Genomic DNA, 72,089 nt, shown 5'->3' on the forward strand with positions numbered 1-72,089 from the left:
GTTATGATAGTATAGATAATGAAGTGATGGATAATGAAGTTTTTTCTTTGTAGATGAGGATAATGTGGAAGTTATGTATTCATGCTATGTAGTTATTTAAGTATTTGTTGCAGTTCGCTTTGACAGCAGGTGTTATATTGCATAGTTTAATGACTGAAGGTTTTGGAAAGGACAGCTATGGAACACATTTTTATACACATTTCACTACCTGTTAATTCGAAGTTCACTACTTTTCAGCATAAAATGCGTTTCTTCTTTCAGCTTAATAATCCATTTTTATATACTTTTGCAGGAGAAATTATTTATGAAATTAATGTGCTATAAGCAGTTGTTCATTAAATTATGTCATTTATGAATGTGATTACATATACTCTACTTGTTTCATGACCTTGCTACAGCTGACTCATGACGAATGACGTTACACATTTTCATTTACAGGAACAACCCAGAAGCATTTTTTTTTCTTCTTGCTTTCCCCTATAAATACCCAAAGCAATGCATTGCTAACAAAAAAATGTATTACCAGTCCCAAATAATGATACCAGTTTAAGAGAGTTCTGAGTAATACTGATTAGCTCTGAATAGTATGTCACTTGAATAATGAATGCATAAATACTATGCGCATAATTTCATTACTGCATTGAGATGACCAATGATTACTTAATAATGTTTTGTAACTGGGAAATGAATGCTACTAATTACTGTATTGGGATGTCACTAGTCAACATCATTTTTTCGATTAATTAATAATGCTTTGTAACTGGGAAATGAATGCTACTGATTACTGTATTGAGATGATCAATGATTAATTAATAATGCTTTGTAACTGGGAAATGAATGCTACTGATTACTGTATTGAGATGACCAATGATGACCAATGATTAATTAATAATGTTTTGTAACTGGGAAATGAATGCTACTGATTACTGTATTGAGATGACCAATGATTAACTATAACGCTTTGTAACTGGGAAATGAATGCTACTGATTGCTGTATTGGGATGACCAATGATTAATTATCAACATTATTCTGTAATACTATGTTATTGACTACCTCCTGTTTTAAGTAATGACTTCTGATGATTTGTAATTAGGCAATGAATTTCAATGTTCTCTGTAAAACGAATGACTTCTATGATTTGTAATTAGGGAATGAATGCCAATGTTCTCTGTAAAATGTTCTCTGTAAAACGAGTGACTTCTGATGATTTGTAATAAGACAATGAATTTCAATGTTCTTTGTAAAACGGGTGACTTCTGATGATTTGTAATTAGGCAACGAATTTCAATGTTCTCTGTAAAAGTAATGACTTTTGATGATTTGTACTTAGGCAACGAATTTCAATGTTCTCTGTAAAAATAATGACTTCTGATGATTTGCAATTAGGCAATGAATGCCAATGTTCTCTGTAAAACAATTTATGAACATTTTTCTGTAATACTATATATATGATACAGAAATATTCAATAACTGGACTATGACTGCCGCAAACTACTAATGTAATTCCCGATGAAGACTAGTATGTGATTTAATGTCCTTCACCTTCTGACCTAACTACCCTGAATTACTGCAACATCCATTTGTCCTGTATATCCTCTTGATCATGGAGCAGTATATTTGGTTTTTGCACTAATTCTACGTTGGTGTGCCTTGTAAGAGCGTGGTGTTGACGCGACATGCTGTCCACCACCGTGAGCGATGGAGACATTATTATGGTCTCACTGTTTGGTGTACCTGATGTACGGCCAAAATGATAACATGGAATATTACTACGACATTTCAGTGTCTTGGGTACGCTGATAAATACTTCTGGGAAAAGAACTTCAGATTGTCTCACTTCGTGTTGTACTTCTGTGGAAAGGTATGGACTTTCAGTGCAGCTGCGTGCAACCTAAAGTGCTACAACCATGATGCAATCCTTCCCTTTCCTATCCTAATTCTTGTAACATAGTGAAAATCATTTTTGTTAACATGATTTATATTCATGGCCTATACATTTTTTCGATTTGCTGATATATTCTGAACTACAGTGCGAGTGCACTTTTGTCATTTTATAACATGATTACTACTCATTGTATATGCATTTTGTGATTTGCTGATATGTTTTGAACTACAGTGCATGTGGACTTATGTCACTTATCAACATGATTTTTTTGCCATTATGTTTATTTGTTGTGAAAGTGCTCAAGAATTTTTCAGTGCGTGTGCACTTATGTAATTTGTTAATATGTTTTGTACTCATTGTATACACATATTGTTATTGTCTAGTATGTTTTGTACTCGGGGCTTGTGCACCACATTTACTTCATGTTCTACATCTGAATATTCTGTGATTGTAAAGTCAATTAGTTAAGAAAAAATTTGTTGCTCATGGCAAGTCCAAATGACTCACCATCACTGCCAAATTTTTGCCCCCCCAGTGGAGGGTTATGAAACGCGTATGTATTCAGTACCAGCGATGGCGAGGCATGACAGAATCTCTGACCAGAGAGTTGTTTATCGTTGCTAGTCTGCGCTTGACCGCGCGAAAGTTCAGTTGCGAGTTGTACTCAGTCGGAAGTTGTGTGTGAGGAGCGGCGGGCGTCGACATGGGTCTCTGGTCACGGTTCGGGACGAGGTATATTGTTAAATAAGGTAATGAAGCAGCATTGCGCACATCTGATAATGTTATGTATGTTAATTGTAATTAATTTGTTCAAGAAATGCCCAAATAATAGTTTTGTTTTCAAAGCAATCGTTTTTAAGAAAAGAATCATTCTAATTGAAACCATGTTTCCTATGTTTTTCCTCCCAGAATCAATTTATCGGATTAATTATTGCACAGGGCCTAAGGTCAGCGATGCTGCCCTATTATTGTGGGTTTAATGATTAATCTTCATTTCTTAATTTTTTGTGTCGAGTTTACGTTTGGGTCATTATTATTCTATAATTTTTGTGGGGACTTAACATTCTTGCACATTTTTATTATCATTGAGTTTTATTACTGTGGGAAGCTAACATTTGGCAGTATTTGTGGTGTCACCGCCAGACACCACACTTGCTAGGTGGTAGCTTTAAATCGGCCGCGGTCCATTAGTACATGTCGGACCCGCGTGTCGCCACTGTTAGGGATCGCAGACCGAGCGCCACCACAAGGCAGGTCTCGAGAGACTGACAAGCACTCGCCCCAGTTGTACGGACGACGTAGCTAGCGATGCACACTGACGAAGCCTCGCTCATTTGCAGAGCAGATAGTTAGAATAGCCTTCAGCTAACTCAGTGGGTACGACCTAGCAAGGCGCCATTAGCAGTATATTGTCTGAAACTATAGAGTCTCACTTGTATCGTCAATAGCGATGTACCAAAGATGGATTAAAGTTAAGTATTCCAGAAGCTACGTACTTTTCTTTATAGCATTCATTACGTATCCTGTTTCAGACCTATCTCTAGCCTGCGTGACTTAACGCGTGCCTTTCGGCTACATCCGTGGCGTGGCTGTCTTGCTACGCCACAACAATTGGCGACGAGAGTAAAAGTGGTCTTCTTCTTTATACTTGCTTACATTTCATTGTGTCATGGCTTCTCCAGATGTAAAGTCCGAATCTTATCGCTTGCAGAATCAGCAGACGCAGGCGTTATTGGATGCCCTTGGACAGCTCGTCCAGGGTCAACGTGCACTGCAAAACGATGCGGCCGCCGCCGCTTCATCGCTACCGCAGCCACAACATGCAGTTGCACCCGCATTCCGTAATTTTCAAGCGGACATGGAAACGGAGTGGTCACGCCAATTTGGATTTCATCTCGCCGCCTACAGAATTCAAGGTAACGAGTGGCAGCCTCACTTATTGTCATGTGTGGGGGTGCAAACGTATCGTGTGATAGTGAAATTATTTCCCCGACGCGACGTAGCAACTCTGTCCTACGAAGAAATTTTGTCTGCTTTAGATGCCTATTTCAAGGAAACAGTTAATGTAGTTGCAAAAAGGTATACTTTCTTTCATACGAAACGTACGGCCGGTCAGACTAATAGGGAGTGGGTTGCAACATTGCAAGGCCTTACAAGGGATTGTGCTTTTGAGTGTGAATGTGGACTCCCTTATTCAGATACTATGGTACGTGATGCAATTGCACAGAACGTTTCTGATGTTCGTATACGGGAGCAAATTTTGAAACTAGTCAATCCCTCCCTTCAACAAGTGATAGACATATTAGATAGACAGGACACACTTGACTTTGCACAGGAATCATTTGAAACTTCGCCAGCCGTGTGTCACATTAACCGGCCCGCCGGGCGCGCTGCACGGACCGATAAACAGCCCTCGCGCTCCCCCGCGCAGCTGCCGCCTAGCTCTCCACTTGTGCCGCGCAAGCATACAAATGCAGTGAAATCATGCCCGCGGTGTGCAACTAGACATTCGCGTGACAATTGCCCATCACGCCAAGCTATTTGTTTTTACTGTAATAAGAAAGGACATGTTCAAAGTGTTTGCCAGAAAAAGCTCAGATCAGACACTCTTAATCATTCCAGGCCCTTTGCTTCGCGCCGGAATCGGACCAAGGGCACTCAGGCTCGTGGACCTTCGCCCGTGGACATTCATGTAGTTAATTCCACTCCATCCAGTGCCACTATTTCTAACAGTGACTGTGTTCATCCCACAACAAGTGTGCGTCGACGTCGCCGGAAATCACATCAATTAGCAAGTGATGCTGTACCTGTATCAGTTCAAATTGCACGAGACTGTCGCTCTTGTCGTCGGCAGGACAATAAACTTTTTGTAGATTTGGGCTTTAATGGCAAGGTCATACCATTCCAGCTCGATACCGGAGCTGCAGCTTCATTGATCAATCACGACACGTACAAACATCTGGGCAAACCTCCGTTGCATGCCGCAACTGTTAAGTTACATAGTTATTCAGGACAGCAGATCCCTGTGTTAGGACAGTGCACTCTTCTTGCAACATACAAGGGACAAACAAAACTTGTGTCATTTTACGTTCTTCGTTCTTCTACTGCAGTGAACTTGTTTGGTTTAGATTTATTTCAGTTGTTTATCTTGTCAATAGTCAATCAGGTCCTCTCAGTGAACCAGACTGTGCCTTCTGCCAGTGTTTCTCGTCAATGTGAAGAATTTGCGGATATTTTTGCACCTGGCTATGGTTGCGCTAAGAACTATGCAGCACATTTGGAACTGAAAGTAACCGCACAACCGAAATTTTTCAGAGCGCGCAATGTTCCCCACGCATTGCGTGATGAGGTCGCAAGAACATTACACGATTTGGAATCACAAGGTGTGAGTGAATGTGCGCAATGCCTCTTCCCTTTCAGCTCCGCTTCATCGCTTACGCCGTACAGGTGTTCCGTTCGTCTGGACGACGGAATGCGAACGCGCTTTTCGCCAGTTGAAATCGGCGTTGCTTTCAAATACTTGCTTTACGCCATTCGATCCCCAGATACCCCTTTTGTTGATGGTAGATGCATCGGATTTCGGGATCGGTGCTGTGCTTGCGCACAAAGATGGATCGCATGATCGCCCTATTGCCTTTGCGTCCAAATTGCTCTCGTCTGCGCAAAGAAATTACTCGCAGATAGAGAAAGAAGCTTTGGCTCTCGTCTTTGGTGTTACAAAGTTTCATGATTTCTTGTATTGTCGTCACTTTACCATCATCACAGACCACAAGCCTTTGACATCGCTTTTTCATCCGACCAAGCCTGTACCTCCACGTACTGTGCAGAAATTCATTCGCTGGTCACTTTTCCTCTCGCAGTACCGCTACGATATCTTGTATCGGTCTACTGCTAACCACGGCAACGCCGATGCGTTGTCCCGTTTGCCTGTTGCTGAGGATAAAGCATTCGATTCTTTCGAACTTGCTTGCATGTTCATTGATTCGGAAACCGATGACGTGGTCGACTCGTTTCCGATTGATTTTCGTCGTGTAGCTGCAACCACAGCTGCTGACCCTGTCCTTCCTACCGTTTTGCGTTTTGTTGCTACGCAATGGCCCTTGTCAAAGTCACGGATCGAGGATCCGTTGGTTCGCAAATTTTTTGATCACAAGGAGAGACTTTTTGTTCGTCGTGGTGTTTTGTTGTTACGTTCTGATAATGATCAGTCCAGAGTCGTGGTACCACGTTCGTTACAGTCCTCTGTTTTACGGCTTCTCCACCAAGGACATTGGGGTATGGTGCGAACGAAACAACTTGCTCGTCAGCACTGTACTTGGTTCGGAATCGATGTTGCGATTACGAATATGTGCTCTTCTTGCATGGCGTGTGCCGAACAACAATCCGCACCACCGCGGACATTCTTTGCATGGCCAAAAGCCACTTCCCCTTGGCAACGCTTGCACATCGATTTTGCTGGTCCATTCTGGAATGCTAGATGGTTGGTTGTGGTAGATGCCTTCAGTAATTTTCCTTTTGTTGTCCGGATGTCTTCCACGACGTCATCTGCCACCGTCCAAGCGTTGTCTGCTATCTTTTGCATTGAAGGTCTTCCACAGAGTATTGTTTCCGACAATGGCCCACAATTCATGTCTGCAGAATTTCAGTCTTTCTGCAAGGCCAATGGTATTCAACATCTGACATCCGCGCCGTTTTCGCCTCAGTCAAATGGTGCCACTGAACGATTGGTCTGGACTTTCAAATCACAGATGTTGAAGTTGAAACAGTCGCATTCTCGGGAGGACGCATTGTTGCTCTTTTTGTCTTCATATCGCTCTCAGCCCCGAGATGGTCGCTCGCCGGCTGAGTTGCTCCACGGTCGTCCTCATCGAACCTTAATGTCTTTGCTGCATCCGCCGCATCAGGTTCCTGTGCAGCGGCAGACTCCTGGTTTTGCTCCAGGTGACGTTGTATTCTATCGCAACTATCGAGGTTCACGGCGTTGGCTCGCAGGGAGCATTCTTTGCCGACTCGGCCGCGCGATGTATTTGGTTTTGGGGGCCTCTGGTGAGGTGCGTCGGCATCTCAATCAGCTGCGCCTCTGTAGTCGCATGGGTTTCTGCCGCTCCCCGTCTGCTTTCAGCGACGTTGCCGTCCGGTCAGCGGCTTGCGGACCCATCTACTGGCTCGCCTCATCCCCAGGTGTTACCGACGCTGCCTTCCATTTTGCCCCATGGCGACGCGTCGCCGCCGCCGCCGCTTGGTCTCCCGCCGGCGCCGCCGGCAGTGGACGCTTCGCTGCAACCGCCAAGCGCCTCCCTGGGTCACGCGCCGCCGATCGCTTCCCGTGACCAGCTGTCCTCCGCCATGGAACTCTTGCCCGCTCCGGACCACATGGCGTCTTCGCGCGTCGGCTACCCCGACGCAATGGAGGTCGACCCTTCGGCCCTCCTGTCTCCTTACGGGCGCATACACCGCATGTTGACGTGCACCCTGGACTAGGTTTTCAGGCGTTACCTAGCTCCCCTCGGACCGAATGGCCGGGAGCGGGTGGCACAACCTCGCCTGTTGTTAGACTCCCCACCTCATCGCATACGTCAACATGGGGTCCTCCCCACGGCGGCGGAAGCCTTATCACAAGACCGTTCGCCGATTTGCGGGGGAGGAATGTGGTGTCACCGCCAGACACCACACTTGCTAGGTGGTAGCTTTAAATCGGCCGCGGTCCATTAGTACATGTCGGACCCGCGTGTCGCCACTGTTAGGGATCGCAGACCGAGCGCCACCACAAGGCAGGTCTCGAGAGACTGACTAGCACTCGCCCCAGTTGTACGGACGACGTAGCTAGCGACGCACACTGACGAAGCCTCGCTCATTTGCAGAGCAGATAGTTAGAATAGCCTTCAGCTAACTCAGTGGGTACGACCTAGCAAGGCGCCATTAGCAGTATATTGTCTGAAACTATAGAGTCTCACTTGTATCGTCAATAGCGATGTACCAAAGATGGATTAAAGTTAAGTATTCCAGAAGCTACGTACTTTTCTTTATAGCATTCATTACGTATCCTGTTTCAGACCTATCTCTAGCCTGCGTGACATAACGCGTGCCTTTCGGCTACTTCCGTGGCGTGGCTGTCTTGCTACGCCACAACAGTATTTGCAATTATATCCAATTCTTTTCATTTTCATGTTTTCACGGGGAGGTAACAAGGGTTCATGACTGGAGAACAAGCTGGTCACTCAGATCGAGAGATATCGTTGTCCTGAAGGAAGTCATTCACAAGATGTGCGCGATGGGGCGCGAATTGTCGTCCATGAAGACGAATGCCTCGTCAATACCCTGCCGATATGGTTGCACTATCGGTCGCGGGATGGCATTCATGTATCATACAGTCGTTACGGCGCCTTCCATGACCACCAGCGGCGTACGTCGGCCCCACATAATGCCACCCCGAAACATCAGGGAACCTCCACTTTGCTGCACTCGCTGGACAATCTGTCTAAGGTGTTCAGCCTGACCGGGTTGCCTCCAAACACGTCTCCGACGATTGTTTGCTTGAAGGCATTTGCGACAAGCATCGATGAAGAGAACGTGATACCAATCCTGAGCGGTCCATTTGGCATGTTGTTGGGCCCATCTGTACCACGGTGCATGGTGACGTTTTTGCAAAAATGGACCTCGCCATGGACGTCGGCAGTGTAATTGCCCATCATGCAGCCTTTGTCGTAACATGACGTCCTGTGGCTGCACGAAAAGCATTATTCAAGATGGTGGCGTTGTTATCAGGGTTCCTCCGAGCCATAATCCGTAGGTAGCGATCATCCACTGCAGTAGTAGCCCTTGGGCAACCTGAGTGAGTCATGTCATCGACGGTTCCTGTTGGTTGGTTGGTTGTTTTGGGGAAGGAGACCAGACATCGAGGTCATCGGTCTCATCGGATTAGGGAAGGACGGGGAAGGAAGTCGGCCGTGCCCTTGAAAGGAACCATCCCTGGAGCGATTTAGAGAAATCACGGAAAACCTAAATCAGAATGGCCGGACGCGGGATTGAACCGTCGTCCTCCCGAATGCGAGTCCTGTGTCTAACCACTGCGCCACCTCGCTCGGTGACGGTTCCTGTCTCTCTGTATCTCCATGAGAGAACAACATCGCCTGGACACCTCCCTTGTTGAGTGCCCTTCCTTACACAAAGTAGCAATGCAGACGCGATCAAACCGCGGTATTGACCGTCTTGGCATGGCTGAACTACAGACAACAGGAGCAGTGTACCTCTTTCCAGGTGGAATGACTGGAATTGATCGGCTGTCGGACCACCTTGGACTAATAGGCGCTGCTCACGCATGGTTGTTTACGTCTTTTGACGGGTTTAGTGACTTCTCTGAACAGTCAAAGCGACTGTGTCTGTGATACAATATCCACAGTAACGTCTATCTTCAGGAGTTCTGGGAACCGGGGTGATGCAAAACATTTTTTAAGTGTGTACAGTGAATAATTTACAAATCTGTAACGTACAAAATTTAAGAATACAATGACTTATACATTGTCGGAAAAAATTAGTACACCAATTAAGAGGTTTCCTATTCACTCAGTATATACTGTTACAACAGTGCATATGAAGTACATGAATTTATTACAATTATAGATCAATATCACAAGCGCTTCTGAGGTACTGGGTGTCGACCCATGCTGAAACACTCATATTAGTAAGGGACGTAGCCTCTACAGGCGGCACTGAAAACGCTTACTCTGGCATCTAGTCGATAGTACAGATCGCGTATACTGCCTTGGGCTAACGTTATGACACTTCTGGTCGACCTGTTCACGTAGTTCTGTAAGAGCAGTTGGTTGACGAGTCACTTCTCGTTCCCTCATATCCATGTGCTCGATTGGAGACAAGTCCTAAGATAGTCCTGGCCAATGAAGCTGCTTCACGCCTTGCAGAGCACGTTGAGTTGGCAGTTTGTCGTAGAGAATTACATTGTTGGAACAACACATCGTACTACTGTTGCAAGAATGGCAAAAGAAGTCCTCCAACAACATTCCGCACGTACCGAATGCTGATTATCGTCCTTCCAAAATGGCTCTGAGCACTACGCGACTTAACTTCTGAGGTCATCAGTCGCCTAGAACTTAGAACTAATTAAACCTAACTAACCTAAGGACATCACACACATCCATGCCCGAGGCAGGATTCGAACCTGCGACCGTAGCGGTCGCCCGGTTCCAGACTGTGGCGCCTATCGTGCTTCCAAAAACACCAAAGTAGAACGAGAGTTGTTGACTGTCGCACCCCTTTGGTGGTACCTGTGAGTCTTGGGCGAATTCACTCTGTGAGACAACGGTCACCAGGTATAAGTTCTGCGCACATATGACCATCATTTGTGTGCAGGCAGAATCTGCTTTCATCACTGAAGTTCACGGCGCGTTATTCCATTTCCCAAGTGACAGCACCTGTCGAGCCCTGCACGTCGATGCTGTGGCGTGAGTGGAGGATGGCCTAGAGTTGTGCGTTCCCATAGCCACACCGATAATAACCGCATCGCAACAGTTCGTGTTGAAACGCCTGGGCTCACAGGCCCTTTTAACTGTGCTGTGGTAGTTGTACGACCTGCCACTGCTTTCCTTGCATTACGACGATCCTAGCGGGCGTCTGAGCCTTGTCTACGGATGCGAGAATGTTCATGTGACCACTGAAAGCAGAATCGTTGCACAAATGACGGAGAACGTCCAACTTGTATGGCAGTTCTTCGAAAGAACCACCCTGCAACTCCAAAGGCCACAACCTGACCCCTTTCAAACTCACTCAGTTGGCTGTAGGAAGCGCGAGTATGTCTTCGTAGCATGGTTGCCTACTTCCTGCACAAGTCTGCACCAGACTGAGCTCTCTGGCTGTGTGCATTTCCTATTAAAGGGTAGACACAGATGGGGCTCTAGTAGCTATACCAATACGCTATCTGTTTGCGAATGACGGTGAAACCATTGTCAGTATTGCTCAACTGTGTGTGAAATCTTATGGGACTTAACTGCTAAGGTCATCAGTCCCTAAGCTTACACACTACTTAACCTAAATTATCCTAAGGACAAACACACACACCCATGCCCGAGGGAGGACTCGAACCTCCGACAGGATCAGCCGCACAGTCCATGACTGCAGCGCCTTAGACCGCTCGGCTAATCCCACGTACTCATTGTCAGTACATCTAATATCCCCCTATATGTAAATGCGGACCAAAGCGACGTCGTCTTTCCAGTCACACATTTTTTTTCCGAGATGTGTAACTCCCTAAGGATAAATTCGGTGTATTATGGATGTAATAAGTGACTAATAATTACGATAATCTTATGACACGACAAAAACTGTCCTGTTATAGACCATTCAATTGAGATGGTATATCTACATTAGGCGTTAATGTTCTGTTCATAATAAAGGTTATTATGTTAACATTTACTGTTTGATAATACAAATACATTTTAGGAAGCAACTAGACAATACTTTTCAGATTATCAAAAGCAAAAACACTGCTTAAACATTTTTCAGTTTCTTAATGCAGATTTTCGTTACTTACAGTTTATTTTGACAGTCAAAGATAACTGCATGACGCAGTGAATAACATACACATTTAAACAACCTTATCTCACAGTGCACTTATATTCATTATACTGTAAGATTATCTATTACGGCTGATATTCAATTCTAGTTATCATGAAAGATGTAAGATTACGGCAGAAGTGTAGTCGCACAATCTACATTAGAATACCCTTTCTCTACAATGACTCAACCGCTATCACCGATATTAATGTCGGCTTCCTTGTATGTACGATTGATTCCTGAGAACCTCCGTAATACTTTCATGCAGGCTGCATCGACATCTTACATCCTGACAAGTCTCAGTCCTTCCATGCGCGATCTCATGCTTATTTGGTAAGATTCCAAACGCAGTGAAGTATTTAAGTTTAGGTGCCACAACACACTGGTTCCTTTGCAAATACAGTTCATTTTCCCAGATTCCGGACACATGTAACACTTCCGTTCTCTAGAACTGCTACCACGTACTTGTGCAAAATAAGACATAAAAATGTCTTCTATACACTCCTCCGTTTACTTGTATAGCATAAACAGTTAAGGCTGAAATGTCTTAAACAACTGTTTCCTACTTATGTGATTCAGAAATATTGTGACTAATGGTCATGATTAGGAAATGAGACACTTAAAGTAGTAAAAGAGTTTTGCTATTTGGGGAGCAAAATAACTGATGATGGTCGAAGTAGAGAGGATATAAAATGTAGACTGGCAATGGCAAGGAAAGCGTTTCTGAAGAAGAGAAATTTGTTAACGTCGAGTATAGACTTAAGTGTCAGGAAGTCATTTCTGAAAGTATTTGTATGGAGTGTAGCTATGTATGGAAGTGAAACATGGACGATAAATAGTTTGGACAAGAAGAGAATAGAAGCTTTCGAAATGTGGTGCTACAGAAGAATGCTGAAGATTAGATGGGTAGATCACATAACTAATGAGGAAGTATTGAATAGGATTGGGGAGAAGAGAAGTTTGTGCCACAACTTGACCAGAAGAAGGGATCGGTTGGTAGGACATGTTCTGAGGCATCAAGGGATCACTAATTTTGTATTGGAGGGCAGCGTGAAGGGTAAAAATCGTAGAGGGAGACCAAGAGATGAATACACTAAGCACATTCAGAAGGATGTAGGTTGCAGTAGGTACTGGGAGATGAAGAAGCTTGCACAGCATAGAGTAGCATGGAGAGCTGCATCAAATCAGTCTCAGGACTGAAGATCACAACAACAACAATGGTCATTGCTGACACATTAAATCAAGCGATGGGTGGTGACGTCGTTCGACACAAGCGTTCTTCATCTGAGTCTTTTACTTATTAAAACCGCGAGTAACCTATTTTGGTTACTCGTTTTCAGTGGTAGTGGAGTATACGTAAAATACATCTCAGCCGTACACCATTGTACAGCGCTGTGTTCTCTCACCCTAGTAAACATCTTCGTCTAACCTTCCTCTCTGTACTAATACCAGTATTTCTCTCTCTTTGTCGACTATAGGATGTAACTATTCTCACCATGGACGTGCTGGAACGAAAAGAACATCTAGTTTAATCTCAAAACAACTTTGTATATTTCCATTAATGAGATTTGAAAAACTTTTTTGATAACATTTGGTTAGCACTGAAAGCTTGAATCAGATAACCCAATGGAACAAATTTTGAACAGATGTGAGATGACTAAGTAGTAAAAATAACTAAGAAAAAATTTATAAAATGAATTTTAATTCACGGAGACAAAATAAATACTACAGGTGGTGCTGATGACACAGTAACTCCGCCAGAGACTGCTAAGAACTTGGAAAATGAGTTGAAAGTGTCAGTAACAGATACTTTCTTGAATATCAGTAATATAATGATGATGAACAACAGTTAAAGAAGCGTAATGATGAGTAGTCGAATTAAATTCGATGAGGCGGTTGGGAAACGTGACGCTCAAAACAATAGACAAGTTATGCCACGTAGGCCGGGAAGTAACTGATGGCAGAAACGCAGTACAAATTGAAACAAACTTGAAACTTGAAAAGGCAAGCAAAGTTTTCCTTAAAAAGGTGAATATCATCCACTGCAAATTGAAGTGTCTGAAAAGTTTAGATAAAGTATTTATTTGTAATGTATCCTGACACAGAGATGATATGTGGACGATGAAGAGTATATACAAGAAGAGAATAGCAGCTTTTGAAACTAGGTACTACAGGAGAATACTTAAGATTGATATACTGAATGACTAACGAAGAAATACTGAATAAAATTTGAGAGAAAAGAAACCTAAGATACATGATGACTAAAAGGAAAAATCAGTTGATAGGACACATCAAAAATGGTTCAAATGGTTCTGAGCACTATGGGACTTAACATCAATGGTCATCAGTCCAATAGAACTTCGAACTACTTAAACCTAACTAACCTACGGACATCACACAACACCTAGTCATCACGAGGCAGAGCAAATCCCTGCCCCCGCCGGGAGTCGAACCCGGGAACCCGGGCGCGGGAAGCAAGAGCGCTACCGCACGACCACGAGCTGCGGACTAGGACACATCCTGAGCATCAAAAAATAGCCATTTTGGAAGTATTGGGCAGGGGAGGGGGGGGGGGGGAGCAGAATTATAGAGGTACGCCTCGAGTGCAGCACGAAAGTTGCAATAAATGTAGGGCGTAGCAGTAATGTAGAGATGGATAAATTTGTATAGAGTGGGCTAGCATTTAGAGCCGTATCCAAGCAATCGTGGTGTGATGGTCACAACAGCATCAGATAAGTGCAACAATCTCTCCATTATCTACTAAATGTTACTAGTAAAAGCACACTGCTAAGTTGAGGAAATAGTTGAGCTGCCCTAAGTAAAACTGAAGACAACAGAAACGGGTCAGCAGTACTATGCAAAAAGGGTGAGATATCCAAAATTAGGTGGGAAATTATGTAAAGATGAGTGATGAAACATTATAATAGGTTAATTTTGCTATATGTTTTAAAACATGAAAATATCCAGCAATGGTAAGCATATTTAATGAAACCTTGAACGAAAACACCTACCGGATGCTTCGCGCTCCGCTCTCAAGTCCCGTGAAGATATTTTCTACGGCTTCTCCCCCCCCCCCCCCCCCCCCATAAATCCTGTATGTATTTACAGACTCATAATCGATTAATCGATACTGTTTTTGGTCAGTTTGACCGCACGGGAGACTCTGTAGCCCCAAACTTTTGCCATAACGCCGAGTTTCGAGTGCTTCACGAACGACGATATGCAGTTAACGCAGCCCGTAGCGGTAATCCACTGATCGGAGCAGATAATCTCATCAGGTGCTGTTCATTAGGAGCGACTGCAGCACGTTCTGTTTGAGGGGCGGTAACTGGGCGCGGAATGGGACCTCTCGTTCTGGTCCATGTCGCCTCAAATGCAATGCAAATCCCACGCCCTCGGTTTGATCACATGCACAGAGCTGCCTCCGTACACATCTAACAACTGAATGCACATGTAAATGGCAGAGCAGGACTAGCGACACATGTCGGTCTACGTAGATACTGTTTTGGTTATCACATAGGACACTGTTATTGGAATGGTGGCCACGGCAACCGAAGGAACAAAATGATACTGGAAACCCCTCAGCCTTTACTACCAAAATAGTTCTAATAAATGGAATACAATTATTTTTGAAATTCTCCTCAAAATATACGTCTGCTAGTAAAATGAATTTGCACACACACACACACACACACACACACACACACACACACACACACACACACATACAAGAACACTACGCTGCGATCACTGTATGGAGCTCTGACCCCTTGTTCGGACGCACTGGCAAGTGGCACATTCATTTTAACGGAGAATAAAAAGAGCTGTTAGGAGCGATACTGGAAAGATACTCGAGAATATCACTACGTCACGTAGCAATTCATCCTGAGATAACAGTAACATCTGCTACCTGGTATTTGTCCAACCTCGAACCGAAACAATACAAGGGAACGATAGTTCCTCGACTGACCAGTTCAGGTATTGTTGCTTGAAGTCTTTATTGCATCTGGTCTGTCCATGATAGAGTGGTTGATTCCGCAATTCCCTCTCAGTTCATTTAAAGAATCTGGGGTCTCTGGCAGTGTTTAACTGTGCATTGAACCAGCAGAACAATTGACATAAGAGAACTGAAACTCTTAATTCAGAGGCCTGCACTTGAGGGGAATGCAGGAGGGTGGTGCACAATTTTACCAAATTGGTGGACCGATATTTATGCACCGAACTATAACAACTGACAGGTTGTGAACAATTTACTAAAACCACTTTTCTGAGATCTCTAACAACCGCTGAAACAAGAAACGTTGTTTATCGAATTTTCTCGATCTAAAATGCACACACACACACACACACACACACACACACACACACACACACGCACGCACACACGCACACACATACACTAACACGTACGCACACGCACATTGTACGGAATTTGGACTGTGTGTAGAGCATAGTTGGCCACAAATCTTACCTTTGTGAGCCTCAGATATATAGATATGATTTGAAGAGTATGTGATGGTTCAGTGTGTGACGTCTTAATTCCGTGGTCGTCATGGTAGTCTTGTCTTCTGAACCTATTGGTGTAGTAGCGGCAATTTACGATGATATGAGTTAAATACTAATCGTTACTTATTGTAATATTACTTACATGCATGTATGTTCAATATGTTGTAGAATACCCATACAAGAGCAAAGATCTGTATTCGCTCTTCGAGTAAATAAGAGCTTAATCACATCGGTGACGCATGGGAGTATAGTTCGAACCGTAAAGATTCTACATTAGTTGCAGACGGTTAGGAGAAGAAGATTCGACAGCTATCTGAAATTATGAGGTAATCGCCTTACTTTCTTTAGTGTAAATGGTTCCAAAATCGTCTAACACGGATATTACGGTCACCTTAAAAGAGGAAGATATCGTGGAGAAGCCGTGTGAAACTGTCACGTTCACACTGGAACATTTACGATGAAGGTGAGGTGCTGACAGTTATAATAGGCGGTAGTACGGTTAATGACAACAAGGGTATAGAACTCCAGTAATGGCAGAAAAATTACCGGCTTGAGACTGGTGTTTTATTTAGCTGAGAGTTTTGCTTGGAAATACTATCTAGTGGTTGCCATCGTGAATTACTGAGTTAATACACAGGAATATCTGGCTATGTAGCAGTAAAAGTCAGCTCAAAGCTTTTATTGGAGGAAGATGTATTTAATTGTGGAGAATGTACGGATACCAAGAATTTATTGTGGAGTCACGATTGAATTTGAGGTCATATACTGTCCTAGATCCTTGTGCAACATCTAACTAGTGTTCCGGTGCAGCAATCTTAGTATCAAGTGAGTGTTGTTGTACTTGTTTTGGTGTATATGCTTACTACACTCTGATGTCGGGTGTTTGTAGTCACTATTCGCAAGACTTCCACACACTAAATGGATAGTGTAGCGTTACCTTTATGTAAAGAAGTAGAGTCTTATTTCATAATTGATAGCGACTCAATTTGCGACATTTGATACCGAAGTGAGAATTTCTGACCATAGCTACATTTTGGTCGTAAGGTGTTGATTTGCCCGCAAACTGTCCAGACCTTTCTCGTAACTGCACTGATGTGCAAAATTAAAGCAGCAAACCGCTATTTCCATGTGTAGTACCTAATTCATGGTATAATCATGCAAAATGTCAGTAGACGTCCGTCCAGTCATGTTCTGCAAGGAGCATAGCATTCGGGTCAATGGGCAACCACATCAACGATGACGTCAGGGCACGTATCAAACAGTAGTGTTTGCCGCGTAGCCCCACAACCACAATCGCTATGTATGCAGTCACATACGGTTCAGTATGGCACAATGAAGACGTCCACCATACTCTGCAGAGGCCTGCCATAAGAAGAAACGAAGTAAGATAGTTGAAAACTGATGTGACACGAAGGCTTCATTTGAATTGTTCTCATGTTTCACGGATGTGGCGACAATTTATACAGATGGAAACAGTATCGCCGGCTGCGGGATCTCGCGGTTCTAGGCGCTCAGTCCGGAACCGCGCGACTGCAACGGTCGCAGGTTCGAAACCTGCCTCGGTCATTGATGTGTGTGACGTCCTTAGGTTAGTTAGGTTTAAGTAGTTCTAAGTTCTAGGGGACTGATGACCACAGGTGTTAAGTCCCATAGTGCTCAGAGCAATTTGAACCATTTTTTAAAAAATAGTATCCCGAAGGCCAGGTTAGGGCCGACCACGTATGATATTAAAAAGAGGGCCGTTATTTGACCGTAAGTGCACCGTAAGTGCACGACGGTACCGTCTTAGTACTGCACGGCAACTGGCATCTCACCTCGCAGTATACACTGGACGTGTTGTATCGAGACATACGGTCTACAGAAGGCTTCGACAAAGTAACCTTTATAGTCGGAGACGTGCTGTATATGTACCTCTTTGGCGTCTTCACGTAAGGGAACGTCTAGAGTGGAGTCATCGATATGCCACCTAGACGGTCAAACAGTGGGCCAATGTTCTTCTCGCAGACGACTCCCGGTTTGATCTGAAGGGTGATTCTCGACGCATTCGCATTAGTACGGAACGTGGAATTTCGGAATCCAAACACTGTGGGATAAGACCGATATCGAGAAAGATCTTTAGTGGTGTGGGCAGGGATTATGTTCACCACTCGAACACCTCTTCGTGAAATTGTACGGATAAATAGACAAGGTTTAACTGCTGTCAGGTATCGCGACGAGATCTTGGGGCCTCATTTCGGTTGTCGCAAGGTGGTGTGAGCCCAGAATTCGTAATGATGGAAGATAATTCTCGACCTCATAGAGCTCAGGTAACTGATGTTTGCATCGGAAAAGGAAGATACTGCATGCATGGTGTGGCCTGCTAGCTCTTCCGATTTGAATCCCATAGAGCATGTCTGGGATACGCTAGGGAGACAGAATGCATCACGTCAACATCCACCAACCAATCTCCAATACTTTCGAGCAGCTCCGTAGGAAGAATGGGCGTTATTGCCTCAACACGAGACTGATGACATCACTCACAGCACGCCCCGCCTTTATCAGGCCAGTATTGCCGCCAGAGGGGTTAACACTCGTTGCTGATCGCACTAACCAGCTGTCGGACTGTATGTGTAAATCCGTGAAGTAGGAAAAAAACGGAGAATGGTTATGTGAATTTTTATGCATGTTCCACTTTTTTACGTTCTCTGTTGAATACATTGTTTCTACTTTACTATCACCTGCTTACCCCGTCTTGTGGTAAAATAATCGCAACCTTGCTAAATTTCCATATGTTCCTTTAATTTTGGACACCAGTGTATAAACTATAATTTCTTAGAGCCATTTGTACATTCACGTACCTACGCTATCATCACTTTCGTTTGTTTAAGCGGTAAGTGGCCATTCACTTAGGTACAGATAGTATATCGCCATTTGCCAACACTGGGAGATTTTGTTGGCAGTCGTTCACAATCGTCGCCTTTTCATGTACGAGAAAGTTTCAATAAAGCAATTGTGGTTGTTGTGGTCTTCAGTCCTGAGACTGGTATGATGCAGCTCTCCATGCTACTGTATCAGTGCAAGGTTCTCCATCTCCCAGTACGTACTGCAGCCTACATCCCTCTGAATCTGCTTAGTGTATTCATCTCTTGGTCTCCCTCTACGATTTTCACCCGGCACGCTGCCCTACAATACTAAATTGGTGATCCCTTGATGCCTCAGAACATGTCCTACCAATCGATCCCTTCCTCCAGTCAAGTTGTACCACAAACTCCTCTTCTCCCCTATCCTATTCAGTACCTCCTCGTTAGTTATGTGATCTACCCATCTAATCTTCAGCATTCTTCTGTAGCACCACATTTCGAAAGCTTCTATTCTCTTCTTGTCCAAACTGTTTATCGTCCATGTTTCACTTACATACATGGCTACACTCCATACAAATACTTTCAGAAACGACTTCCTCACTCTTAAGTCTATACTCAATGTTAACAAATTTCTCTTCTTCAGAAACACTTTCCTTGCCATTGCCAGTCTACATTTTATATACTCTCTGCTTCAACCATCATCAGTTATTTTGCTCCCCAAATAGCAAAACTCCTTTACTACTTTAAGTGTCTCATTTCCTAATCTAATTCCCTCAGCGTCACCCGGCTTAATTTGACTGCATTCCATTATTCTCGTTTTGCTTTTGTTGATGTTCATCTTATATCCTCCCTTCAAGACACTCTCCATTCCGTTCAACTGCTCTTCCAAGTCCTTTGCTGTCTCTGACAGAATTACAATGTCATCGGCGAACCTTAAAGTTTTTATTTCTTCTCCATGGATTTTAGTACCTACTCCGAATTTTTCTTTTGTTTCCTTTACTGCTTGTTCAATATACAGAATGAATAACATCGGGGAGAGGCTACAACCCTGTCTCACTCCCTTCGCAACCACTGCTTCCCTTTCATATCCCTCGACTCTTATAACTGCCATCTGGTTTCTGTACAAATTGTAAATAGCCATTCGCTCCCTGTAATTTACCCCTGCCACCTTCAGAATTTGAAAGAGATTATTCCCGTCAACATTACCAGAAGCTTTCTCCAAGTCTACAAATGCTAGAAACGTAGGTTTGTCTTTTCTTAGTGTAGCTTCTATGACAAGTCGTAGGGACAGTATTGCCTCTCGTTTTCCCATATTTCTACGGAATCCAAACTGATCTTCCCCGAGGAAGCTATGGTGAGTATAGAGAAGAAGGAAAGAAAAATTATTCCCAAACCATACTATTTTAATCCCTAAAGAATAAAATATCGAATTATACGAAATTAATCTAAAGCATACGAATTTTTTTAAAGTATTCACAAGGGAAAAGATATTAAGATACAGATACTATTCGTTTACTACTAGCTAAACGAATGAAAGAACTGAAGTTGATAAACTTTGTGCCATTGTGTACATTGTGGTATTCTCTGAAAAGAATTTCAGATGAAAAGGATAAACGATATCTTGAGGAAAGGACATTTATTCTTGTAAATAGTTAATATCGAAAGATATGATTCACGAAATATGTTTTACGACATGACCTAACCAAGCAAAATTTTCATCACACTCCGCAAATCACTTAATGGTGTGTGACAGAGGGTACTTCTGGTACTACTAAATGATCTTCCCTACCTTATTCCAGTCGCGAATCGCGTATGGGAACAATGATTGTCGATAAGCCTCGGTGTTAGGTCTAATTTCTCGAATTTTCTCGTCGCGTACATTACGCGAGATGTGTGTCGGACGAAGTAGTGTGTTGTCCAACTCTTCCCGGAAAGTGCCCTCTCAAAATTTCAATGGTAATCCTCGCTGTGACGCACAACGCCTCTCTTGTAACATCTGCCAATGGAGATTGTTGGGCATGTCGGTAACGCTCTCCCACCGACTAAACGATGTGACGAATTGCGTCGCTCTTCGTTCGATTTTCTCTATCTCTTCAACCATTCCTACCTCGTGAGGATCCCCTGCTGATGAACAATACTAAAGAACCTGTCGAACAAGATCCTTATAAGCCACTTCCTTCGTTGATGAGTAACATTTCCTTGGGTTTTTCCATTGAATCTGTCTGTCATCTGCGTCTACTGCTGCTCCATTTATCTTATGTGGTCATTCCACTTGACGTCGCTATGGGTAGTTACATGTGTACAGTATGTTTCGTGGTAGACACTGTTTCCTTCAGTTTGTCATTAACAGTGTAGTTGTACATTAGTGGCTTTATTTTCCTGTGTATGCGCAATGAGTTACGTTTATTTACTTTCAGGTTCAACTGCCAGAGCCCATACCATTCATTAGTCCTCTGTAGGACTGTCTCCTGGCGTTGCTACTTTGTCATAGTCTACCGAAAAATCCGCAGACACTCTTATAGAACATACGATGCTTTCTAACCAATTATTTACATACATTGTAAACAATAACAGTCCTAGCACACTTCTTTGGGGTACTCCGGAAATTACCTTTCATCTATCGGTATAGTAAAGAACGATATATTGATTTCTGTCAGCAAGGAAGTTGAATTTCCTCATTATGAAAGTGTTGAAGGGCGATCTGTTTTAATACTTAAGAACTACTCAAAAGCCAAGACCACACAAAACCTTTTTTTAGAGACAAACGGTTTCAGCAGCGTTAACTGTCATTCTCAGATCCTAAACATTTTTTGTAGTGAAACATGTTCATTCTAGAGTGAACCTGACGCACAAGGTGTCAAGTGGATAAAACTCAGCACATATAATCGTTTATCATCCCTAAAATATTTAAAAACACACAGCACCGTTAGCAAAAGGCCACATAGTCATGCACATGTAAGAAGCATCTGTGAGCAATATGAAATTGAACATGGCATTTCGAACAAGATGCTGTGTGTTTATAAATATTTTTGCGATACAAAGGTTTATAATGTGATTAGTATTATCCACTTGACACTTGAAGTACCGCGGAGAAGTTCTAGACCTGAAGATGACACCTAAGACTGTAGAAACCGGCTGTCTTTAATAAAAATATATTTTATCCGCTCATTGTTTTTGAATTGCTTGTAACTGCAAGGAAGTCTTGAAACTAGTCCCAAATATGGTCCGATATTCGTTAAGTCAGTATCTTTCTTCATTGAACAGCGGTGCGGGACAGAGTCAAAGACTTCCTGAAGTCGAGGAACAGGGCATCAAATTGGGGGTCGTTGTTTACAGCACTATGGGTCTCATCGTATGAAACTAGGTCTTTACTTATTTTTATTATTGATACACTGACCTCCAGAATTTTCCCTAACAAAGGCAACTGAAACTTAACCTAATCATTTATTACCCACAATATACAAGCCCAACGAAATCTGACTGCTATACAGTGACAACATGACTTCCAATAATTAACGCAAAAGAATACCCCTGAATTGCAAGAAGTCCTAACGATAATAAAAATCGAAAAAAATATGAAACTAAATAAATATTAAACTACCTCTAACTCTGTTAATTGCCTAAACTTATTTCAGTCACGAATCCCACTTTCTTTCAAGTCACTTACATCAGAGAAATTCTTCATAATACGAACTACAGTAACCAGCAACTACAGCCAGCTAAATAAAAAGATTCTAACTACTATACACTCTAACTACTAGGATTCATATGGTTAGTAAAACAAAGATTTGGTTGAAGAGCACACAATGTAGTTAGAAAATTTAACTTTATTCGTGTGACATCCAGTTATAAGAATTATATAGTTATCAGTAATCCCACAACCCAAACATTACCAACAACATCCATCCTCATTTTACATTTCCTTGCGTCTCACTTTACAATTGATGTGCCACCAACACAGAGTCTCTACTAAGGGAAACACGTCTATACACTTCTCTGTCCACTCGCTAACTGCTATTCCATCCAACCACAGAATCTCTTGCCGAGAGCGCAGAGCGTTATCAGCGATATTAATACAGTCTATATAGCTGCCAACGCACTAAAAGCCTACTTACAGGTAGAACACAGTGAGATGAATTTCGCAAGATCAATTTTTGTGCAATCCATATGGATTTTTCTAGAGAAATTTTCATTCTCCAGAAACTTCTAAATTCTTGAGCATATAATACGTTCCATAATCCAGCAACAGATTGATGTCAATGATATAGATCAATACTTGTCTACATCTGATCTGCGGGCCCTACCGGCGCTTTCTTCCAGTCTTTAGGTAACCTTCGTTGTTCCGGCGATCTAAGATAAACAACTGCTAAACAGGAAGCAAGTTTATTCGCTTTGTAAAATCTTACAAGTATCTCATCTGGTCCTGTTTCCTTTCCACTACTAAGCGATTACAATTGCTTTTCTATTCCGAGATCCTTTATCTAAGTAACAATCATTCCGTCGTTCGCGCTATGGTTGAAAGGAGGGACTGGGTTACGATCTTCTGCGGTGAAACAATTTCGGAAAACCGAAATCAGTTTTTCCGCTTTCTCTCAGTTATGTTACGTTTCTGTGGCAGTATAGTCTCTGAGTATATGAGTAGATGGTTTGGAACAGCTTACTGAATTTACATAACACCATAACCTCATAGGGTATTTACTCAGATCGAATGACAAAATTTTACTTTCAAAGACATTGAACGCTTCTCTCACCGTTAACCGTACGCTTATTTCTCTTTGTTCGGCTTTTGTTTATCGGCAAGATTTTGACTTCTTTTGAATCTGAAATGGAGTTCTCTTAATTTATGGAGCAGTTTTCTAACAGGGCTATTAAACCACGGTGGGTCTTTCCCATCCCATAAGACCTTTCTCGCAGGATGATTGTCTAAATTATATTCATAGATGTTCTTGAATTTATTTTATTTATGCCCGAAATCTCCGTCTTCATCAGCACTTTATCCTGACTACACAGATAGTCTGAAATTAGCATCCTGCCAATCTTGCTGACGAAAAATAAGATCCTTACTTTCCTAACATTCCTTGTAACACCTGTAGTATAACATCCATCAGAGCGTTATGATCGCTGATATCTTACTCTACGTTAACTGATTCGATAAGGTCAGGTCTGTGTGTTGTTAGGAGGCTTCAGACTTTGCTTTCACGGATTGATTCTCTACCTGCTCAACGTAATTTTCAGACCACACACTCAGAATAATGTCACCCAAACCACTGTCTATGGCACCAGTTTAGATAGCATGACTCCTCGTCTATGCCTGACAGGTTGAAGTCACCCCCTATTAAAGTTGCATGATCAGGAAAATTACAAATGATATTCTGTAAGTTCTCTCTTAATCGCTCTGCCACTACAGCTCCTGATACAGGCGATCTGTAAAAGCATTTGATTTCCGTTTTTGACAGACCTTTGATGCTTAACTTAACCCAGATTAATTCGCCTATTGCAAATGATTAGCTTTTCAGAGCATTCACACGAGGTTGGCGCCGCTGGCGACACCTACAACGTGCTGACATGAGGAAAGTTTCCAACTGATTACTCATACAGAAACAGCAGTTGACCGGCGTTGCCTGGTGAAACGTTGTTCTGATGCCTCGTGCAAGGAGGAGAAATGCGTACCATCACCTTTCGACTTTCATAAAAGTCGGATTGTAGCCTATCGCGGTTGCGGTTTATCTCATCGCGACATTGCTGCTCGCGTTGGTCGAGATCCAATGACTGTTAGCAGAATATGGAATCGCTGGGTTCAGGAGGGTAATACGGAACGCCGTGCTGGATCCCAACGGCCTCGTATCACTAGCAGTCGAGATGATAGGCATCTTATCCGCAGGGCTGTAACGGATCGTGCAGCCAAGTCTCGATCCCTGACTCAACAGATGGGGACGTTTGCAAGACAACAACCATCTGTACGAACAGCTCAACGACGTTTGCAGCAGCATGGACTATCAGCTCGGAGACCGTGGCTGCGGTTACCCTTGACGCTGTACCATAGACAGGAGTGCTTGTGACGGTGTACTCAACGACGAACCTGCGTGCACGAATGGCAAAACGTCATTTTTTGGATGAATCCAGGTTCTGTTTACAGCATCATGATGGTCGCATCCGTGTTTGGCGACATCGCGGTGAACTCAATTTGGAAGCGTGTAGTCGTCATCGCCATACTGGTGTATCGCCTGGCGTGATGGTATGGGGTGCCATTGGTTACACATCTTGGTCACCTCTTGTTCGCATTGACGGCACTTTGAACAGTGGACGTTACATTTCAGATGTGTTACGACCCGTGGCTCTACCCTTCATTCGATCCCTGTGAAACCCTACATTTCAGCAGACTAATGAACGACCGCATGTTGCAGGTCTTGTACGGGACCTTCTGGATACAGAAAATGTTCGACTGCTGCCGTGGCCGGCACATTCTCCGGATCTCTCACCAATTGGAAACGTCTGATCAATGGTGGCCGAGCAACTGGTTTGTCATAATACGCCAGTCACTACTCTTGATGATTTGTGGTATCGTGTTGAAGCTGCATGGGCAGCTGTACCTGTACACGCCATCCAAGCTCTGCCTGACTCAATGCCCAGGCGTATCAAGGCTGTTATTACGGCAAGAGGTGGTTGTTCTGGGTACTAATTTCTCAGGATCTATGCACCCAAATTGCGTGAAAATGTAATCACATGTCAGTTACAGTATAATATACTTGTCCAATGAATACCCGTTTATCATCTGCATTTTTTCTTGGAGTAGCAATTTTAATGGCCAGTAGTGTATTATTGAGTTCTCTACTGCAATAGATACCGAGTCACCACTGGCGACTAACATTCTCTGGGAACAGTTTTGCTGATGTAGTTTCCATTTTGGCAGGCAATTCGCTTTTGATCACAGCGGGAGCTTCTCTTACCAAGGGCCGGTGGGCCTAACATCACGTGTGCAGCATGTGCGGCACGTATGCAGGCCAAGGCCCGGCTTGTCACTCGACTTTGGTTGGTTCTACTCAGAAGTACCCCGAACTGCGCTACACTTTATTTAGCACTGAGATGTGTCATTTTGCGGTCGGCACTACTCTCTTCAGCTCGGAAGAGTCGTGGTGTCAGCACTGTTTATCCTTCGCTATTCGTTTGTGGTATGAAAGACGTTCACAAGTCCAGTGGCTGTTCGCACGAAAAAGGCGGTCTAGCGATCAATCATCACAGTGCCTTAACATGAAAGGGAATGACAAAAGAGATTGATGACGATTCTCATTTCGCACAAGCGACAGGCGCTGCTTATCTGGTACGAAATGACACTACATTATCATGCAAAAAGAATTTAAACATTTATATGGAAGACCGAAAAATTATATCGATCGACAGACAGAATTCGTTGGTATGGGCATCAAGAAGAATCTTGTGCTAAATTACCCGGTATGGTGCACTTGAAAAAATTGGTGGTATGTATGGTTAAATTTCTGAGATCACACAAATTATTACATTTTCAGTTGCAACAGTTCTCAATGGATATGAACGAAGTGAATGGAGGCGTGATACATTACTGCAAAGGGCATTGGTTAAGTCAAGGGGCATACCTGGAATGGTTACTGGATTTATATCTCGCTGTTGTTGAATTTATAAAGGACAGAAATAGTGTAGGAACAAAAATTAGAACATTCTGAATGGATTGCAAACTATTCCAAATTTTAGGTGAATTTGGCTGCACGCGCATGGTGGTAGCATGCACTACAGAACAACACAAGTGCATGCACCAGTTATGTTGATTATGACCAATGAAGAGGCAACTGACCATCACAGGTTGTGTTCAAAATGACCCCCACCAGCAGAAATACACGCTTCCGGTCTGGTATGGAACGACAGCTGCACGCGTGCTACCATTTCAGTGGAAATGTCACTTTAGCAAGGTGCTACTCAGCGCTGATAAGTCTTCGGAGCCATCAAGGAATACCTCTCCTGTCGGGCCAGTGGCCGAGTTTCCTCCCCACTCCAGAAAAGTGCAGAGTGTGGGTATGCAAGTCACTTGGAGCTCCAACGTTAGGTGGGAGATGGAGTCTTCTGCCTAACTACCAGCTTGCTTTAAACTGAACGAAAGGGATTATCCTCTCTAAATGGCTGCGATAAGTCCATGCCTGCTTTTGGGGTAGAGAATTAAATGCAAGAAGAAAATGGTACTTCATTTAGCTCTTCGATCGATGCAGTGAATACTCTCTGTGAAGATTTGTTTAATTGTAACGTGAAATATCTGCAGCATACGATTTACAGTCAGCCAGCTGTGATCCAGAAAATACAGCGACCAAATTTATATTCCAGTTTACACAGTAAGTTGTGAGAAACATAAATATGTTCTAACCCGCTTACTGACAGGCTTGTCACGAATGTGTGTACAGGGTGATATCGTGACTTGCTTGTCAGGCTTCCCTGATGTCTAGATCGATAATAAGATAAGCAAGTTAAAGTTCAGTGTCCGAACCTCCGGTCACAAAAACACAGTTAAAAACCCCTGCTGTAATAAGGTCGCCGTGAGACGGTGTTTCTAAGCTAAATATTTCAGTTTGATAGCAATGTTTCCGAGTTTGCACTCTTTGATTTCTGTATGGCGTGTATACATCTCTCTGCTATTACACAAGATTTATCAATATAAAGTATTTTAACTTGCATCACTTCAGTGCTTCCTTTTGTCGTTAATGCAGTTTCAGTAGTACAGCTGTCCAAAGGTTTACAAAGTGTCATGTCCGTTTATTTTATCTAGCTATCCTGCATTCACGCCTTGCACTAGCATCATATTGACTACTGCAGCGTATAAATTATCCTGTACGTGTTTCATTTTAAATTCGCTTCGCACATTGCACGTATTTCATGTTGCTACAGGAGCATTATGCGCGAGGCATGACAGTAATATTAGATTAGGGTCTACGTAATATTTTAGGTCATCATGGTTCATCTACATCACTCGACGACTGACAAGGGGAGGCCGCCAATTGTGAAATTCAGATTCGATTCATACTGCGCATAATAAAAGGTCACGGCCAGAGGTGTAATGTGGCAAAGCACTAAGATGCACTTCTCAGCCGTTGTCGAGAAAACCGACAGTTAAAAAGAAACCGTTGCGGTGAAATACTCTCTACGATTTACAATTTTCTACAGCGTTGTGGCGCAGCGGTAAACTCTCGGGTTTGTAATCCGAAAGTCGCCGGATCGAATCTCGCGGCATGCAATTTTTTTTTTAGTATTTGTGTTTTGTAATTCAAATGTTTATATATATACACACACACATATATATAATTCCCGGCATTCAGTTGCAACAATTATGCATATACGAGGGCAGTTCAATAAGTAATGCAACACATTTTTGTTCTCGGCCAATTTTGGTTGAAAAAACCGCAAATTTCTTGTGGAATATTTTCAAACATTCCCGCTTCGTCTCGTATAGTTTCATTGACTTCCGACAGGTGGCAGCGCTGTACGGAGCTGTTAAAATGGCGTCTGTAACGGATATGCGTTGCAAAGAACAGGCAGTGATCGAGTTTCTTTTGGCGGAAAACCAGGGCATCTCAGATATTCATAGGCGCTTGCAGAATGTCTACGCTGATCTGGCAGTGGACAAAAGCACGGTGAGTCGTTGGGCAAAGCGTGTGTCATCATCGCCGCAAGGTCAAGCAAGACTGTCTGATCCGTGCACAGCTGTGACTCCTGCAATGGCGGAGCGTGCGAACACACTCGTTCGACATGATCGACGGATCACCATCAAACAACTCAGTGCTCAACTTGACATCTCCGTTGGTAGTGCTGTCACAATTGTTCACCAGTTGGGATATTCAAAGGTTTGTTCCCGCTGGGTCCCTCGTTGTCTAACCAAACACCATAAAGAGCAAAGGAGAACCATCTGTGCGGAATTGCTTGCTCGTCATGTGGCTGAGGGTGACAATTTGTTGCTCATGGGTTCAACACTTCGAACGGCAATCAATGGAGTCGCGCCACACCCACTCCCCTACCAAGAAAAAGTTTAAAGCCATACCCTCAGCCGGTAAAGTCATGGTTACAGTCTTCTGGGACGCTGAAGTGGTTATTTTGTTCGATGTCCTTCCCCATGGTCAAACGATCAACTCTGAAGTGTATTGTGCCACTCTTCAGAAATTGAAGAAACGACTTCAGCGTGTTCGTGGGCACAAAAATTTGAACGAACTTCTCCTTCTTCATCACAACGCAAGACCTCACACAAGTCATCGCACCCGAGAGGAGCTCACAAAACTTCAGTGGACTGTTCTTTCTCATGCACCCTACAGCCCCGATCTCGCACCGTCGGATTTCCATATGTTTGGCCCAATGAAGGACGCAATCCGTGGGAGGCATGATGAAGAAGTACGACGTTGGCTCCGGCATCGACCAGTGGAATGGTACCGTGCAGGCATAAGGCACTCATTTCAAGGTGGCGTAAGGCCGTAGCATTGAATGGAGATTACGTTGAAAAATAGTGTTGTGTAGCTAAAAGATTGGGTAATAACCTGGTGTATTTCAATGCTGAATAAAACAACCCCTGTTTCAGAAAAAAAATGTGTTGCATTACTTATTGAACTGCCCTCATAATAAGTTGTAGAAAGTCGTTTGTCGTGGAAAAACTGGCGACTTCGAACATGATTATGTTTTCCGCAAACAAAGTTGTATTTCACAAATGTTATTAATCGTCTTCGTAATGTTTACCACGTATAGTTAACGGAAGACGTAGAAACGATATTCCGAAACGAATACGTATAGCGTAAGTCATACGTTCGAATTAGAATAGAGACCCCACGAACACAAATTTGCTGTGGCAGGTATGAACTCCGTTACTCGCTCGTTACACTTGATGGACAGATGTTGAATGGGCCGAAACGAGCCGCCGCATAACAGCGTAGTTGCCTGCTAACTTCGAAAGAAGGTAGATGCGGTCCCTAGCGCAACTTGTAACATCGTCGAAAGTCAGTGCGGGCGTGAGAGCTTTGGTACACCCTGTTAAACAAACGGAAAAATGGAGGCGGTACAATTGGAGAGCGATCCGCCTTCAGCGACATGCATAAGCAATTCATTAATTCGCGGCATGCACCTTTTTTATTATTAGTTTTTTGTAATTCAAATATATATATATATATATATATATATATATATATATATATATATATATATATATATATATATATATTTGAATTACAAAAAACTAATAATAAAAGTTGCATGCCGCGGGATTCGATCCGGCGACATTGAGATTACGAACCCAAGCGCTTACCGCTCCGCCACGACGCTATAGAACATCAATAACCGTAGAGAGTATTTCACCGGAACGGTTTCTTTTAACTGTCGATTTTCTCGACAACGGCTGAGAAGTGCATCTTGGTGCTTTGCCACATTACACCTCTAGCCATGAGCTTTTATTATGCGCAGTATGAATCGAATCTGAATTTCACAACTGGCGGTCTCCCCTTGTAAAATAATCTCACGGCCAAACGCTTAGTAGCGGGTTGCCAATATGACGCTTCCAACAGCAACAGAAATTTGATATTCAGTATTCCTTACACTTACTGACCGCGTTTAAAGATTTAAAATGCAGTTATAATCCACACATTTCGTGAATGGTTTAACACAAAAGTCAGATATTGAACATGAGAACTTTGACGGGGCACCACCCTAGCGAAAATATGGGCTGCAAATGGGGAAATCCGTCCCTTTGACAAAGGGAAGATAATTATTGCGCAGAGCCTGGGAACGAATATCTCGAATATTCACGTGCTACTATCGTAAGCATCTACGGTAAGAGATGCAAGGACAGTGAAGCCACCACTAGGTACTAAATGATTGAACTTCCACGGCTCTTCACAGAGTGTGGGGATGGGGGTCTTGTCTGCTCTGTGAAGTAGGATATATGGTGATCTCTGCCGAAAGAGCACAATGCTGGTGCACGCACAGCGTTTCAGAGCACACCGTTCATCGTACATTTTTGAAAACGGAGATGAACAGCAGACCACTCCTACGTGTTCACATGTTGACCCAACGACATCGTCAACTACAACTGCAGTGGGCACTAGACAATTGGGATCCGGCCGTCGACCAAGGGGAACGTGTCGGTTCTCTGGATGAATCACATTTTTGCTACCCTAGGTCGATGGCCGTCTCCACAAATGCCGTCATCCAGCTGAATGGCAGATCGAAATGCGCGGAGCGCCAAGGACACATGCTGGTGGGAGCAGTATTATGCTCTGAGAGACATACTCCTGCACTTGCATGGGACCTGTCAGGTACGCTGATAGCTGCAAAACACCATGCTTGATGTCTTCCCCGAAGTAAATGCCATCTTTCAACAACGTAATAGTGCGTGTCTCGGGGCCAAAACAGTGCTACAGTGGTTTGAGGAGCCGTATAGTGGACAATGATTGCTGTCTCTACGACCAAATTCGCGTGGTGTAAATCGTATGGAAGCTATATGGGTCCCTATCGGGCGCCATCACAACGTACGCAAACCAGCAGCCCGTTGTGTACGCAAATTACATGACCTGCGCATAGACATCTAATGCCATATACCTCCGCAAACCTACCAAAAATCTGACGGATCCCTGTTACGTAGGCCGGCCGTTGTGGCCGAGCGGTTCTAGGCACGCAGTCTGGAGCCGCGCGACTGCTACTGTCGCAGGTTCGAATCCTGCCTCGGGCATGGATGTGTGTGATGTCCTTAGGTTAGTTAGGTTTAAGTAGTTGTAAGTTCTAGGGGACTGATGACCACAGTAGTTAAGTCCTATAGTGCTCAGAGCCATTTGAACCATTTTTTAACCTGTTACGTAGGCCGGCCGTTGTGGCCGAGCGATTCTAGGCGCTTCAGTCTGGAACCGCGCGGCCACTCCGGTAGCAGGTTCGAATCCTGCCTCGGGCATGGATGTGTGTGACGTCCTTAGGTTAGTTAGGTTTAAGTAGTTCTAAGTCCTAGGGGACTGACGACCTCAGATGTTGAGTCCCATAGTGCTCAGAGCTATTTGAGCCATTTGAACCCTGATACGTAGAATCAGCTATGTATTTCGTTACAAAGACACATAAAGAAGCTATTAAGCAGATAGTATAATGTTTTGGCTCTTAAGTGTATGTTTCTTGGCCGGCCGCGGTGGTCTAGCGGTTAAGGCGCTCAGTCCGGCACCGCGCGACTGCTACGGTCGCAGGTTCGAATCCTGCCTCGGGCATGGATGTGTGTGATGTCCTTAGGTTAGTTGGGTTTAAGTAGTTCTAAGTTCTAGGGGACTGATGACCACAGATGTTAAGTCCCGTAGTGATCAGAGCCATTTGTATGTTTCTTGGGATATCATAGATATGGCGTGCAAAGTATGTAGACAACACTCCGCCAGTGAATGATAAAGAGAATATTTTGCGGGTCCAGCAATCATTAAACATAACAGCAATCCTGCCCTAAACTTCACTCAGTTTTGCTTTTGACTTTTTATTAATCTCCACACATGGACAGGACGGCCTCTGATGCTATATCCATTGTGCGTGTATCTGACGAGTAGTAATTCCTCGCCAGGTGACGCTGTTAGCGCCTGGACGGGTTTATATCGATAGTAGGTCGGTGGTCATACTGTTCTGGTTGACCGATGTTCACATACCCCATTTAGCGGGCTGCATCATTACATCACTGACGGTTTGGCGACCATGTCTGAAATTTCTAACGCCTCTACTTCCTCATACACACCTTTCGCATATAGTACTACCATTCAGATAAAAGAAAAGACCGTTAAGTACAAGGACCAACTGAATTTCAAATATCTCCGATTCTGAAAACTTTTTTCAATAGTGATTCATTCCTGAATTCCAACAGCAGATATACGTTGGTGGTTCCTATCAAAGCAACACTGCAGCGTATCTAAACGATTAATGGTAGACATTTTCCAATTTTTCTTCAACCGCCAAACAGTAAGGTCCCATACGGTAGCGTACAGCCCAAGTTGCATGCTGCCAGATAGTTGCGCCACCCAGCCGCCACATGCAGAATGGGGAAAAGGGGATCATGGAAAAATGATGTAGCCACCATCATGTAGTGGATTGCATTCGGGATGAGTCTTTCGCTCTGTAGTGCAAACTGTACTCGCTTGAAAATTCCTGCCAGATTAGAACTATATGCCAAACTTGTGCTCGAACCCAAATCCTTGCCTTCCAGAGGCACTGATCTTACCGCTCTTTTTTTAAATCCTCCAAATGTATCATAGGTTTATAAACGATAAAACATAACACTGCATGATAGACATCTACAAATTGTTGTCACATCATTGCAATTAATCAGGAAGTTCGTATGTGTTCAGAAAACTGTAAATTTACTGAAAGATTCTGTTATGTATAAGGGAACAAAAAAAAACTTAAAATACCAGTCATATAGAAGATAAATAGAAAGATATTTTATAACATTAATGCTGTAGTTGTACTTTTACCTTGTAACATACGGTTCTTTCATTATTTTGGGTAATTGCAGCACACATGAAAGATACTACTCATGTTGTGGAAAAGAATTATATAATCACAGTGAGTGCAATGCATCAAAATTATTTCTGTATAAATTATTTTTGTATCCCGCAAGAAACAACTTCCATGTTTCAGAGAAATTACATACTTGAAAAACTTACAAAAATTTACAAAGTTGAACGACGGCATACTGCAATTTGCAGAAATTACAAATGTGGAAAACGATGGAAATCATAATAGCAAGTAGCCATAAGCCAATACGTCAAGTGTGTATTAACTTAGGAGATAGGAACTGAAGACCACCTAGCTTATTTCGAAGGGCGTTTTTATATCTTTATTGCATTTTAGCTAGACCATTCAATTGATAGTTACAACGAAATACACCGAAGCAGACATTTATTGTAAAGTATTAATACATATCCTTCAAGAACAGACTGTAGGAACTTTTAACATTCTTTCACCCACAGATGTGGTGAAACTCAGAGGTCTGACCTGCCACAACTGTATGCTGTTGTAACTAGCTTCGTTCTATGAGATTTGTCTTGTAGATGAGTTAGATATTTATTACTTCCTAATTGTGTCTCAGTTTTAAATAATTAGCCCGTTTCTATTTTGTTCTGTCCCCCTGCATCTTTTCTTCATCTGCTTGTCCATTATCTGGGCCATGAATCTAAAAAAAAAAAAAAAAAAAAAAAAGGAAAAAAACTTCATAACGTTAGAGAAAGTTTTCACATTTTACAGACGATTCATAAAATGCTGTTTTGCAACCATATGTATTTGTGTAATCAGTGCCCATTGACAGCAGGCATATACAGTCCGTCATCTTGAAGCTGACACCTGGGAGTTTTAAGACTTTTTTTCCTTCTATCTTCATGAGGTAGCACTTTAATCCTACTCACGCATTTGCATGGGTCCAATTTATGGATCATACACTCAGACCTGTGACTGAAGCCGTCTCTATATCCAAACACTACTTTTCCAGAGCACCAGGGACAGATGAACCACCAGCTGCTCTACATCAGAAAAACCGAAACACTTAGCACCGTCAATAACTGCAATTACCTCGCCATACAATGAACACAATTGCTGAAACTAATTGTGTTAATGTGGTCGTCTGATGAACAAACGAATGAAAGTATTGTGCCTAGTGGCTTCTGGCAACATCATAACATTTTCTAGCTGCTTTCTCAAATATAGTACCACGTTGACCACAGCGATTACAGCCCCCTTCGAAACGGGTGTGCACTCTAAGGTATTTACCGAGAAGGATTCCTTCAAATTCTTCTAATGTGTCACATATTTGAAATTTCTCATCGCCTTCACTAAGAGTCACCAAGTCTCCACCTGAGTAAGAGAGGACATTTTTCCCTCCTCGATGCAACTCTTTGCGCAGATGACTTAACAAAACAGAACAGTTCTGAAATGGTGTGATTTGTTTAGGATCATTGTACAGTACAGAGTTATCTGTTTGTTTTAACATCTAAAATCTGCTGCAGAAGATACCCCATCACTCACCTTTCCGAAGTTCCTCCATTACAGACTGTTCTCAAACTAATGTATACTGCAAACTTAAATCTCTTCTCTTGCGCTATATTCCGGACCATGACGCTTGTAGATGAATCATCATAACTAGTTTCTAACGTGACACTAAACTAACGCCTTAAGCATATCAGCAGTCATAGCCTATCAGAGCTAACCAAGTCCGACTCACGAGCCACCTTCGCAGCCTCATTTCTGAGAGTATGCTTCTCTATTTGTGTTCAGTCGGTAATAACATTAACGCTCGTCACCCAGTCCAGTAGGCAGTGTTAATATGTTGGTAAAAAGCTACAATAGTGAGCTATAGAGAGGGAAAGAAATATCGCAACACCAAGGTGGAGTTATGCGACATTGACGGAAGTTTAGGTGTGTTCCTACATGTGAAAGATAATGTCTATTCAGATTTCTCACCAGTCGCGTCAATATGAAGATGCAAATCAAGTTTCCCTTAAATACACGCTGTATTGGTCGTAAGCGTTATGTTTGAGATTGGACGCGGCGAGTTTATGTTAGTCAAGAATGCCCTTAAGGCGAAAAAGAAGCCACTATCAGCATCTCACAGAATCTGAACGAGGTCGTGTAATAGGGCGACGAGAAGCTGGACGTTACTTCTGTAAAGTTGCAGGAAGACTTGGCAGGAATGTAGCGACTGTATATGATTTCTGGCAGCGGTGGTCGTGAGGTTGTACGGTCACAAGAAGGTCAGACTCCGGACCGCCGTGTGGCGCTTTCGAGAGAGCAGTTCATCGTGTTTGGCGTGTGGCTCTGAAGCATTGTACTGCATTTGAAGCAGCAATTTGAGCAGCAGTTGGCACCACGTTGACACTACGAACTGTTAAAAATCGGTAACTCCAAGGAAACTTCTGACCCAGACGTCCTGTGGCGTGTACTCCACTGACTCCAGGCCACTGCCATTTGGGATTTCCGTGATGTCAAATGAGAGCTCTTGGTGAGGAGGGTGGAGGGTTGTTGTGTTTCCTGCTGAAACTTGTTCTGCTTCGATGGCACTGATGACCGAATGTCGATTAGGAGGAGGCCAGTTGAGGACCTGGAAACAACGTGTTGGCATGCTAGACGCACTGGACATACAGCTGCTCTTATGGTATTGGGTTGGACTTCGTATGACGCAGGGGCACCTCGTGGCTATTTAGTGCACCCTGACTGAGAATTTGTGCCCCTACCTATTGCACTGCCATTCATGAAGAGCATTGCAAGGTGTGTTTTCCATCAGGATTACACTCACTGACATACCGATGTTTTAACCCAACATGCTCTACAGAGTGTCGACTTATTGCTTTGGCCTGCTCGATCACCAGATCTGCGCCCAGTAGAGGACATATGGGACGTCCAACATTACGAGTACTTAGGCAAGCTAATTAACTGTCGAGAATTGCTATAAGGTATGGTGTATATGATGTGAGGTTGAACGATAGCGGGCCTGGGACCCAAGACGGACCACTCCAGGCCGGCCTGGGTCGAAGCCTGGATGTGGAGGAGGAATCTCAGAAGAATGACTTGGAAAATGGTCGCTCGCTTAGCAGAAAGTGGAATGACCAGCAATGGCAGACTCTGAAACAAGCTCAAAGACGGTGTCTTACAGTTCTTTCAGATTGTGTAATATTTTACAGTCAATTATTAAATGCAAATCTGGACACACTAGCAATTCCAGAGAAATGAGGCACATCCAATTACACAACAATAATATCAGTATCTTGAAAACAACAAAAGTTATTTATTTACAATGCCTAAATAATTTCACAGTGAACTTCTGAATTAACGACGTTTAATCCATTCATGCAATTTCAACAAACGATATCTCAGAAGACAGCAGAGGACTACAACTATCATTCCTGAAAGCTATATTTATTGACTTACATCGTCCTTTGTATCGTTTTAATTGTGTAAATGTTTGTCAGAACATCATATTCTCCAAATGAGTACAGCATCAGCACCTTATATTTGGTCGGTTGTGTTTTTATTTAATGAACAGTTTACTGTTTTACCAGTAATTTTATTTAAATGTTGATAGGAATTGCTATTACAAAAATTGTGGTAATTTATAAGTGGTTAATCGCCAGTGGTAGCTGACACCACGATTGAATAGGGAACCAAAAGACGTTTCTGTCAAGAAGGCATAGATAACATTTTAGAGAATAGTTAAGGACAATCTGCAGTCATTTATTGTGAGCACAACTGCGCAAAATTGAAGACTTAGATAACATTTTAGAGAATAGTTAAGGTCAATCTGCAGTCATTTATTGTGAGCACAACTGCGCGAAATTGCTGGCTCATTTATTTATAAACCAACTATTACTTACATTTATTGTTAATAATGAGAGTGTAGTCGAATGTTCATGAGATTTCTTCATTTCAGTATTGTTGTTATATATTAGTTTGGCCCAGGAAGTGGTGAACATGAATCAGGCCATGTCTGCAGAGCACAACGACGACGTGTTTTTGGTGCGGATGGTCGTCAGCCAAAGGAAAAGCAGCTAGTAGCGGAACACTGCGGGAGTAAAAGTGGAGACGGGGACTTTTCGAGCGAGGAGCTCAAGGTGGATGATACAGGACACTTTACGTCGAGTTCTTGAAGTAGGCAGACCTACTTGAGGTTACTTGCGTGATCCGGTCGCACAGGTGTTTCATTCCAGGCAGTAAGCGTCTGCTACCATGCTTTAATGTCTCAAGGACTATATATTTTGGGAGGTCTGAAAGTGCTTCTAAGTAGGTCTCTATTTTCTCTTTATTTACGGAAGTGAGAATAGACAGAATATGTTCTTTGCATCAGGTGCGTTAATTTGTGAATCATAATGTAGAACTCTGAACTCTTTTGGGCTGGTGGATCTTTCGTGTATTGTGATTATGAAATAGATTTCGTTTCCACGTATCTTTGGGATTTTGCTACCGCACTCCCAACGCTCGCAACGCAAATTTACTGCATTTGATAATTGTATTGTGCGCCTATAATTTAACTAACAAGGGGAGGCCGCCAATCGTGAAATTCAGATTCGATTCATACTGCTCATAAAGAAAGCTCATGGCCAGAGGTGTAATGTGGCAAAGCACCAAGATGCACTTCTCAGCCGTTGTCGAGAAAATCGACAGTTGAAAGAAACCGTTGCGGTGAAATACTCTCTACCATTAATAATTTTCTACAGCGTCGTGGCGCAGCGGTAAGCGCTCGGGTTCGTAATCGGAAGGTCGCCGGATCGAATCTCGCGCCATGCGACCTTTTATTTTTTTTGTATTTGTTTTTGTAATTTATATATATATATATATAATTCCCGGCAATCAGTTGCAACAATTATGCATACAATAAGCTGTTGAAAGTCGTTTGTCGTGGAAAAACTGGCGACTTCGAACATCATTATGTTTTCCGCAAACACAGTTGTATTTCACAAATGTTATTAATTGTCTTCATAATGTTAACCACGTATAGTTAACGGAAGACGTAGAAGCGATATTCCGAAACGAATACGTATAGCGTAAGTCAAACGTTCGAATTAGAATAGAGACCCCACGAACACAAATTTGCTGTGGCAGGTATGAAATATAAACTCCGTTAATCGCTCGTTACACTTGAAGGACAGATGTTGAATGGGCCGAAACGAGCCACCGCATAACGGCGTAGTTGCCTGCTAACTTCGATAGAAGGTAGATGCGGTCTCTAGCGCAACTTATAACATCGTCGAAAATCAGTGCGGACGGGAGCTTTGGTACACGCTGTTAAAAAAGCGGAAAAATGAGGCGGTGCAATTGGAGAGCGATCCGCCTTCACCAACATGCATAAGCAATTCATTAATAATTTATATATACATATACATATATATGTATATTTTTTTTAATTACAAAAATCTATTAATAAGAAGAGCTGCATGGCGCGAGATTCGATCGGGCGACCTTCGGATTACGAATCCGAGCGCTTACCGCTGCGCCACGACGCTGTAGAAAATTATTAATCGTAGAGAGTATTTCACCGCAACGGTTTCTTTTAACTGTCGATTTTCTCGACAACGGCTGAGAAGTGCATCTTGGTGCTTTGCCACACTACACCTCTGGCCATGAGCTTTTATTATGCGCAGTATGAATCGAATCCGAATTTCACAATTGGCGGCCTCTCCTTGTAAGTGATGTAGGATGATTTTCTGTTTGTTTTGGATGTCCTTTCTTGTATAAACATTGTTCAATATAATTATCTGTCGTCTACATCACTTACAGAGATCAGAATGGAACCATATTTATTAAATTAATCGCTTAACTGACATTTTGGGTTTCATGTGTTTTATATAATTCGCAGTTCCAGCAGGATCCACAGGCTACTATTCGAAGCGAATTAGCAGACACGCGAGGCTCAGCCTATGACTACACCCAGCTATTCTTTTTAAATATAGCCATGCATAGCCCATACCTAAGGTACGAGTAACCACAGGTAAAGACGCAACTGCTTTGCTTGTGTGGAATGCTGTTAGGAGAGCAACTGCACAGCAGTAACCCTTAGACACTGTCGTAGACATCATCCGGCGACAACTCCAGCGTCATCCACAAAAAGCGACAACAGTCCCTGTATTGGCCGCACAACTGCAATAGGCATCTGGCGGCTGCTTAACGCAATGCATGCACGTTTGCATGCTTAGTTTCAACATTTAGCGGCTACACAGATTATTAACGTACCAGAATTTCACATTTTCAGTGTCTTTTCACGCGCTTACATTAACCTGTGATCTTGCATTATTAATTTTTTAAATAAGTCACGTAGACAAACGTATCCCCGAATTTTCATTAGTCTATTTTTTTGTGTGTTGCGACATTTTTACGTCGGTGTATTTACTGTGTGGCTCCAAGCGACACATCTTGCTGTCTGTGCATCACTGCCGCTAGTGAGCGTCAGTCACCTTTCGGTGATTGTGGGGCAGTGCTTGACAGGGAGCAAGCTTGGCAGTCAGTCGGTGTAACCTCCTGTGTAAGCACTTATGTAGTCGGTTACCGTCGCCTGTGGCTGCATACTTTGTCCAGCAGATGCTTGCATTAGTGGACCCCGAGTTTGAGATGAGTTCTGCTGGGTGTTCCGTTTCATCCTGGCCTTGGATTTTTGATTAATGGTTCAAATGGCTCTGAGCAATATGGGACTTAACATCTGAGGTCATCAGTCCCCTAGAACGTGGAAGTACGTGAACCTAACTTATCTAAGGACATCACACACATCCATGCCCGAGGCAGGATTCGAACCTGCAACCGTAGCGGTCGCGTGCTTCCAGACTGCAGCGCCTAGAACCGCTCGGCCACCTCGGCCAGCCGATTTTGGATTACCGCCCAGCTTTAATGGAATGCGTTTGTTGGCGACACTAGGAAATCGATTTTGAATGCTGAAATGCCAGGATGGCAAATGATTGTGCATACACGGAGGGGTGTAAATCTCCAGCGTGTGGGTAATGTGGAAACGTCTAGTATCTGGCCTGCAGAGTGCTGCACTGTAGTGGGGCAGCCAGAAATTATTGCAATAGTTCCTATATGTCACGGTAGAGAGTTAGAAGTCAGTTGAGCAACAGACGCCGTAACAGTGATGAAATTTACGTTCACGCATTTTATAAACCTTTTTCGAGGTAAGTTGTGCTATTATATTTATCTTTATACTTTGTCGTTATCTTTCTTTACGTCTGATAGCTTATAAAGGGAGGTGCATGGAATGTTTTTGCAGTCCTTTGTCAACCTGAAATGGATAAATGCTTAATGTAATCTACCGAGATTTAAAATCGTCATTGTGTAGGTAATGTGGAAGCATACATACGCCGGTATTGTGGAAACGTCTCCACAATACCAACATCATGCTGAAAACATGATTAAGGCTATAATAGCCTCAAGGGAAAGCAGGTGGGCTTAAGAAGAGCAGTAAAAGCGTCCAGTGTACCTCAGACGACACTTCAGTGGTTTGTGCATTGTGATATGTCACCTGAAGAATGTGTGTTTCTTTGACACTTGGACGTAAGCTTTTACTACCTGATGCTATTGAGAAACAGTTGGTACAGTATTTCATTGAAATGGATAAGACAGAAGGTCAATATCGTTGTCAAATACGTGTGTGTCTTTACAAGATTATCATGCCAGTCACTCCTCTAAAGAGGACGGTTTTCAACAGAGGTTGTAAGCCAGGTTCATCAGCTGTTCTGACATCTTAGCCTTATAAAACACGCCTTGAAGACTCCATACTGAAGGGTAAACAGAAGCGTCCTAAGGCACCTGCCAAAAGCAAGAATAAACGTGAAGCTACTCCTAGAAAACCGAGCAAAAAACGGCTTAAGTTATCAGAGGATTCAGATGAAGAGCCCAATGCACCAACTGTCTCTTCAGGCGAGTCACATTTGGATCTCACAGTTGGGGAAGAAAAACCTACTAAAGAAGATGCAATTTGTATTTTTTGTGAAGAAGCATTTTCCAAAGGCATTCGGGGAGAATTGTGGAATAAGTATGTGTGTGTGAGGAGTGGAGTCACTGTTTGTGTGCCGGAAATGAAGGAGACATTTACATATGCGATTTTTGCAAGTGAACTTCGCTTATGAAGCATTTTTCTAATAGAGTTGCTTTAAAAATATTTTTGTGTGTTTTAATTTAATATTAAATAAAATAGTTTCTTACATTTTCAATAGTCTTCATTTGAAGTAGTCAGTTTCCCACAATTTTAAGGCGTTTCCACATTAGCCGCACTTCTTGAAAAATAAGTGGGTTGTTGTGCAAGCAGAAAATGTTTTTTAATATTGAACATATTTACTTTTTTTGTGTTACATAATATTACATTTATTGCTAAAACGTTATGAATTAGCTCTGGCAAATTTTTAAAGTTGAAAGACAAGTAAACATTTCTTTTATACAGCAAAACAAACTGGGTTTCCACATTTACACCCCTACCTCTACTTAAACGAGACTCCGTCCAAGATTAAAATGAAACGTCATGTCTATGAACTAAAATTATTTGGGTTAAACCAGGCTGAGTGTGGAGTGTAGTAGCTTATAAGGCTGAAATAATATGTCACCTCTTATTACGTTCGGCCTGGTGTGAGTCGGTTAACCAGAATAACATTTCTCAGCTCACGGACACAGTCTTGAATTAATAATTATGGTGCCAAACTTACTAGAGACGCGGGTGCCACTGTGATGGCATTTGGTAATATGGCGCCCACCGTGTGTGTATATGCGGCAGCGCTATGTTAACAAGCTTACTGTCCATTACATGTTCTGGTATATTCTGAACGTGGACGATACTGTAAGCTGCTATACGGTGCGGTGACAAGTCATGGGTCACCTCCTAATATCCCTGTCAGACTTCCCTTTCCCCGGAATAGAGCAGCAACTGGAAAAGGCATGGACTTAATAAGCCATTGGAAGCTCCCCAAGGCGGCAGTAGAAAGGCGACGACACGCTCCGAAAACCCGTCTGCTTTGTGCGCCAGTCGCTTCTCATCTTCACAGCTGCGCCAACGGACTGCCCTTTTATACTTCGTGTAGGTGATACTACCTCCATTTGTAGATATGCTTATAGGTATGCCACGACTTTTTGTCATCTCAATGTACGTTCCCTTCATGCCCCAGCTTGGAGCATAGTTTTAGTTCTATAAGCTTTGTTTATCCTGTCAGTGTTCTGTAATACATTGAATCGCCAAAGGAACTGGTATCGGCATGCGAATTCAAATAAAGCGCGGTCGGAAACGCCTATATGCACTACTGGCCACTAAAATTGCTACACCTCGAAGATGACGTGCTACAGCCGCGAAATTTGACCGACGGGAAGAAGATGCTGTGATATGCAAATGATTAGCTTTTCAGAGCATTCTCACAAGGTTGGCGCCTGTGGAGACACCTAAATCGTGCTGACATGAGGAAAGTTTCCAACCTATTTCTCATACACAAACAGCAGTTGACCGGCGTTGCCTGGTGAAGCGTTGTTGTGATGCCTAGTGTAAGGAGGAGAAATGCGTACCATCACGTTTCCGACTTTGATAAAGGACGGATTGTAGCCTATCTCGATTACGGTTTATCGCATCGCGACATTGCTACTCGCGTTGGTCGAGATCCAGTGACTGTTAGCATTATGGAATCGTTGGGTTCAGAAGTGTAATACGGAACGCCGTGCTGGATCCCATCGGCCTCGTATCACTAAAGGTCGAGATGACAGGCATTTTATCCGCATCGCTATAACGGATCGTGCAGCCACGTCTCGATCCCTCAGTCAACAGATGGGGACGTTCGCAGGACAACGGCCATCTGCAGGAACAGTTCGACGACGTTTGCAGCAGCATGGACTATCAGCTCGGAGACTATAGCTGTGGTCACCCATGACGCTTCATCACAGACAGGAGCGCCTGCGATGGTGTACTCAACGACGAACCTGGGTGTACGAACAGTAAAACGTCATTTTTCGGATGAATCCAGGTTCTGTATACAGCATCATGATGGTCGCATCCGTGTTTGGCGACATCGCGGTGAACGTACATTGGAAGCGTGTATTCGTCATCGCCATACTGGCGTATCACCCGGCGTGATGGTATGGGATGTTATTGGTTACACGTCTCGGTCACCTCTTGTTCGCATTGACGGCACTTTGAACAGTGGGCGTTACATTTCAAACGTGTTACGACCCGTGGCTCTACCCTTCATTCGATCCCTGCGAAACCCCACGTTTCAGCACGATAATGCAAGACCGCATGTTGCACGTCCTGTAAGGGCCTTTCTGTTTACAGAAAATGTTCGTCTGCTGCCCTGGCCAGCACATTCTCCAGATCTCCAACCAACTGAAAACGTCTGGTCAATGGTGGCTGAGCAACTGGCTCGTCACAATACGCCAGTCACTAGTCTTGATGGACTGTGGTATCGTGTTGAAGCTACATGGGCAGCTGTACCTGTACACGGCATCCAAGCTCTGTTTGACTCAATGCCCAGGCGTATCAAGGCCGTTATTACGGCCAGAGGTGGTTGTTCTGGGTACTGATTTCTCAGGATCTATGCACCCAAATTGCGTGCAAATGTAATCACTTGTCAGTTATAGTATAATATATTTGTCGAATGAATATCCGTTCATCATTTGCATTTCTTCTTGGTGTAGCAATTTTAATGGCTAAATGTGTAAGAGAAAAACCATCTGGCACAGTTGTTAGATAGGTTACTGCTGCTACAATTGCAGGTTATCAAGATTTAAGACAGTTTGAATGAGGTATTGTTGTCGGCGTACGAGCCATGGGACACAGGAATTCCGAGGTAGCGATGAAGTGGCTATTTTCCCGTACGACCATTTCAGAGTGTACCGAAAATATCAGGAATCTGGTAAAACATCAATGCTCCGACACTGCTGCGGCTGGAAAAAGATCTTGCAAGAACGGGACCAACGTCGACTGAAGAGAATTTTTTTCACGTAACAGAAGTGCAACCCTTCTGCAAATTGCTGCAGATTTCAATACTGGGCCATGAGCAAGAGTTAGCGAGCGGGCAATTCAACGAAACATCATCGATATGGGCTTTCGGAGCCGATGGTCCCCTTGTGTACCCTTGATAACTGCTCGGCAGAAACCTTTGCGCCTCGGCTGGGCACCCAATACCGCCATTGGACTCTTGATGACTGGAAACATGTTGCCTGTTGGGTAGAGTCTCGTCCGAAGTTGTATCGAGTAGATGGACATGCACGGGCATGGATACAACCTCATGAATCCATGGATCTTGCATGTCAACAGGGGAATGTTCAAGCTGGTAGAGGCTCTGTAATGGTGTGGGGAGTTTGCAATTGGAGTGATGTGTGTCCTCTGATACGTCTAGATGATACTCTGACAAGTGACACGTACGTAAGCATCCTGTGTGATCACCTGCTACCATTCACGTCCATTGTGCATTCTGACCCACTTGGGCAATCCCTGCAGGACACTGCGACACCCCACACGTCCCGAACTGCTACAGAGTGTCTCCAGAAACACTCTCCTGAGTTTAAACACTTCTTCTGGCCCTCAAAGTCTCTAGACGTGAACATTATTGGGCATAACCGGGATGCCTTGCAACGTGCTGTTCAGAAGAGATCTCTACCCCGTCGTACTCTTACGGATCTATGGACTGCTCTGCATTATTCATGGTGTCATTTCCCTTCCGCACTACTTCGGACATTAGTCGAGTCCGTGCCACGACATGTTGCGGCACTTTCGCCTGCTCACTGGTGTAGGGCTACACGATATTAGGCCGGTGTAACAGTTTCTTTGGCTCTTAAGTGATTTGTGGGGTTGGCTGGATGTCTTGTGTGCATCTGACTCATTTCAATAGAATAGTTCTTACAGATACTAATTCCAGTAATTCTTTGACATGTTTTAGATAAAAGATTTACAATTATGCACTGGGTTCTAAACTGAATTTCCTTATAAGGCGTATCCGACAAATAGTAACTGGTGTAATAATGCTGTCATTTGTTAGAGATTAATGTGTAATTTACATTCACTTTTTGGATGGCCATACAGTGAAGAATTCAAGGTCTTTTAAGCGAAATGGTTCGACACCGTGTAATTTATATGTTATAAATGATATGATCATATGAATGCGTGGCGCCTTTCGGGCATGGGTCCACCTTCTTCAGAGCTGACGCACAAATACATTAGACCTCCTGCAGGAATCTCAGAGAAGCGAGCGTGGAAGAAATGGACAGGTAATGCAAATAGGTGGGACTCGGTGGATCGGCCGTGAGTCTTCTCGAAATAACCCCCGCCGTTGGGATAACTCTGTGTTCCAGATGGCGCAGTTATTAATGAAGCTCTATAGTAGGCAGCAGATACCGAGTTCGATTCCCGGTCCAGCACACGTTTTACTTGTCGCCGCTGATTCCGCGTTAACATCCTAGCTCCTAGGTGTTGCAGAGGGGACATAGTAGACAAAGTTTTGATAAGGGACCCATAGACGGAAATGTACTCTTTGAGCACAAAATCAGTTTGAGGATCGTATCACTATCAAATCTCCCTCTTTACGGTACGCACACGGTGGAGAAAATGATCTTTGACCTGCGTGCTGTAGGAGCATATGGCATGGGCAATGTTTCGAGTATTTGTCCTTGAGTTCTCTCCTACATGGCGAACGACGTCCTCTCCAAGGTCCAAAGTGTAGCACGTACACGACGTAACGCAGTCAACCCTCCTGGTTTGCTACGCATCAGCTTTTTACAGCCAATGTTCTAATCGCACGAAAGTGTTACATGATGCCTCAGTTACAACAGCTACTGACGACTGCGCCATATGAAAACGGTACATTTCCCGACATGGGTTCCTTATCGAAACTTGATTTACTAAGTACCCTCTACAACACCTGAAAGCTATATCAGGAATTTTGAATCACCATGTACATGCACTGAGAGGGCTAGTGGAGATTGTTAGTGTCGTCTAGTCAGCAGTCTCACCTAATAAAAAAAAAAGTCTTTAAATGGATGATTATCTAATGGGGTTTGTAAACTACACTCCTGGAAATGGAAAAAAGAACACATTGACACCGGTGTGTCAGACCCACCATACTTGCTCCGGACACTGCGAGAGGGCTGTACAAGCAATGATCACACGCACGGCACAGCGGACACACCAGGAACCGTGGTGTTGGCCGTCGAATGGCGCTAGCTGCGCAGCATTTGTGCACCGCCGCCGTCAGTGTCAGCCAGTTTGCCGTGGCATACGGAGCTCCATCGCAGTCTTTAACACTGGTAGCATGCCGCGACAGCGTGGACGTGAACCGTATGTGCAGTTGACGGACTTTGAGCGAGGGCGTATAGTGGGCATGCGGGAGGCCGGGTGGACGTACCGCCGAATTGCTCAACACGTGGGGCGTGAGGTCTCCACAGTACATCGATGTTGTCGCCAGTGATCGGCGGAAGGTGCACGTGCCCGTCGACCTGGGACCGGACCGCAGCGACGCACGGATGCACGCCAAGACCGTAGGAACCTACGCAGTGCCGTAGGGGACCGCACCGCCACTTCCCAGCAAATTAGGGACACTGTTGCTCCTGGGGTATCGGCGAGGACCATTCGCAACCGTCTCCATGAAGCTGGGCTACGGTCCCGCACACCGTTAGGCCGTCTTCCGCTCACGCCCCAACATCGTGCAGCCCGCCTCCAGTGGTGTCGCGACAGGCGTGAATGGAGGGACGAATGGAGACGTGTCGTCTTCAGCGATGAGAGTCGCTTCTGCTTTGGTGCCAATGATGGTCGTATGCGTGTTTGTCGCCGTGCAGGTGAGCGCCACAATCAGGACTGCATACGACCGAGGCACACAGGGCCAACACCCGGCATCATGGTGTGGGGAGCGATCTCCTACACTGGCCGTACACCACTGGTGATCGTCGAGGGGACACTGAATAGTGCACGGTACATCCAAACCGTCATCGAACCCATCGTTCTACCATTCCTAGACCGGCAAGGGAACTTGCTGTTCCAACAGGACAATGCACGTCCGCATGTATCCCGTGCCACCCAAAGTGCTCTAGAAGGTGTAAGTCAACTACCCTGGCCAGCAAGATCTCCGGATCTGTCCCCCATTGAGCATGTTTGGGACTGGATGAAGCGTCGTCTGACACGGTCTGCACGTCCAGCACGAACGCTGGTCCAACTGAGGCGCCAGGTGGAAATGGCATGGCAAGCCGTTCACAGGACTACATCCAGCATCTCTACGATCGTCTCCATGGGAGAATAGCAGCCTGCATTGCTGCGAAAGGTGGATATACACTGTACTAGTGCCGACATTGTGCATGCTCTGTTGCCTGTGTCTATGTGCCTGTGGTTCTGTCAGTGTGATCATGTGATGTATCTGACCCCAGGAATGTGTCAATAAAGTTTCCCCTTCCTGGGACAATGAATTCACGGTGTTCTTATTTCAATTTCCAGGAGTGTATTTGCGTGTTGGAAGTATTATTTCACTATTTCGCATTTATTACCTGTTGTATGTATTTAATTAATAAGTCATACTGGCAAATTAATCGGTTTTTATCTACCACGAAATTTCATATCATTGCGCACATAGCTGCAGAGTGGAAATTTTATTTTGGTGATTAATAAATGTTTGGATGTACCACAATTTACTCATTTTCCATAGAACTCGTTGTTCGCCAACTTGTGGTACAACTATTGAGAAGTCCCGAACTACTAACTTTGATTTTACCTTCTTTGGGTTGTGTAATTTCAAACAATACCTCTTAAAAACAAGCATGTGAACTGCGGAAAATAAAATTGTCTAAGAATTATAATAGTAAACAACGATTAACGAATTTGTCAGAGCCCATTGTGACTTTCCTAATCTTCTAGGAGAGATTCTGCCGTAACGTCTATGTCACTTGAAAACGACGTAAGTGTTTGATGTCTTGTGATACATTATTTTTTGTATTGCCTGCAAATATCTCACTGTAAATAGCGCTTCTGTCTGAAGAGATAGGTGATTCCGGAAACGTAGCGAATCTTTGTAGCTTATGCGGTGTATCTTTGCTACACCTGGTGCAGCATTTTCTCTCCCTCGGAGCGCTCGTGCCGGCGGTAAAATACTGACGCTTCGAGAGTTTCTTCCCCAGTTCCACCGTTAAGAACTCCCGTATCCTAAAGACATAGCGAAGTTACAGCTTGCGGGAAAGTTGGACAACTGTGGCCGGCGGAAGTCATGTTCCGTATTATTGCCGCTAGCGGATTGCGGTTGTGCGTGAGGTGGAAAAAAGGCACAGGCTGCGGTTAGGCGCAGGAGAAGGATAGGAAGGGGGAGGGAGCAGTTGCTTCCATCGACCACAGATCGCTTTTGTTCGCAGTCCGATTGTAAACCGCGAAGTTTTATTTCAGCAGTCTGCGGATGGCGGAAATACGTATAAGACTTTTAGTCTTCCGCGTACCTTCTCTAGAGACCACTTTCTGAGAGGTCACACGAGCTCAGCTTGGAAGAAAGTGAAGGTAATAGAACGAGTGGTTTGACAGCGTGGTGTTGACCGGAATGAAATGGTTCCAGAGAAATAAAAAGTGCAGAAGCAATTCTGAACCAGAGCTTAGTAAGAGAAGAAAATTAAAGGGAAAAAAGGAAAAGCTTATCGGTGTTCTGGTCAAATACTTCGACAGTATAAACTGAAATCAGACTCTCGAAACCTTAGCGAGAAGGGGTGGGGGGTAGAAAGAACGAAGAGACGTCCAGTAAACTACAATGTACATAAAAATTAGGAAGTTACTTCCTGCGACGTGGTAGTACCTTAGTCACGTTGGTGACGAGGGTAGCAAAGGTTCCGATATGAAGACAGTGATATTTAGGGTCAAGCGCTCAGCCATGGTTACAAAAAGAAGGACTGTCACATCATGGTACTAGGAGAATTTTTCACACTAAGAATCTAGATCAGGCGTCTGCTCCCAGTGTGGACGCGCAACTTTATTTATCAATCTGATTACCCTGTGCTCTGTTCAGATATTAATCTAATCATCGGAATGACAGTTTTCCGCGACTACACAGAACATCATCCCACCAGGGCTGCTTTTAGGCGGTAGTTGTGGCCCAGGAGGAATTTTACGATAACTAACCTGCAACGATAGCATATCGGAGCAATTTTTGATCTAAAAGTCAATAAATCAGACTCAAAAGTTAATCATTTATTTGTTTAAAACTTTTAACTGAATCAGCTTATAAGATTAAAAGGATGATACGAAACGTAATCAAAATTATGCAGTAAGTTTTATTAATACTATAAGAACTAATGTATTAAAACAATTTGAAATTCAAATGCTCACAAAAACTAGTAACTCGGTTATAGAGATAACATATCGTAACTATAAGTAAGCATTACAAAGATGCTAGAGAACGAACGGAATGTAATTCCAAACAAATAATACAATCTGTTCAAATACAATACTTCCTTAAATACTCTGCCATAAAATGAGTTTCAGATAGTCTTTTTGCGTAATTTTAGTGCATATACCATACACTAATGAAGCTACTTAAAATAGCTTCATAAAGGAAGCAGCCGTTATAGTGTTGTAATTATGTTGTTCTAATTTTAGAATTGTTCAAAATTGGAGATATTACAACTGTTAGCACAAAATATTTTTGTATCAAAGTTGGGCTCATATACACCGAAGCGCCAAAGAAACTGGTATAGACACGGGTACTCAGATACGCAGGTAAGTAAACAGGCGCTACGGTCGGCAACGCCTATGGAAGTCTCCAAGTGTCTGGCGTGGTTGTTAGATCTGTTACTGGTGCTACAATGGCAGGTTACCAAGATTTAAGTGAGTTTGAATGTGGTCTTATAGTCGACGCTCGAGTGATAGGGCACATCTCAAAGGTAGTGGTGAAGTGGAGACTTCCCTGTACGACCATTTCACGAGCGTACCGTGAATATCAGGAACCAGGTAAAACATCAAATCTTCGACATCACTGCGGCCGGAAAGAGATCCTGCAAGAACTGGACCACCGACTACTAAAGACCACCATTGAACGAGACAGAAATGATTCAAATGGCTCTGAGCACTATGGGACTCACCTTCTGAGGTCATTAGTCACCTAGAACTTAGAACTAGTTAAACCTAACTAACCTAAGGACATCACACACATCCATGCCCGAGACAGAATTCGAACCTGCGACCGCAGCGGTCACGCGGTTCCTGACTGCAGCGCCTAGAACCGCACGGCCTCTTCGGCCGGCGAACGTGACAGAAGTTCAATCCATCCGCTAATTGTTGCAGATGTCAATGCTGGACCATCAACAAGTGTCAGCATGCGAACCATTCAACGAAACATCATCAATATGGAGTTTCGGAGCCTAAGGTCCACTCGTGTAACCTTGATGATTACATGACGCGAAGCTTTACGTCTCGCGAGAGCCCGCCAACAACGACATTGGACAATACATGACTGGAAACATGTTGCCTGGTCAGACGACTCTCGTTTCAGATTACATAGAGTGGATGGACGTGTACGGGCATGGAGACCAGCTCATGAATCCATGGATCCTGCATGTAAGCAGGGGACTGTTCAAGCTGGTGGAGGCTCTGTAATGGTGTGGGGCATGTGGAGCTGGAGTGGTATCGCATCTGTTGATGTCGATTGCTCATTCCAACGGACTTGGGCGATTCCAGCAGGGCAATGCGACACCCCAAACGTCCAGAATTGCTACAGAGTGGCTCCAGGAACGCTCTTCTGAGTTCAAACAGTTTGCTGGCCACCATATTCACATGGCATGAATATGTCTCTAAGACATCTGGGATACCCTGCAAAGGGCTATTCAGAAAACATCTCCACCTCCTCGTATTCTCACTGATTTAGGGACAGCCCTGCAGGATTGATCGAGTCAGTTCCCTCCAGGACTACTACAGACATTATTTGTGCCCAAGCAACGTCGTGTTGCGATACTTCTGCGTGCTCGTGGGGGCCCTTCACGATATTAGACAACTGTAGCAGCTTGTTTCGCTCTTCAGTGTATACTTTTAAACCTTTTTTTATTTGAATTTTCAGTTTACTACAAAAACGTTCATGTCGGATTTTGAAGCACGAGTAAGTATATCGTCATGCTCTATGTATCTTAAGATATCTCCTATGTAATGTAGGTTGATCGTTACAAAGAAGAAGAGAGCAACCAGCCACTATTAACACTGCTATTTACTTAAGTAAATAGCGCCGTACCCGGTTTACAATAAGTTCATCGTCAGACGGCTGTTCACAAGATTTACAAGATGCACTTTACATAATCGTCAGTTTTCCATTTTTATTCTTCCACTGTACCGAAATTTCTTAGTGCATTGGTGCCCTACGGTAGAAAACAGTGTTAGAAGCGCACTATTTGAACATTACTAACCTCCAAACGATGAAATACAGAGTAAACAAATATGTGATGTTAAATGGTTATGGTAGTTACATCGAAAATTCGGTGCAGTTCTGTTGCGAAGTTGCAGGAGTGTATTTTTGAAAAATATATGCAGCACTTTCCCCAGCTTAAATTGTGGAAACATCTGTGACTCACAAAAGAAAGTAAAAGAAATTACTGACCGTGAGTTTGGATGAAGTGAGGTGTTGAAGAAATAGAACACATTTCAAATTGCCAAAATACCGTTAACGATACGCATCCTAAAAGGGCCTTAGAAATAATTACGACTTCTCCGATCATAAGGTGCCACGCACAACTGCATTAGTAACGTACAGGGTGAATTTTTCAGCGGACAGCTCAGAGTAGACAGGATTCACCTTTCGAGCCCAGAGTCCGTTGCGTTAAATTTTCAACTGGGGAAATCGGTTTCAAGTTAATGGTTAACGGCTATTTGGAAATCTGATGTGAGCTCTACTGAAAAGAGTTAATGCAGTAGTTTGTGGCCTCTTGTCATCGGAAAAGACGTAATTATTTGTAAGATCTTTCTATGATACATATTTCAGTGGATACCTCATATGAAGATCTCTCTAATCTGGCGTTCCTAATATTAAATTTGAGTTGATACAACTATTTTTAAATGATTTGTAAAGGTCATTGGGCATTTCATCGAGAGATATAAAAGTGACTGGGCTGCCTCCTCTCATTTTGATTCATTCTTTATGTGAATTTACTAATTTGTGAACTAATTTAATAATTCTTGAAAGTCTCTTCGAATTTTGATTTCTGATTCCTGCAGCAAACAAAAAGAGGCTTTCAAGACTTGCTACGCCGGGAAAGCCCACGGAGTTAATTTAATAAGTGTTGTGGATAATCATCTTTTGAATGCTGAGCTCTTCTTTCTGTGCTTGCTAAGAAACTTGGAGAGGAATTCTGCCTTACGCAAGATATCTTCGTTGCTTTGTTTTCACCCAGTCAGGTCTCAGCACTTTTTGTGCTGTCTGCTGTGGGTTCATCTGTTTACTGTCCTTCTGCCAAATTGTTACATGCTAACCTTTAACGAACTTTTGAAATAAAATATTTACATTTGTAAAATGAGCGATTATTATTAAATATGTTTTATACTGGTTTCCATACAATAGAAAGTTGAGTCGTGGGTCACTGAGTTTAAGTATTCTATATTGCTTATTTATGATGTGTCTGAGGTTTCTAATTTCATTGCACATTTTGAAATAGTTTCGATGTGCACATTTCTTTTCATACCACTCATGAAGTCATTGGCATTTGTGCCAATGGGTTTGGTCTACTGCACAATCTACAGCTTGTCGTCTGCTAGTAGCATAACGTTAAGAGACCAGATAATATGATACAAAGTATTCTCGGTCGTAAATGCATAATCAACAGAAAAAATAAAAAAAACGTTTTGCTGGTAAGCTGTAGACTGCCTAGCAGACAAAAAGCTTTTAGCACAAATATGCAACAGGTCCACGTGAGGTATGTAAACAAATGCATATATTCACTTTATTTCCAAATGTACTAAATTGGCTCTGAGCACTATGGGACTTAACATCTGAGGTCATCAGTCCCCTAGAACTTAGAACTACTTAAACCTAACTAACATAAGAACATCACACACATCCATGCCTGAGGCAGGATTCGAACCTGCGACCGTAGCAGTCGCGCGGTTCCGGACAGCAGCGCCTAGAACCGCGTTGCCACCGCGGTCGGCTGTACGATATTACTAGAAATTTTAGACACATCGTAAATAAACAACATCAAGTACGGCATCTCAGTGATCCACGGCTCACCTCTGTGTTATGCAAACCAACGTAAAAAATATTTGGTAATATCGTTCATTTTACGAATGCAAATACTTTGTACCAGAAGGTTCTTTAAAGGTTAACATGTAACATTTTCGCAGAAGGAAAATAAACAAATAAACCTACTGCAGATAGTACAAGAAGTGCTGAGACCTGTCTGGGTGGAAACTAAGCAGCAAAGGTGTCTTGCGTAAGGAGGAATTCCTCTCCGACATTCTTGAGGAATTGAACAGGGTTCCGGGAGTCTAGGAGTGGTTATCCGACCCTGCTAGAGGGTTTCACTTCATCCCTTCTTTCTATCTTCTTTTCGATTCTAGTGCATATATTAGAGTCGAAACCTGTTTTTAGTTGGATCGCGTTCTTACTAGTTAAACTAGTTTTTACTGAGCCACTTCCTCAAAACGCGTTTTGCCTAGTTAAAACCAGTTTTAATAGACTTTCCCTTTTGACCAGCAGTAACTTCTAGTTGTAACTAAGGCTATCAGTATCAACTAATTCCAACTAGTAAGAACGCGTTCTAACTAGACAGAAATAATTTTCATTAAATTTATTTAGGGGCAAATATTAAAATTAAGAGCAACTACGTTTTGACTGAAATAAAAAAAAAAACATTTTTATATTGTGCAATGCAATATTTATTGGACTCAGAGGAGATAGCGGTTATGTCTAGTAGCAATGGACAGATTACAGCTGCAGCCAGACAAGAAGATGCAAAAGCTTTGCCCAGTACAACTATACAGTCTCAAACAACAGTAGCAGCCAACCAAGAGGATCCAGAAGCCACAGCTAGTAAGAGTGCAGAGCCTCAAATAACTCCATCCTGTTACGAAGATTCAGAAGCAGAAGCTATTACGAAATGACAAGCACAAATACGAACAGCCAGAGAAAACGCTCATGAAAACCTGTCGAAACAGGCCAAAATAATGAATATGGCTTCAGATTCAATACACACCATTGTAGAAATCCGTGACAATATAATTATACCGATTCCTATTATCGACAGAGGAAAAGCAGATCTCCCCAATATTATTGGAGTTTTTCTTCAGAGAGATGAACAGGGCTTGCACAAGAGGGGAACTAAATATGGGGTACTCGACAAATTTTATTGCAGGTATGTAATTCTGAATTGATTTCAACAATTAAGGACAAATGTCATACATATTCATTACTTCATTGATTTAATGCTCTGAAAATATTGCTAACTATTCAAGTAATAAATTAATATTTTAAGTTTTCATACTTCGTAATATATTTTATAATATGTTTTAAGTACCTAATCGCCTTTCAGACAAGCTAATTAAAAGTTATCTTCAAGATCCGAATTCGACGTGCCCAAAGAGAAACTCTTGCTGCTGGAAGACGTGCCAGAGACAAAGGTATCATTAAGAACTGCTGCCAAGATGGCAGTCTTAGGATCAGGACAAGGACAAGGATTTGTTCGCTGTGTGTGTAAGAAGGCATGTATTTCAAAAAGGTGCTTTTGTAGGATAAAAGGAAACCTTTGTAACTCAAAACGTCACGATAGTTTGGCTTGCAATAACAAACAATCAAAATTTAGTGTTTAAATGTTTTGGTACGTTTCTCTATTATTAAGACTGTAGCAACTTTTGTCAAATGTATGCATAAGTAATACACTTTTACTGTATGATTATATTGTTTCCACTTTCGTAACTAATACTATTATTATGGGTCTGTAACGTTCCTTAAAATGTTTCTTCAACGTACAGCTATTTTTGTATTGCTGTAGTTAATAATAATACCTATAATGTGTGATCAATATTCTCAATAAATATTGCATTGCACAATACAAAAATGCTGTTCTTATTTCAGTCAACACGTAGTTCCTCTTAATTTTAATATTTTACCCTAAATAAATTTAGTGAAAACTAGTTCTGTCTAGTTTATTTAGAACGCGTTGTTACTAGTTGAAACTAGTTGATACTGATAGCCTTAGTTACAACTCTAATTTACGGCTGGACAAAAACTAAAGTATCCTAAAACTAATTTTAACTGGGCAACACGCGTTTTGACGAAGTGGCTCAGTAAAAATTGGTTTTAACTAATAAGAAAGCGTTGTAACTAAAAACGGGTTTGGACTGTAATACATACAGCGCACCGTTTTTAGCAATACAAACTACGTACTTGTTCTCTGGAGCTGTGCGAGCTGCAGAAAGAAGTGGAACGGAAAAATTGTTTACATGGTGGGCGTCCCGAAGGAGAGATTCTTAGTGCAGCAGGCGTTATCTAGCCTGGAATCGATACCAGCGGCCGAGTGCTGCATTAACAGACACCGGGATGACGCTGTCAGTTGGACGTTCACGCTGTACAAGAGCGTAGTGCCTGTGGATACCGTTCCTCTAAAGAAACGTAGATGTGGACAATGCTAGCTAAAAATGTTTTCGCTGGAATAGCATCTTTGTATGTTGTTTGAGAAGCAGACACCACGTTGGACTACGCTTTGTTTTCTGTTGTTTGAGGGAGGAATGTGCCATTCTGCTGCCGGGCCTGGGAAAGTATTTGAGCACTCGTTCCTTTGTACGTGGGGAAAAAGCTCATTGTTTCATTCATGAGATTCTGTAGGTGGAAGATGCAACTTTGTTATTAAATTTTCCATTAGTCAGAAGTTTTGGTGGTAGCCCTCCAACTGATAGAGGTTAGTGCACGAAATTATAACACCAAGCTTTGGAGCAGAGAAGCAGGGGAGTCTCTTGGTCAATGTGTCGTAGGCAGCCTTGGAGTGAAGTTTACTTTTTAAATTTGTGGTAAGTTCCTATGGGACCAAACTGCTGAGATCATCAGCCCCTAGGCTTACACACTACTTAATCTAACTTAAACTAACTTACGCTAGTGACAACACACACACCAATGCCTGAGGGAGGACTCGAACCTGCGATGAGGGAAGCCGCTCGAACCGTGGCAAGGCTACCTCGCGCGGTAGGAGTGAAGTTATTTCAGATCTTGACTTATGTTGTGACTTTCCGCACTCACTCCAGACTTAGAAAATCTCGCACATATGAGCCGTGCAAGCTATGACACGTTGGAAACTAGGGACTTCAGGCATCGCACAATTGATGCTTCGGGCTGAACCAGTTGCAGCAATGCACATCCTGCAGCTGTGGTTTCTGAGATGTATCTTCGAGACGTTTGGAGACTTTGATGGTGTTTAGGGGCCGTAAGACCTTAAGTTGTATTCAATCTGTAATCGTCATTCCATAAATATAAACGTAAATATTGTTATTCCACTGAACTTGAATTTAAGTGTGATATCACATGTCGATACCATCCCAGCCCATTATACAGCTGGTAGCGGACCTGCAAGCTGCCACTAGACGCCGACAGCGGTCACACGGGATCTGATGAACACAACGCTGTGTGCCAGAGTGAGATCTTATTCTCTAAACATCCCCAAGGCTGTGGCTAAGCCGTGTCTCCACAGTATCCTTTCTTCCAGAAGTGCTAATTCTGCCACGTTCGCAGAAAAACTTCTGTGAAGTTTGGAAGGTAGGAGACGAGGTACTGGCAAAATTAGGGTTGTCAGCACGGGGCGTGAGTTGTGCTTGGGCAGCTCAGATGGTAGAGTACTTCAACGCGAAAGGCAAAGGTACCGAGTTCGAGTCTCGGTCCGGCACACTGCTTTAATCTGCCAGGAGGTATCATGCCTGCGGTGTCACGCCTCCTGTAGCTCTGGGCGGTGAGCGCCCTCTGCCACCACGACACAGGACGGGTGGCAGCACCCAGCATTCACTGGCCCTCGGAGCCACTTGACTAGGTGACGCTACGCAGACGCCGCCTAGTTACGTCACCGACAACAACGTTTATGCTGCACTGTAGAGAACCTCTTCATATTTGTCACTGCTTTATCTGTAATGAGCATTCGTTCACTTGGAGAAACACAAATTAAGTAAGTCTTCTGTCTGCGTTCTTATCTTGTTCGCTAATGATTTCTGCTCCTGGGCAGCTACTCTATGATTACTGTTGCTACACCACTCTGCAGCCAACCTCTTCTTACTTTTGCGTAAGAAGTCATACAGAACATTAAGTATATGGAAATTGTATCTTATTTCACGTTAGTTGCTATAAACGTGCAGGTACCGAAAGAATAACACAGTTACTTGGATCAGTTTTGATGTCATTTAAAGGAAATGTGCTCTTGGATAGGGCCTGCTGTAAGTCCAGTCATTTGGTGCAAGTCTTTCTAGTTGACGGCACTTCGATGTGAATGAAATGATGAAGACAACACAACTCTATGTCGTCGAGTTGATAAAAATCTCCAATCAAGTGGGGAATTAAACATGGCCCCTTTGCTTGGCAGTCTGCCGCACTATCCGGTCGGCTATGGAGGCGGACATGAGTTAAATAATTGGTTTCGTTACAGTAATAAACTTATGTAACAATTTTGAAAATGAGTTGGGGTCACAAGAGCTGTCTGCCTCATGTAGCTCCAAGTAGAGTGGACACTTTTTATCTAACAGTGGTTCAGAGTTCGGTTAGTATCTTGCAAAACATACACTGTCAAGTTACATTAATGTGATCACCAATCAAAAGCTTGAATAGCGACTTTTGTAGTGTGGCCCACAACAAGATGTGCAGAAGAGAGGCCGTGAGATTCTGAAAGGCACAGACGTAGATGTGGAGCCATGTCAACTCCAGTTCCGTGTCCAGCGGCGGTAAGTTTCTAGGTTGAGGATCCATGGCACGAACTGCTCGATCGAAGTGGTCCCACAGAGTCCCGATAGGGTTTGAATATGGGGAAACTGGTGGCCCGAGGAGGGCGGTAAAGTCGTCTTGGTGCTCTTCAAACCACACACGTACAGTGTTAGCTGTGTAACATGTTGCATTGTCCTGTTGGTAGATACCGATGAGAAACACAGTGCAAATAGGGCTGGACATGGTCCCCAAGTTGATACGCATACTTGTGTTGAACCATTACGCCCTCCATACTAACGGGAGAGTCCAGAAAATGCCACGAAAACATTCCCCAGATGATAAGTCTCTCTTCTCTGACAAGGAATCTTCCGACGATTCTGGCTTTGTATTTGCCATCAGTCCAATGGAGTTTAAAACGTGATTCATCTGAAAATGCCATACGTCGCCGTTCAGTGGACATCCAGTTGCAGTAGTGGCCCGCAAATTCCAGCCATCGTCGGCTACGAACGGTAGTCAGCATGGGTGCATGAAGCAGGAGTCTGCTGTGGAGGCCTATACGCAGCAACATACGCTCAACAGTTTCTGCAGACACTGTTGGTAGTCTCTTGGTTCATCTGGGTAGTCAGTTACTCAATAGTTACATCTCTGTTCGCCATTAAACTTCTCCTCAACCATCGTTCGTCCCTGTCATTTATGGCCCATGGTAACCTTCACTTGCATTGGCGTCACTTTAGATAGCGCCATTTTGCCATGCACGATGAACTCTGACAACAGAAGCACACGGAAAGTTTACAAACATTGCCGTTTCGTAAACTCATCGACCCTTGGCCCGAAAACCAATGTTCATGAACTTTTAGTGGTCAGATATATCGCCGTGTTTCTTCAGTACAACGACTGCAAACTTTTCCATGTGCTTTCAGAGGCAGTAGTATGGACCAAAACAAGTAAAAAGTCTAGTAAACTGGGGCTCTAAACTGCATTCCTGAGGAACTATGAGCACCTGTTCATCTTTCGCTACTATGAAACGCATCTCCTCTATTGAACAAGTGCTTACAGATCTTAAGATATACATTTTAGAGAACATGTTTACTAAATTTTTTTCTTGTTTTGGTCTATACTAATACCCTATATCCTACAATATTAGCAACAACAGTAGCGGTATATGTACTCCACTATCAGATGCATAAGAATGATTTTCGCTTGTAACTTTCGACTCAGCCGCTTACCTCAAACTGATACATTTATTGCCGGCCGCTGTGACCGAGAGGTTCTAGGCAATTCAGTCCGGAACCGCGCTGCTACTAAGGTCGCAGGTTGGAATCCTGCCTCCGGCATGGACGGGTGTGATGGTCCTAAGTTAGTTAGGTTTAAGTAGTTCTAAGTCTATGGGACTGATGACCTCAGATGTTATGTCCCATAGTGCTTAGAGCCATTTGAACCATTTCTGATACATTTATTCTTCTCCATCATCCACCAAAATCTTTGACATCATTTCGGAATAACCTGTATATACATATACAGTGGGAGCGGCTGTAACTTCGACGCTCTGTAGGATGGTTGGATGATGCTCCTCGACAAAGGTTTGTGGGCGTAATTCTGAAACACGACCTCACGAAACTACACTCGTCCAGTCACAACCGTGGGTTCCTTGAGTGCTGTGAAGGCTCAGCAAGAACTTTAACTATAACGTTGGTCTTATGGTATGCTGTTGATTCATATAGCTGACGGCTCGAACTGGGCTGAGCTCTTGCATGTTTAGCACTTTATTGACCTCTGTGCGAGGCTGCTGCAGTTGCTGAGAGGCAGGAGTGATCTTCTTGAAAGTGCGCTACATTTCAGATGCTGATAAATGACACTATTTCTCAACGCAATCACAAGGTCTCTGTTAACTACGGTCAGATTATTCTACCAGTCGTTCAGTTCCTCAGCAATATCTGCTCCTTGGCCATGGATCTACTACAGAAGCGTTGTTTGGACGCTCGCATGCCGAGAATTTGTTCCTCAATTGCCGAGTCATTGTCGACTGTGGCCGATCACCTTCTTCCTCGACCATCTCCACCCATGTCTACATGACCCTGACAGCGTTGTGTGTACCATTTCACTGTGGCTGGACGTGACATTGCTTTCGCTCTCTATGCTTGTAACGTTTCACAGTGAACCTGTGTGCAGTTTAGAATGTCAAATGAAACACATTCGGTCCTGTAAATTTCCAGACTGTTGTGTTACTGGGCTACCAGTTTCGGCGACATATTCATCTTCAGGCCCCCTGACCGACGTGTAGGAAGATTCCCACCTTTGGTTCAGTGAAACAGGGGCCAGCATTCAACGACTAGTGTCTGCAGATTCCTGCTGTGATGTTTGAAGTGATCGCTGTCTCAAAAATCTGCAGATACCAGTCTTAAATTCCTGGCCCCTATTTACACTGAACCAAAGGTGGGAATCTTCCTATACGTCGGCCAGGAGACCTGAAGATATAATATATCTCCGAAATTGGTAGCCCAATAAAATAACAATTTGGAAATTCAGACGACTGAGAGGTCTCTGATTTGACATTCTGTACTGAATAGCCGAGGTCCCTTAACCGTCTGTGAAAAGAAGGACGCACAATGTCTGGGTTCAGACGTTTTTCCTACAGCAGTCTTACTGTCCTGTGTTCTTTAACTTTGGAGTTCGTTTCCAGTTGCATTGCCAATTCACTCCGACACTGTGATGGCAGCTGTCCTCCGTACCGCAGCAGAGCTGTGTCTCGAAGAAACACATATCGTGTACTATCTTCTGGCACTACGCCACTATGGTTGTGCAATCGTTTTAGTGTGGAAGGACATGTATAACTTACTTTTTTCAAGATCGTGGATGGCCGTAACGCTGCTTCTCTGTAGCCCATTGTTGTCGAGTAGCACTATAATTTTCTTATTCTTTAAACACTTTGACACTAATTGACATACCATAGCATACCTAAAATCGGTAGCCAGTCATATGCCATATTAAAGATGTGGTGAAACGTGTGTGTCTTATATGTGTTGTCCATGTGCTGTCCCCTCTCAGCCGCATCTTGTTTCTGGTCACATTATTTTACTTCTTTAAAGCTTTGCAGGTTCGCCTTGTACGAGGGAGCATATAATAAGAAAGATAAAAATTCTTTTCCATAGTTTTTACCTGAAGTTGTCTTAATATAGTTGTGTATGATGTTCATAGATTAGAAAGCCCATATCGATATTTAATCGTGCGTGCCGTTAATATTGTGAATCAATGTTTTAAAATTAAAAGATTTCAGGATTTACTTATCTTCTGGTAACTCTCTGGTTAACAGAAGTAAAATCTTTCATCCACTTTCAACCAATAGCTTACTGAAATATAAAATACTGTATCTCTAGTGTATCTCAGCTAAAAGCTCACCCACTACAAAAGTCTTTCAGCACTTTTAGCATTTATCACAACGTAACTCCTTTTCTCAGCATATTTACGAGGGCTATTCGGAAAATAAGGAACGATAGGTCGTGAAATCGAAACCACAGTGAAAATAAAAAATGTTTTATTTGCAACGGTTAGCTACACCTTAACGTTACTTCTCTACACAGCCGCCGCTGAAACTTAGACATCTGTCATCGAGTTGTATCAACTTTTCAATTCCCTCGTTATAGAAGACAGCTGCCAGTGCTTTTCGACGATTTTCTACTCTGGACTGCTGCTCGTTGTCTGTGTCAAAATATTGTCTTCATAGCCATCGGTTCATTTGAGTAGAGATGAACCTCAGGGGTAGCCAATTACGGGCTCTATTGTGGGTGATGAAATATTTCCCACTGAAAACGCTGCAGGAGCATCTTCATTGCCCCTGCAGAGTGCGGCCGAAAATTGTCGTGTAGAACGAACTGCATGACAGTTATGTTACATGGATTGCATAGCTTCAGGCGAAATCTTTCACCAGGCCCTCATACTTGGCGGGTGGCGCTAATTTATAGCCCTCTTTAGGTTCTCAGTGTGAGTTCAGGACTGAAAAGAGCGACATGATGATATCGATGGGCGTACTAGACACAGTGCCCAACAGATCTGTGCAAAGCTTCATCAGATTTTCATTGCATTTTCCATTTCGCGACCGATCGGTCCTTACTTCTAATAACCCTCGTATATCAGTTGAAAGCTTCCAAACAAAGTGTGTTTGAAAAAAAAAAACAGCTCCGTAGGCACACCAGTAGATCCGGATAATGATTATTAATTATCTTCACATTCACTAAAACTGAGTTGGTTTGGCACCAGAAAAATAAGATATTACGTCATGTATAAATAAAATCTCAACTCACGCACTAAAGAAAATGAAAAAGAACTTTAGCGTGGCCACAAAGAACCTATACGCAGTATTAACGACATGTGTTACATTCGTTATGATTAATTTATTTCACTGTATGAACATGATCGTCGCAGGACATCTGATACAGTTCAGGCATCTTGTTGTCGTGGACAGTCGTCGACTAGGTGACAATGTGAAGATCCTGTAGGCGTCGTTATACATTTTTCACTTTCTCGTCTATCTCTGCAAGGAGTGTATATGGTGTACTTCAAATTACGAGAGATCAGATACTTTCGTTAAAACTAGACTCATTTATTCATTAGTTGGTAGTTTTAACAGATGTTACCAAAGTGAACGTCTGAACAGTAATAATCCAAAATTGTGGTTTTGCATCTGCAATTAAATTATGTTACTTTTGTGTTTGGTTGGCAAGTAACATCATTTAACTAATGATGACAAGCCACCAATATAGAGTAACATTGAGAAACTCCCATATAACCAAACAATGTAGAAATAACAGACAAAATTTATGTTTAGATCTAATTTCGTTAGTATAATTATTACTTGAGACATGTTTACATTTAACAGAGACGAATAAAGACTGGCCATTAACGAATGTGCTGTAACGTAATTGCAGTTTGTACTAAAAACATTCCTTCGCATAACAGGTGGACATGAAAATCAGTACTTTCGGCTGCAAATACGATTACCGCAAGAGTTTCAAGACCAAATGGTGAATCATAGTTATTCATGCCCTTTTTGAATTTTGTTTAATTGAGGAAAGAGGCGTTACCCTCATATTAACTTAGTAAAGTTCAGGGCTACGTGGAATAACAGGGAGAAATCCCTTTGCGACAATATTCCCATGTCTTAAGACTCTTATGTAAACTATATGTTTGACATTAAAACAGTACAGACTTTTTCCATTCTACTTTAGTAAAACCATTATCTTTATCGTACTTAGTACGTCAGGTCGAAGGAGCACGTTAGTGTGACAGGATGGTTTGTGCGTCATCATTAGACTTTGCGACCGGTCAACACCTATCGTCTGTAAGGTGACCGTCGAAAATTGAGATAGGTAAGTGGCCTGTGGTAGGGACACTTTTATTGAATTCGGCTATCGACGGAACTTTCAGAGAAATGAATTCCGAAGGAACCAACTCTGACGTTTAATATGTATGTACTTTCTATCCTTTGAGCAAATATACAAAATGTCCACAGAGTGTGAAGTGGAAAAAAGTTTTAAGTCTTAGGAGAGATAATGGTGCTGCCTGTGCAGACTGAGGAGAACAGACACGCGGGGATGCAAATTTCTACAGCGGAGATGACGCCACATGGTCAGTGCCCGCGTGGCTAATACTGGAAACCGTAGAGTTATATAGGCTTGGATCTTTGTTCTCTACCTTCCCATGTTGTGGGAACAGTCATTTAATCCCGTAATGCAGATTTCCGGAAGTATTGCGGAAATACTCGTCTCTCTTCATGTGTGCTCGCGAGCTGGGGTTCCTTGCCTTGTTTGCTACATATAACAGTTGTCGCCTACACGGCGATTGCTCGGTCCGGGATGAATATTGTCACTATATATTGCCGGAGTAAAGAACCCCTGCGCGTTATCTGGTGTGGCCGAGCGGTTCTAGGCGCTTCAGTCTGTAACCGCGCGACTGCTTCGGTCGTAGGTTCGAATCCTGCCTCGGGCATGGATGTGTGTCGTGTCCTTAGGTTAGTTAGGTTTAAGTAGTACTAAGTTCTAGGGGACTGATGACCTCAGAAGTTAAGTCATAGTGCTCAGAGCCATTTGGTCCATTTGAACCAAGAACCCCTGTGCTCAGAGGCCCCTTATCAGGTCTCTCACTGATAGGATACACGCCGACTATGTCTTCGCACGAGAGCGCATTATCAACCACGTGCTTACAGTAGGTCTGATACATATACGTTACCGTACACCTCAACATGACCATTATAGATCCCTCGAGTAGGGTAACCGCTGTCTTCAGCGACTCCGACTGGCTCATCTGTAGGGAGGGAAATGTACGTTATGGGACCCAGAGGAGCTGCATCTGCTTTCAGGCAATAGCGTCTGGCAGAGCATCTGATATCGCCTGTTTCTTTCTCCTAGATTAACATTACCATTTGTTGCCACAGATCACGATAACATGGCCTGGGCTGTGATTTCGTGCCGAACTTAAGCAGGCTTAAAATAGACACTTTAAGTGTCAAACAACACGGTCATTACAAAAACTTTCTAAGATTGGAACGATGTGTGTCACTTAGAAGGCACAGACTGACGAACGTTCAGCATCCGTACTGTGATTAACGTACCAATCACCACAAGTGCTAAATCACTCTGCTCTTAACAGAAACCCCTTGCCCTCCAGACTTTAGCTCAAAATCGTCGTTTCTACCTTAGCTGTATATAATAACAAAAATTAAACTAAAGGCTACGTACAAGACACAAATATATCCTCTTCTGCACGATCTGATGAAAATTAAAAGTGATACATATTATTTCATCATTGCCGAAGTATAATGGTCACCAACGGCCTTACCGCATTGGAAACTCTGGTTCCCGTCAGAACAACGAAGTTAAGCACTGTTGGGCTTGGCCAACACTTGGATGGATCACCGTCCGGATCTACCGAGCCCTGTTGGCAAAAGGGGTGCACTCAGCCCTTGTGAAGCCAATTGTTACGGCGTGAAGTCAAGCGCCAGCACGCCAGTCGGAAACGAGAGAGCAAAGGAGGCTGTTAAGAAGACGTCAGCCATGCTGACCAACCCCTCTCCAGGACGATAACACGACAGCAGCGGCCTCTATGCGAAGAGCACATAAGAGCCACACCGACTGGTCGCGGCCGACTTCTACAGCAGCATCAAGATAAGGCACTTCAAGATCAACGGCTTAAGAATAGTGTGTACAGAAGAAGGTTGTTTATTTTGTCTAACGCCCTTTGCTTGGGACACATATGTTTATCACAAACTTAAGTATAGGAATCATTTCCTTTTGTAATTCATCAATACGATTTTCATCAGTTGTTATCTAGCGATCCGAGAATGCAGGTTTCCTAGGCACTCCATATTTGAAGAGTAGGGAAGATGCAATACCAGTTGAGCAGTTACTTGATTGAGGAGGCGCGGCACCGGTCACCAAGACTGACAATGCAGCTCCGTAGCCGTGACGCCTATAGGCTGAGGATGAGACGGCGGCCAGTCGGTACCGCTGAGCCTGCATGGTTTGTTCGAAAGGTGTTTGTTTATTCGTTTGTTTTAACTATGGTAGGCAATCAATATGGGCGTTTGAGAGTGTTGCTGCATCGCATATGCATCTTAGCACGACTCCGATGCGGCGACGTAAATAGCGACATGTGGGAGACACTCGAACAGGTGCTCTGTAATATTGATCTCTGTGCATTGGATTATTACGCCTTCAGTCTCTCCAAAAGCGGCGTTGAAGTGCCAAGGATTCCTGTCGGACAAAGAGGTGCAGCAGGCAGTAACGCACTTTCTCACACAGCAGGACACGATGTTTTACAAAATGGATAACCTGATGCATCCGTGGGATGATTTCCTCAATGTTCGTAAGTTATAAAGATCAGTTATTTCCAATTGTAACTGAACAAAGGAAAAGAACTTTTGTGGATTTATGCGTGGAACATTTATATAATAATTTTGTCTCATATCTCACGTCCAGAGTGTAACATTTCCTTAATTTGCACCATTTTGAAGTAATTAGCCGATTAATCATGAACTAACTTCAAATATTTGAACATAGATGTTTCTTAACGTACTTCTGGAGCTACAGAAGCTTACATGAGAAGATAGAAGGTATTTGGCATTGAAAAGAATTACAGAAGTGAGAAATTTATGTCGCATCCCCACTAAAGAAGAAATTTTTTGATCGGATACATTCAAAGGCACAAAGGAGTCGTCACTTTTGGTAATGGAACAAAGAGAGAGAGAGAGAGAATGTGTGTGTGTGTGTGTGTGTGTGTGTGTGTGTGTGTGTGTGTCTGTCTGTCTGTGTGTGTGTGTGTGTGTGTGTGTGTATCTTTTGGGGAGAGTAGGGAGGTTACTAAAATTGTACAGGATGACTGTTTCACTCCCATTAACCGAAACGAGTAGTAGCAACTGTCTGAATATTTTTATTTCTGACACTCGCAAGCTCGAAATATTCACAGTTGTGGAGAAATTTGGCATTTCAGCAACGATTTCGAGATATGAAGGTTGCGTCAAAGGTTGCTGTGGTTAAACATCACATACGATCGGCTGAATTGAACAATATTTTAAATTTGCAGTGAACACATAGTGTGTTGTGGGCGATCACTGAGTTGTATAAATAGTTCAAAAGCTAAGATCGCTTAAACACTGTTTACTAGATGACCGGTTTCAACACACTAAAGGTGCTATCATCTGATCTCAATGTAGCTTAACATACATAAATCGTTTGGATGTTACTATACATAAGGCAGACTAGCTGATATAAAATCATTTTCGCAGAAATAAAAACTAAAAAATTAAAAATGAGAGGAGGTGGTTTTCAATTTTTCGTTGTTTTTAGCTTACATGTAACATCGTTTCTGTCATGACCTGTCTCTTTTAGAACTATTACTTTCTCCCAGGCTTAAATGGGGGATACATATCGGATTTTATTTGTTTTCCAACTGTACTACTTTTCTGACAGCTTCCATGACAGGGGTCAGTGATATAGCTTGTTTACATTGTTACCATTATAGATAAGTGATGTGTGAGATTCAGTTGGTATTTTTATTTTTATGGTGCGATTGTATCAAATAATTTTTGCTCTTGGGATAGAAGCATTGCTGGAACCATAGTTGACATAGTCCTTAACAGCTTGGAAGAAAAATTTTTCGAAACAAGAAAGGCAACCAATCAATAAATCATGTACTATTACACATATGTAGACGACAATTTAATGATTATAGTGGGTAACCTTACTGGCATAGACGAAATACGTAAAGCACTGAATCAGTTACACCCGAAAAGAAATCTGCCATAGACTATGTAACTAACGGAATTAACCTCCTCGACCTTGCTATTGAGAAAATAACAACAAACAATGCTTCGAAATTTAGAAGGCCTACCACTATAGCCTGTATTATCAATGCACACTCATGTCATCCAAAAGCCCACAGACTAGCATTCATTCACACAATGCTGAACAAACTAATTTATCCCTAGAAGACGAAGCAGTTCAGAGGGAAATGAAAATGTGTTACAGAGCATTGAGTTGGAGGGTTGGGGGTGAGGAGCCAGGCGTAATATAACAGTTCGAAGCATAAAACTTTTTAAAAACACAAAATAATTGATTTAAAACAATATGTCAAAAGATTACCATTAAACGTTTAATTTAATTTAATGTGTTACCTTAGGCATGAAAAACTTTACAACTAGATGTGAACATAACACATATGCTCATCCTATCAAAATTACAGCAGTTCCTCAATCGTCTATCTTTGCTCAATGCAAACAGCTACAAAAGAAAACACAACTATCAGAATTTATCTCTGGAAGGGACACGAAAATAACCATCTGTATACAGTACATACGAGTACCAAACCTAGATTTCGGACTCCCTCTTCTGCTGAGCCACGTACAACACGTCCGGTATACAGATCTCTGGGTGACGACCGTTCAAATCACCTCAACTCACTGTAACTCAAAACGTTAATGATCGGTACTATCCACGGTGTCACCGATTCTGACGACAGGCGTAATCTATCTGGAATACTTCGTGTAGCAGGTTGACGCAGTCCGGGTCTCTGCTCTTCCGTCTCGCTCCCTGGCTGCAAACCGTTCTCCCAGTTGCTGGCTCCGGCCGCTCCCAGTGGCGGTCGGCAGAGGGCGACACCTGAGTGGCGGTGATCGCGCCACACTGTGGTACCGGCGCAGGAAGGTTGCACGCGGCATTCAAAGGCGTTAGACATGTGGCAGTGATACTATCAGCACTAAAGCTTAGAATGCATATCCCAGCAAAACGATCATGCCATCCAAAATTGTAACACAGTTACACCACAATAAAACACAACTTGAGAGGCACAACATGCGTACGGAAATAACACTCAACATACACACGACGAAAAAAAAGAAAATAAAATCGGTAACAACAACTTATCTAGGAAACATCATGAACAAAAACAAAAAAATATTCACCAAAACTGACACAGCATTAGTATTTAAAAACACACACAGACTCAAACACACAATTCTAAAAGGTAGCTCGAAAACTTTCATATCCAAAACCCCTGTGTTTACAAAATTTCGTGTGACACATGCCACAAATTCTACATCGGGTCAACTGGTAGAAACTTCAAAATTAGATATAAAGAGCACACCAGAGAATGTGAAAACAACCGAACCACATTTCTTCACCATTTAGAAGCAGAGAAACACGAAGCAAAACCTATAAACGACCTTTACAAATCCTCTGTATTATGCAGAAGGGAACATTCATCAACATCCTTGAAGACGCAGGGATATATTCACATGCATACAGCAACCCGAAAAATTAACTGAACAACCAAACCGACCTGAAGTGTAGTAGGTACCCACAAAACCTTATTCACATTGTTGTTGTTGTTGTTGTGGTCTTCAGTCCTGAGACTGGTTTGATGCAGCTCTCCATGCTAATCTATCCTGCGCTACCTCCTTCATCTCCCAGTAACTACTGCAATCTACATCCTTCTGAATCTGCATAGTGTATTCATCTCTTGGTCTCCCTCTACGATTTTTACCCACCACGCTGCCCTCCAATGCTAAATTTGTGAGCCCTTGATGCCTCGGGACATGTCCCACCAACCGATCCCTTCTTCTAGTCAAGTTCTGCCACAAACTTCTTTTCTCCCCAATCCTATTCGATACCTCCTCATTAGTTACGTGGTCTACCCACTTAACCTTCAACATTCTTCTGTAGCACCACATTTCGAAAGCTTCTATTCTCTTCTTGTCCAAACTATTTATTGTCCATGTTCCACTTCCATACATGGCTACACTCCATACAAACACTTTCAGATACGACTTCCTGACACTTAAATCTATACTGGATGTTAACAAATTTCTCTTCTTCAGAAATGCTTTCCTTGCCATTGTCAGTCTACTTTTTATATCCTCTCTACTTCGACCATCATCAGTTATTTTGCACCCCAAGTAGCAGAACCACTTTACTACTTTAAGTGTCTCATTTCCTTATCTAATTCCCTCAGCATCCCCCGACTTAATTCGACTACATTCCATTATCGTTGTTTTGCTTTTGTTAATTTTCATCTAATTTCCTCCTTTCAAGACACTGTCCATTCCCTTCAACTGCTCTTCCAAGTCCTTTGCTGTCTCTGACAGAATTACAGTGTCATCGGCGAACCTCAAAGTTTTTATTTCTCCTCCCTGGATTTTAATACCTACTCCAAATTTTTCTTTTGTTTCCTTTACTACTTGCTCAATATACAGATTGCATAACATCGGGGAGAGGCTACAACCCGGTCTCACTCCCTTCCCAACCACTGCTTCTCTTTCATGCCCCTCGACTCTTATAACTGCCATCTGGTTTCTGTGCAAATTGCAAATAGCCTTTCGCTCCCAGTTTTTTACCCCTGCCACCTTTAGAATTTGAAAGAGAGTATTCCAGTAAACATTGTGAAAAGCTTTCTCTAAATCTACAAATGCTAGAAACGTAGGTTTGCGTTTCCTTAATTTTTCTTCTAAGATAAGTGGTAAGGTCAGTATTGCCTCACGTGTTCCAACATTTCTACGGAATCCAAACTGATCTTCCCCGAGGTCGGCTTCCACCAGTTTTTCCATTCGTCTGTAAATAATTCGTGTTAGTATTTTGCAGCTGTGACTTATTAAACTGATTGTTCGGTAATTTTCACAACTGTCAACACCTGCTTTCTTTGCGATTGGAATTATTATATTCTTCCTGAAGTCTGAGGGTATTTCGCCTGTCTTGTACATCTTGCTCACCAGATGGTAGGGTTTTGTTAGGACTGGCTCTCCCAAGGCCGTCAGTAGTTCTAATGGAATGTTGTCTACTCCTGGGGCCTTGTTTTGACTCAGGTCTTTTAGTGCTCTGTCAAACTCTTCACGCAGTATCGTATCACCCATTTCATCTTCATCTACATCTTCTTCCATTTCCGCAATATTGTCCTCAACTACATCGACCTTTTATAGACCCTGTGTATACTCCTTCCACCTTTCTGCTTTCCCCTCTTTTCTTAGAACTGGGTTTCTATCTGAGCTCTAGATACTCATACAAGTGGCTCTCTTTTCTCCAAAGGTCTCTTTAATTTTCCTGTAATCTGTATCTCTCTTACCCCTAGTGAAATAAGCCTCTCAATCCTTACATTTGTCCTGTAGCCATGCCTGCTTAGCCATTTTGCACTTCCTGTCGATCTCATTTTTGAGACGTTTGTATTCCTTTTTGCCTGCTTCATTTACTGCATTTTTATATTTTCTCCTTTCATCAATTAAATTCAATATTTCTTCTGTTACCCAAGGATTTCTACTAGCCCTCGACTTTTAACCTACTCGATCCTCTGCTGCCTTCACTACTTCATCCCTCAGAGCTACCCATTCTCCTTCTACTGTATTTCTTTCCCACATTCCTGTCAATTGTTTCGTTATGCTCTCCCTGAAACTCTGAACAACCTCTGGTTCTTTCAGTTTATCCAGGTCCCATCTCCTTAAATTTCCACCTTTTTGCAATTTCATAACCAATAGATTGTGGTCAGAGTCCACATCTGCCCCTGGAAATGTCCTACAATTTAAAACCTGGTTCCTAAATCTCTGTCTTACCATTATATAATCTATCTGATACCTTTTAGTATCTCTAGGATTCTTCAAGGTATACAACCTTCTTTTATGATTCTTAAACGAAGTGTTAGCTATGATTAAGTTATGCTCTGTGCAAAATTCTAATAGACGGCTTCCTCTTTCACTTCTTGGCCCCAATCGATATTCACCTACTATGTTTCCTTCTCTCCCTTTTCCTACTGTCGAATTCCAGTCACCCATGACTTTAAATTTTCGTCTCCCTTCACTACCTGAATAATTTCCTTTATTTCATCATACATTTCTTCAATTTCTTCGTCATCTGCAGAGCTAGTTGGCATATAAACTTGTACTAATGTGGCAGGCGTGGGCTTCGTGTCTATCTTGGCCACTATAATACGTTCACTATGCTGTTTGTAGTAGCTTACCCCCACTCCTAATTTTATTCATTATTAAACCTACTCCTGCATTACCCCTATTTGATTTTGTATTTATAACCCTGTATTAACCTGACGAGAAGTCTTGCTCTTCCTGTCACCGAACTTCACTAATTCCCACTATATCTAACTTCAATCTATCCATTTCCCTTTTTAAATTTTCTAACCCACCTGCCCGATTAAGGGATCTGACATTCCACGCTCCGATCCGTAGAATGCCAGTTTTCTTTCTTATTCACATTATAAATCAAGAAAACGGGCAAAATAATAAAATCACAGACGCTAAATAGCACATATTCATAGTAACAACGATAACAACCTGAGTAGTATGAAACAGAGACATAACACCAACATAAATCATGGACAACAACATTTACTACGGCAAAATAGAAACCTCAAATAAAACTAAAACAAACTGTAGGGAAAAAGCATAATTAGAAACAAATCTATAAAAGTAATAAGAAACAACTGAATCTAAC

Source organism: Schistocerca piceifrons, chromosome 6 (assembly GCF_021461385.2).
Source record: "Schistocerca piceifrons isolate TAMUIC-IGC-003096 chromosome 6, iqSchPice1.1, whole genome shotgun sequence".
Taxonomy (NCBI): domain Eukaryota; kingdom Metazoa; phylum Arthropoda; class Insecta; order Orthoptera; family Acrididae; genus Schistocerca; species Schistocerca piceifrons.